Raw genomic sequence first — 70,704 nt, forward strand, 5'->3', positions numbered from 1 at the left:
AAGACCCACCCCACCATAGAAGAGGGGGGTCTAATTGCACCTACAACAAGCCCACTTATGGTTGCAAACAAACAACACACAGGCTCCTGCTAGGACAGGATCTCCTGCTCCCACCTGTTTCCTTATCACCATGAGCTGTTCCCCGCCAGGCACCACACCCCATTCACACGCCTTTGGTCAATACATAGCTCAGTGGCAATCACTGCCCCGAAGTGACTCCAGCGTAGGCACCCACAGCACGAACTCCCCACACCGGATTCTGTCCACACGCAGAGAATTCTCTCCACCGGGCTCCTTCGGTTCATCTCGCTGCTCTCCGTCCTGCCGCCAGACACTGCTCATCTGCATAACCCCGCCCATAGACACGTGACACCTTCTGTCGTTTTGGTCTCGAGTGAAGGAGTTGCCTGCGGGGAGTGAGCACGTCACCGCACGTCACAGCCCCAGCGCACGTCACAGCCGCCGGGCGGGGATTGTCTGTGAGCCCCGTGCTGGGGGCGGGGCTTCAGGGAGATACCCAGCCCCATAGACAGACTGGGGTAGGGAGATATTGGGGGAAGGGATGAGGGGAGAAGGGGGAGGGAGAGACCCAGCCCCATAGATCCGTAGGGGCAGGGAGATATTGGTGTCAGAAGGAGAGGTGAGGGGGTTGGCAGAGACCCAGCCTGGGGTGCAGGGGAAATGGAGTGCGGTGGAGGGAGCTGGGGGAGAGAAGAGACATGTGGGGTGGGGGTGGGGTGTGAAACGTTGGTCCAGGGAATCTGAGTCACTCCCAGGACATGCTGTGCAGGGGGGAGCACAGGGGCAGGGAGAGAGCCCCAGCTCCACAGAGCCCCAGAGGGATATTGGGGGCAGGGGAGGGGATGGAGGGAGGACAGACCCAGCCCCATAGACCCCTAGAGGCAGCAGAATATGGGGGGGCAGGCGAGGGGATGGCAGAGGAGACACCCATCTCCATAGACCCCCCCAGAGGCAGGAAATGAGGTGGGAGGAAGGGAGGGATCCAGTCCTATAGACCTGTAGGGGCAGGGAGATATTGGGGGCAGGAGGGGAGAAGGGGGGTTGGCAGAGACCCAGTGGAAATGGGCTGGTTTGGAGGGAACTGGGGAAGAGAAGAGACACATGGCAGGACACATGTTGGGACAGGGAAACTGACTCACTCCGAATACATGCGGAGCAGGGCAGGGCAGGGCGGAGGCAGATCATGCTGGTCCCAGGGTAATTTCGAGGGGTTCTGATTCCCCACTCAGCCGGGGGGGCTCCCCTCTGGGCTGAGGAGCCCTGGGGTGGGGCGGGTGCGGGGGCTGTGTGTGTGTGTGTGTGTCAGGCTGGGGGAGCTGCATGGGCAGAGGGGCTGGAACCAGGGGCGGCTCCAGGCACCAGCACACCCAGTGCGTGGTTGGGGGGCAAGCTGCAGGGGGCGCTCTGCTGGTCACCGCAAGGGCAGCAGGCACCCCCAGCCCCTCCCCCACTCTACCCCCCTCGCCCCACTCCCCTCCCAGAGCTGGGGGAGAACCCAGGAGTCCTGGCTCCCAGCCCTGCCCCTCCCCCGTATTTCCATATGGCTCCATCCAACAGCCCCGCCCCCGAGTGGGGAGCGACGAGGACAAGGGAGAAGCAGGCGGGGGGGGGACCCCGGGACTCGCGAGTTCGCCTCAGGAGCCGGAGGGGGCGGAGCCTGGGCTCTCTGGGGGGCGGGGCAGGGATGAGGAGTTGCGTTGGGGGAGGAGGTGTCAGGTTGACCAGGGACCCGCCCTTACCTGGGCTGGAGAGGACGGAGGCGCCCCGGGGCAGGCTGGGAGTTGTAGTTCCTGGCTCGTCTCAGAGCGGAAGTGACGGGCCGGTTGCTCAGGCAACGCCCCCCCCTCCCGGTGCACTCTGGGAAGCGTAGTTCTCTCTCTCACACACACACGGCCTCTATTGAAGGAGGGGCCGTAACTCGTCACTTCGCCGCGCCCCTCCCCGCTCCCTGATTGGCGGAGAGAGCGCGGGACAGAGACTCGGTGCGTGGGGGGAGGCCCCGGTTCCCTCGCCCCGAGGCTTCGCTGCCCCCCCCCCCGGCGCGCGCTGCGGCCGTTGGGATTCGAATCCCGCGTGGGAGCCGGGCTGGGGGGGGGGCACAGGGCAGCGGCAGCGGGGGGCTGAGCTGCCTTCAACCCCCCCAACCTGCCCCGCAGTGTCCCCCGCTGTGACCCTCCCGCCAGCCCCGCCCCTGGCATCCCCTCCCCCACCCTGTCCACTCTGCCCGGCCTTTCCCTTTGCCCCCACCCCATCCTCAGTGTCCCGACCCCGCCCTGCTCCTCCTCCCATCCCTGTCCTCAGTGCCCCCCCCTTCCTCCTCCCCTCAGTGCCCTGTCCCTAATTGCCTCCAGCCCATTTCTCCATGGCTGGGCCCCACTTTCCCATCCCCCCACTGCCCCAGTCCATCCCCAGGGTGTGAGGTTCCTCATCGCCAATCTCTGCTACCCCCCAACCTGCCGGGTTCCCCTTTTCAGCCACTGTGGGGTCCTCCAACCCACCCCCACCCATCCACTCTGGGCTCTCTAAATCCCACATTCCCACAATGCACCTTGGTAACCCCACCCTCCTCTATCCCTAATCCCCCTAGTCCCTTCCCTTGGGTCCTCCTGGACACCCCAACCCACAGTCCGGCCCCGACGTACATCCCAGTCACTCATTCACACGCTGAGCTAGTCCTTCAGGGGCCCCCACAGCCCCCCAAACTCCTCCATCCATGAGCCCCGTGGGCCTGTGGCCGGGAAGGTGGGGAAGCTCCCACTTTGATGCCCAGAACCCCCCTTATCACCCACTAGCTCCTGGTATTCTGGCCGGTGTCCAACTTCCCCTTGGCTGTTGGTCTTCAAACCTCCTCCAAGCAACCCCCCGCCCCCCCAGTCCCTTAAGCTGCCAAACCTCCCCTGGAGCCCAACCCTGGCGGGGGGGCACTCCACCTGAAAACCCTACGGCACCATGGGAGTGGTAGTGTCCACTGCCTCCATCTCCCACCAGCCAGGGCAGGGCCCCCTGCTCCATGGGATTGGTAGTGTCAGGAGAAAGCAGGAGGAGCAGGTGGGGTCTGTGCTACTGCGGGGAGGTGCTGCCCTTGCTGTGAAAAGGCCCCGCCATTAGGGGAGATGTCATCTCCCTGCCCTGCCACGCTCTGCACCAGCCCCTGCTTGTCACGGGAGCAGGGCTGGCTCCAGGCACCAGTGTAGCAAGCAGATGCTTGGAGCGGCCAATTCAAAGGGGCGGCCCGTCCAGTATCGGGGCAGCACGTCTGGGTCTTTGGCGGAAATTCGGCAGCGGGTCCCTCATTCCCTGCCTTAGTCTTTGAGCTGCCGCCGAATTGCTGCCAAAGAGGAAGGGGGGAGGACTCGCCGCCGAACTGCCGCAGAAGCAGCAGTGTGGTTGAGCTGCCACCAAAGAGCCACAGCTTGTCCTTTTCCCCCCTCCTGCTTGGGGCGGCAGAAAAGCTGGAGCTGGCCCTACACAGGAGGAGCAGGCTCCAGTCTGCGGAGCTGCAGCAGGGAACCCCGCAGCAGGGAACCCCACAGCCCAACGCCTGTCAGGCACCCCCGTTCTCCATGCCCCTAATCCCTGCTGCCCCCCCACCCATCAGTTATAGAACAGGAGGCAACTTAACTTCTGCTCACTGGTCCCGGTGGGACTCTAACAGAGCGCGGACCGGAGCCACTTAACTTCCATTCGCTGTTCCCTTTATAGACGCACAGTCAGAGCTCTCACAGGCTGGGCAGCAAGGAGCTGATGCAGTTTGTCTCACCCCAGTGGATATTGCAGCCCTTAGTATAGAGGTTTGTTCTTTAAACATGGGGTCAGTCTCCTGTGAGGTTGGGCCACAGGAGAGCCCCTGTGCTTCTAACCCTGCACTGTTCACCCTGCGTCCTCCCCCACGCCCCTAACCCTGTGCCCCCCTCTGCGCCCCTAACCTCTGCACCCCTAACCCTGTGCCCCCCTCTGGCAACCCTAACCTCTGCACCCTTACGTCCCTTGCCCCTAACCCTATGCCCCCTACACCCCTAACCCTGTGCTCCCCCCGAACCCTAAACCTGTGAGCTCTGGCACCCCTGCACCCCTCACCCTGCCCCCTAACCCCTGTGCCCCCTCCTGTCCCCCTAATCCCTGCACCCCCCCTCTGGCACCCAACCCCTGAACCCCCTCGGGTGCCCCCAAACTCTGCACCCCAAGCTCTGCACCCCTAACCCTGTGCCCCCTCTGGTTCCCCTAACCCCTGCACCTCTAACCTCTGCACCCCTAAACCCTGCCTCCTCCCGCACCCATAATCCCTGCACTGTGCCCCCTTTTCCCCTAACCCCTGCACCCCCTCCTGTGCCCACTTGGGGAAACTGACCTGGATGCACGGAGTAGCTGGCATTGCTGCTCGCTCCCCCCGCCGCCCCTGAACACTGCTCCTCCACACATCGCTTGGGGGCTGTGAGAGGGGGAGCAAGGAGCAACATCGGGGCTCCCTGCATCCAGGTCACCTTCCCCATCTGAGCTGCTGCTCTCTGTCCTCCCCTTATGCAGCCCAGGTGGGGAAGGTGACCTGGATGCAGGGAGCCCCGATGTTGCTCCTTGCTCCCCCCTCACAGCCCCCTAGGGGGGCACAGAGGAACATTGGGGGGAGCAGTATCTGCTCATCACCGCTCTCTCCCCCTTCTCTTCCCCTCCCTCCCCCAAATGTTCCTATGCCGGGACGGAGCAGGGAGAAATCTGGGCACCACCCCAAGCAGCACTCCCCTGCCAGCAGGGAGCAGTTTCTGACTTTACACCTGCAGCACACACCTCTCTGCTACTGTACAGCACCGCCCTTAACCACGGTGCCCCTGGGCAATTCCCTTGTGGCACCCACCCCTATGGCTGGCCTTGGCTATGGGCTTCAGAGGGAGTGACCAGACCAGGCGGCCATGGAGAGCTCCAGCCCCTGTTCTCCCCTCCCAGCTTCTAGCAATCAGAGGCCAGGGACATGCTTCCATGCTGATGACAGGTACTGCTCGATAACGATCCGAAGTACCTTCATATGCCTCATCTGAGTCAGATGCCACCTACCGAAGATTGATTTTCCTGTCTAGTGGTTCAGGTTCTGTAGTGTTTGCATCAGAGTGTTGCTCTTTGAGGACTTGTGCAACATGTTTCACACCTCATCCCTCTTGGATTTTGGAAGGCTCTTCAGATTCTTAAACCTTGGGTCGAGCGCTGTAGCTATCTCTAGAAATCTCACATTATACCTTCTTTGCATTTTGTCAAATTTGCAGTGAAAGTGTTCTTAAAGTGAACAACATGTGCTGGGTCATCACCCAAGACTGCCATAAAACGAAATATATGGCAGAATGTGGTTAAAACCATGGAGCAGGAGACATACAGTTCTTCATCAAGGTCTTCAGTCACAAATTAATGCATTATTTTTTTAACAAGTGTTTTCAGCATGGAAGCATGTCCTCTGGAATGGTGGATGAAGTATGAAGGCATATGGATGTTAGCATATCTGGCACGTTAATACCTTGCAACGCTGGCTGCAAAAGTGCCATGAGAGAGCCTGTTCTCACTTTTAGGTGACGTATATAAGACACGGGCAGCATTATCTCCAGTAAATGTAAACAAACTTGTTTGTCTTAGCGATTGGCTGAACAAGAAATAGGACTGACTGGACTTGAAGTTTTACATTGTTTTCTTTCTGAGTGCACTTATGCAACAACAACAAAAATCTACATATGCAAGTTGCACTTTAATGATAAAGAGATTGCACTACAGTACTTTATATTTTACAGTGTCAATATTTAATAAAACTATATATAGTGAGCACTGTACACTTCGTATTCTGTGTTGTAATTGCTGGTTTCCCTGTACACGCCTAATTTGCATAAACCCACCCACTGGCCTGTGACTAACAATCTCTCACAGGCCACAGAAAGCCTATGCAAGCGCTATACCGCAGCCCCAATGCTCTTTTCTGCTCCTTCTCAAACGTACAGTCATCAGGCACACACAAGAGTTTTGCTCCATACCAGTCCAGTTCCTTGTCTAACCACTGCACACACATGGTATAACCCTACCCTGAGCTGATTCCCGACTTTTGCGCTCAGTACAGGAAAACAAGAAGTGAGAGAGAAGCTGTGCAGGGAAGTCTTCCTCAACTTGCACTCCACTCCCCAAGTGCCTTTCCGGATCTTCTGTGGACTTCAGGTTCCATTTGATTTCCAAGGTTTATGGTGTTATTAATTAGTCATCTCCTAATGCAAGGATGCTGTATGTCAGACTAAAGATCAATTTTCCAAAAGAGCTGAGAAACAGAACTAAAGCTGAGCACGAGGTGTTACATTTCCATGAGCATCCAGAATTTGACTGTGCCCTGGCAAGTTCAATGCCTCCGAAAGAAATCAGAAAATAAAGAGCCCGTCAGGTTCCCCTGCTAGCACCCAAATCTGGTGTCTAGTCAATCTGCTGGGAAATAAGGAAAAGGTGATGAATAAAGAAGTCAGGAAATAACAAGGAAATGAAGAGGTTTCTGTCCAATTTACCATCTTCTCAGCTACCAATCAAAGTTAAAGACATAAGTATAGGTGGTTGGATGGAAATTAAAAGGAGCTGCTGTGGCAAGTGTTAGGAGCCTGCAAGCAGCATGCAGATCCTTTAAAAACGCAGCAATTAGAGGCTGCGACAAAGTTCCTCCTCTACCTTGGTGGGTCCTGCGCTTATTGGCAGATTTGCTCATCTCAGTGATCTTCCCCTCTGGTGGAACCCACAGTCTGGGTCAACTCCTCCTGTGTCTGATCAGGAGTTGGGAGGTTTGGGGGGAACCCAGGCCTGCCCTCTACTCCGGGGTTCCAGCCAAGGGCCCTGTAGATTGCAGCTGTCTATGGTGCCTCCTGTAACAGCTGCATGACAGCTACAACTCCCTGGGCTACTTCCCCCCTGGCCTCCTCCAAACACCTTCTTTATCCTCACCACAGGACCTTCCTCCTGGTGTCTGATATATGCTTGTACTCCTTAGTCCTCCAGCAGCACACCCTCTCAGGGTACGTCTACACTACGGGACTATTCCGAATTTGCATAAACCGGTTTTGTAAAACAGATTTTATAAAATCGAGTGCGCGCGGCCACACTAAACACATTAAATCGGTGTTGTGCGTCCATGGTCCGAGGCTAGCGTCGATTTCTGGAGCGTTGCACTGTGGGTAGCTATCCCGTAGCTATCCCATAGTTCCCACAGCCTCCCCCGCCCCTTGGCATTTCTGGGTTGAGATCCCAGTGCCTGATGAGGCAAAAAACATTTTCGCGGGTGGTTCTGGGTACAGCCTCACCCCTCCCTCCCTCCCTCCCTGAAAGCGGCAGACAACCGTTTCGCGCCTTTTTTGCTTGGTGAACCGTGCAGACGCCATAGCACAGCAAGCATGGACCCTGCTCAGCTCCATACCGCAATTGTGGATGTTTTAAACACCTCGTGCACTCTCGTGCAGTATATGCTGAACCAGGACCTTCGAACCGAGGCGAGTAAGAGGCGGATACGGCAGCGCGGCGATGACAGTGATGAGGACGTAGACACAGAATTCTCTCAAACCGCGGGCCCCGGCGCTTTGGAAATCCTGATGGTAATGGGGCAGATTCTATCCATTGAACGCCGATTTTGGGCCCGGGACACAAGCACTGACTGGTGGGACCGCATTGTGTTGCAGGTGTGGGACGATTCCCAGTGGCTGCGAAACTTTCGCATGCGTAAGGGCACTTTCATGGAACTTTGTGACTTGCTTACCCCTGCCCTGAAATGCCATAATACCAAGATGAGAGCAGCCCTCACAGTAGAGAAGCGAGTGGCGATAGCCCTGTGGAAGCTTGCAACGCCAGACAGCTACCGGTCAGTCGGGAATCAATTTGGAGTTGGAAAATCTACTGTGGGGGCTGCTGTGATGCAAGTAGCCATAGCAATCATTAAGCTGCTGCTACGAAAGGTTGTGACTCTGGGAAACGTGCAGGCCATAGTGGATGGCTTTGCTGCAATGGGATTCCCTAACTGTGGGGGGGTGATAGATGGAACCCATATCCCTATCTTGGCACCGCAGCACCAGGGCACCCAGTACGTAAACCGGAAGGGGTACTTTTCAATGGTGCTGCAAGCACTGGTGGATCACAAGGGACGTTTCACAAACATCCACGTGGGATGGCCAGGGAGGGTTCATGACGCTCGCGTATTCAGAAGCACTACTCTGTTTAAACGGCTGCAGCAAGGGAATTACTTCCCAGACCAGAAAATAACAGTTGGGGATGTTGAAATGCCTGTCGTTATCCTGGGGGACCCAGCCTACCCCTTGATGCCATGGCTCATGAAGCCATACACAGGCAGCCTGGAAAGTGGTCAGGATCCATTCAATTACAGGCTGAGCAAGTGCAGAATGGTGGTGGAATGTGCATTTGGCCGCTTAAAGGCGCGCTGACGCACATTACTGACTCGCTCAGACCTCAGCCAAACCAATGTCCCCTATGTTATTGCTGCTTGCTGTATTCTCCACAATCTCTGTGAGAGTAAGGGGGAGACCTTTATGGCGGGGTGGGAGGCTGAGGCAAATCACCTGGCCGCTGATTACGCGCAGCCAGACACCAGGGAGATTAGAAGAGCACACCAGGAAGCGGTGCGCATCAGAGAAGCTTTGAAAACGAGCTTCATCAATGGCCAGGGTACAGTGTGACTGCTGTGTTTGTTGATGAACACCCAACCCCCTTGATTGACTCAGTCCCTGTAAGCAACTCCCCCTCCCCCTTCAAGTACAGCTTACTTATGCAAATAAAGTCACTCTCATTTAAAAAGCATGAATTCTTTATTGATTCATTATAAAAAGAGGGAGAGAAGTAAGGGTGTGCTTTGGGAGGAGGAAAGGAGGGATGGAGAAGGCCATTAAAAAAAAATTCAGAGTAACGACATCCTTCTGGTTGGGCTGTCCACGGGGGTGGAGTGGGCGGGTGCACGGAGCCTCCCCCCACGCGTTCTTACACGTCTGGGTGAGGAGGCTAAGGAACATGGTGAGGGGGGAGGGTGGTTATACAGGGGCTGCAGCGGCACTCTGTGATCCTGCTGCCGTTCCTGAAGCTCCACAAGACGCCGGAGCATGTCAGTTTGATCACACAGCAGCCCCAGAGTTGCATCCCGCCACCGCTGATCTTCCTGCCGGTCTTCCTGCCGCCACCTCTCATCTCGGTTGTCCCTCCTGTCCTCACGTTCACTGGCCTCTTTCCTGTAATTTGAAACCACGTCCTTCCACTCATTCAGATGAGCTCTTTCATTGCGTGTAACTTCCATAATATCCGAGAACATCTCATCTCGCGTCTTCTTTTTCCTCCGCCTTATCTGTGCTAGCCTTTGGGATGGAGGAGGGATGGTTGAAAAATTTGCAGCTGCATGAGGGAGATAAATATTTAGAAAGATACATTTTACAGAACAATGGTTATACTGTTTCACAGTGAACATCACTATTCACCTAGCACATGTGATTTCCCTACAAGGTCTCATTTTTCATCTTAATAGTGACTGCTTGCAGCTCTGGGGTTACAGATCTCACAGACATCAGGTCCAGGCATCAGAATTCAGCTTGCATGCGGCCATGGTAAGCCACTGTCTCAGTGATTTACCCCTCCCCCCCCAACGCATGGCTAATACCACGCTAGCTCCCTGCTAATCAACAACCTTCCCCCTCCCCCCCCCCCACTGCTTGTCCGGTAGCTTGGGGAAGATCGCCTCGCCGGTGACCAAACAGAAAAGATCATCGGCATGTCACTCCTCCCCTCCCCCTGCTTCGCTACGTGGAGGAAAGTGGTTTTTTTAAGCTGCTGCATTCCACGAACCCAGTAGAAAAATGGCCACCCCCCTTACTTAAATTCCTGATTTTTAACCAGGTTATCCTGAACGATATCACTTTGCTGAGGATAACAGAACAAGATAAAGAGCGGATGCTTCTTGAATGCCAGCAGTCACCGGGACCATACGCTGCTATGCTTTGCCACGCAATGATCCCTGATTACTTGCTACATGCATGGCATGGTAAAGTGTCCTACCATGGTGGGCGGAACAAGGATGCCTTGCCCAGAAACCTTCTGCAAAGGCTTGTGGAGTACCTACAGGAGCGCTTCATCGAGATGTCCCTGGAGGATTTCCTCTCAATCCCCGGACATGTTAACAAACTTTTCTAAGTAACTATACTGTCTGCGAATGCATCCCAAGTCCTCAGGGCAAATCAATCATTAAAAACGGCTTGCTTAAAAAACACTGTTTGCTATTTGCAAGGGTACACTCACCAGAGCTCCCTTCCATGGCGTCATTCTCTGGAATAGTTGCTTGTGAGGGCTGGGAGCAGGGTAATTCCGTCAGGGTGATAAAAAGCTCCTGGCTGCTGGGGGTCACGGAGTGCTGTGTGCTCTCTGCTAGGTCTTCCTCTTCATCTTCCCCGTCTGCATAATCCTCAGACATGGCAGAGATTACAACCCCCACCTCGGAATCCACGGTCAGGGGTGGGGTCAGGGGTGGCGCAGCCCCCTAAAATTGCATGCAGCTCAGCATAGAAGCAGCATGTTTTTCGACCTGCCCCGGACCTTCCGTTTGCTTCTTTGGTTTTCTAGTAGGCTTGTCTGAGCTCCTTAACTTTCACTCTGCACTGCACGGAGTCCCTACTGTGGCCTTTATCCGTCATAGCCTTAGAAATTCTTTCAAATACTTTTTCATTTCGTCTTTTGGAACGCAGTTCTGTTAGCACTGAATCCTCTCCCCATATAGCGATCAGATCCAGTACCTCCCGAGCAGTCCATGCTGGGGCTCTTTTTCGATTCTCAGGAGATTGCATTGTTAACTGTGCTGATGAGCTGTGCGTGGTCACCTGTGATGATGAGCTCTCCACGCTAGGGAAGCAGGAAATGAATTTCAAAAGTTCGCGGGGCTTTTCCTGTCTACCTGGCCAGTGCATCCGAGTTTGAGAATGCTGTCCAGAGCGGTCAGTGGTGCACTGTGGGATACCGCCCGGAGGCCAATACCGTCGATTGCGGCCACACTAACCCGATATGTTAATACCGATATTAGCGCTACTCCTCTCGTCGGGCAGGAGTACAGAAACCGATTTAAAGAGCCATTAAAATCGATATAAGGTGCCTCCTAGTGTGGACGGTTGTGGCGTTAAATCGGTTTTACGCTCCTAAAACCGATTTAAACGCCTAGTGTAGACCAGGCTTCACTCTCAGTATCCTGCACCTCTTGCTCCCAGCTCCTCACATGCACACCACAAACTGAAGTGTGCTCCTTTTTAAACCCAGGTGCCCTAAGTAGCCTGCCTTGATTGGCTGCAGATGTTCTAATCAGCCTGTCAGGGGTGCTGAAAGCCTGTGAACTGTACCCAGGTGTGTTCACAAGCAATGTGAAAACGTGCAATTCCTGCTCACACTCCACAGGGGCAGCACAGCTTCGGGGTTCTCTGGAATCGCACAATAATGCTGGCTTTGCTCCCACAGCAGCTGGAGCTTTTCACAGTGAGACATGGGGGTGCTGCAGCACCCGCCGCAGCCCTCGGTCCCGCACCTCTGAGTCTCTGCAGGGAACTTGTTATGCCATGAGGGGGTGCAGGGAGACTGTGCAGGAGACCCAGGCCCACGCGCTGAGCACTGCAGCTCCAGTGCTGTGTTCGGGATTCATTTCTGCTCTCTGATAAAACTGCCCCAGGCTCCTCTGGCCAACTAATATTCGTCCAGGCTCCCCGGTGCTGTTAGTATCTGTCCAGAGCTTTTGCCAGCCCTGCCCCAGGAGAGCTGGGTGCTCGCCCTGCTCTAGGAGAGCCAGGCAGGCCCTGAGCGGGGCGGCAAAGGGCACTAGATGGTGACCCTAGGCCAGTGGTGCCAGAACAATCTGTATAGTGGGGGGTGCTGAGCCACTGAACCAACTGTAACCCCTGGATGTGATGGAAACCACGTCAAGCCAGGGGCTGCTGCAGCCCCCCCCAGTTCCAGCCCCTCTGCCCAGGCAGCTCCCCCAGCCTGACACACACACACAGCCCCTGCACCTGCCCCACCCCAGGTCTCCTCAGCCCAGAGGTGAGCCCCCCGGCTGAGTGGGGCATCAGAACCCCCCAAAATTACCCTGGGACCAGCATGATCTGCCTCCGCCCTGCCCTGCTCCGCATGTATTCGGAGCGAGTCAGTTTCCCTGTCCCAATGTGTGTCCCCCAATGTGTCTCTTCTCTTCCCCAGTTCCTTCCAAACCACCCCATTTCCCCTGCACCCCGGGCTGGGTCTCTGCCAACCCCCTTTCTCCCCTCCTGCCCCCAATATCTCCCTGCCCCTACAGGTCTATAGGTCTGGATCCCTCCCTCCCCCCTTCTCCCCGCATTTCCTGCCTCTGGGGGTCTATGGAGATGGGTCTCTCCTCTGCTATCCCCTCTCCTATGCCCCCCCCATATCCCGCTGCCTCTGGGGCTCTGTGGGGCTGGGGCTCTCTCCCTGACCCTGTGCTCTCCCCTGCACACGATGTCCTGGGAGTGACTCAGATTCCCTGGACCAACATTTCACACACCCCACCCCCACCCGACATGTCTCCCGCCACCCCACCCCCATTCCTCTGCACCCCAGGCTGGGTCTCTGCCAATCCCCCTTCTCCCCTCCTGACCCCAAGATCTCCTGCCCCTGCAGGTCTATGGGGCTGGGTCTCTCCATCCCCCCTTCTCCCCCCATCCCCTCATCCTTTCGCCCAATGTCTCCCTACCCCAGTCTGTCTATGGGGCTGGGTCTCTCCCTGAAGCCCCGCCCCCAGCGCGGGGCTCACAGACAATCCCCGCCCGGCTGCTGTGACGTGTGCTGGGGCTGTGACGTGCGGTGACGTGCTCACTCCCCACAGGCAACTCCTTCACTTGAGACCAAAACGACAGAAGGTGTCACGTGTCCATGGGCGGGGTTATGCAGATGAGCAGTGTCTGGCGGCAGACGGAGAGCAGCGAGATGAACCGAAGGAGCCCGACGGAGAGAATTCTCTGCTTGTGGACAGAATCCGGTGTGGGGAGTTCATGCTGTGGGTGCCTGCACCGGAGTCGCTTCGGGGCAGTGATTGCCACTGAGCTGCATATTGACTAAAGGCGTGTGAATGGGGTGTGGTGCCTGGCGGGGAACAGCTCATGGTGACAAGGAAACAGGTGGGAGCAGCAGATCCTGTCCTAGCAGGGTCTGTGTGGGTGTGGGGTTTCTGTGCAACCCTGAATGGGTGTTTTGTGGGTGCAACTAGACCCCCCTTCTCTGGTGAGCGGGGCTTCTACTATCTGCGGTGTTCCATGATGTCACAGCCCATGGGGGAGGGTTTTGAATCATGTTTCTGAACTGGGAGAGCAACTTCTCCCGCTCCCACTCACTCTCCACTAGGGGGCTGGGCTGGGCTGGGATCTCTAGGGAGGGGAGCCCAGGACACAAACACAGTCTCCCCTATGGAACCCAGGAGTCCTGGCTCCCAGTCCCCCTGCTCTAGACCCCCTCCACTCCCAGGGCCAGGGATAGAACCCAGGGGTCCTGGTGCCCAGCCCCCCCCTGCTCTGATCACTCGACCCCACTCCCCTCCCAGGGTGGTGCAGGGGATCACTGGGTCTGTGTCTCAGCTCTGCTAAGGGCCTTGACTAATTTTCCCAAAGTGCTTCCTTCTGAATCCAGCACATCTGCCCCCCCTGCCCGGTCACTGCCCACCCCCGTGTGGGGGCACCAGCACTGTGCCAGGTCGTGATGGGAAATTGTCCAAGCTGGCCCAGGAGAGACGTGTGTGTCCCTGCTGCCCCCTGCTGGTGGGGCTAAGCCCCACTCTGTGTGTGTGTGTGTGTGTGTGTGTGTGTGTGTGTGTGTGTGTGTGTGTGTGGTGGCGGCTTTGCAGAATTTTGTATCCTGCAGCAAGTGACACACACACATATTGACGCACAAAGACACTCACACAATCCCAAGAACACTCACACACAACACACCCAGAGGGACATGCTAGCCCAACCCCCAAAGAGAGAAACAATCACACCTCCAGCCACACACACCAGAATATTCACAATCATGCTCAGAGACACAACTGCCCACAGTTCACTCTCACTGCTCCCAACACAAGGACCTCCTGCCCCACACAGCGTGTGCCGAGGCCTGTGGAACTCACTGCCACTGGACAGCTACCAATGAGAATGGACCTTTCCAGGAGACCAATAGACATAGCCGTGGCGACAGAGGGGGCTGGGCTCCCAGGGTCTGACCCGGGCTGAGACTGGTTCTGACCTAGAGGGGTCTATCCAGCAGGGGGCAGCGTGACCCACACACAAACCCACCAGAAGTGCCTTTCTTAGCGGGTCTCCCAGGCCATCCCCCACCCTGGGTAACAAAGGGGCAGCACAGGACTCTAGGCTGTGTCACCCCAGCCCCTCGCTCCCACATGCTGGTGAGTTGGGTAACTGCCAAGGGATTGCACAAGAGAGAGTCAGAGCCAGGGAGAGAACCCAGGAGTCCTGGCTCCCCACCCCCAACACACACTCTAACCTCTGGACCCCACTCCCCTCCCAGGGCTGGAGATAGAACACAGGAATTCTGACCAGCAACCCCCCCGCTCTGACCACTAGACCCCACACTCTCCTCTTAGATTTTAGTCCTGCTGCCTCTTCTATCCACCCACCCCACCTCTCCATCCCTTTGCTGCAGGTTTTTGGGGTGTCACCCCTGCTCTGCACTCCCCCAGTGCAGCCCAAGGCTTTTCCTTCCCCCAACCACACATCCTCACCCCACTCGTGCTGGATCATCTGCTTGGCCCCCTGCGCCCTCTCGGGGTGCACTGTGCGGCGTGGCTGGGGATTGTGCAACAGCCCAGCACCAGGCAACGCAGAACGGACACCACAGGCCCTGCCCCACCTCATCGGAGCTGCTCTCCAGGTGCATCGGAGCCCAGTGCCCCGCACCTTGGCACTCCTGCCCCACAGGAGGTGAGCTGCAGCCCCCGCCACACTCCGCAGAGGGGAGAAGGGTCAGGCCAGCCAGCCCTTGTAACATGTAGAAATCACCACCGGGGTCGATGGTATGGGGGCTGTGACATACAGAGAAATGGTTGTGGTGCCGAAAGAGGGCAGCAGAGCGCACACACACACACACACACACACACACTTGCAAACATATGCATGAATCCAGCCACACACACTTGCTAATATACACAAACACCCGCACAAATCCAGCCAACATCAACACACACACTTGCACAGCCACAAACACAACCCCCCACAGCTGTAACAACACCCCCCTACACACACACAAAACCCTTACAAAAACCACACATACACAAATACATGCAGAAATCAATCAATCCATCCATCCATACACACACACACACACACACACACACACACACCATCCCCATTCTGTGCACACACCTTGGGTCACTGCAACACTGAATACTTCAATTGGATGGGGGGCCCAGCACCATGGCTATTCCCTGCCCCCCAGGGCTCGCAGGGGGTGGATTGGGGGGCACAGGGGGCACAATCCAGTGCCAGCCGGGGGGGGGGGGGTAGAGGTGGAGATGAGGCCATGGTTTGTGCACCACTCGGTTCCTGGCACAGTCTCCTTTTAGGATTTGCATTTCTTGGTAGTTTTCACCCCATCACCACTTCCTGCCCAGCTCCCTCCTGCTGTGCAAGATGGTTGGGGGGGGGGGGAAGGGGGGATGGGAAGAACCCAGGAGTCCTGGCTCCCAGCCCCACCTGTGCTAAGCTATGAGACTCCACTCTAACCCCAGTGCTGGGACTGGAACCTAGGAGTCCTGACACCCATCTTCCTGTCCTCTAACCACTAGACCCCACTCCCGCCCTTTTGGGGAGCCAGGACTCCTGGGTTCTGTCCCCAACTCTGGGAGCAGAGTGGGGTCTAGTGGTTAGAGCAGGAGGAGCCAGGAGTCCTGGGTTTTATTCTCAGTGATGCTGTGTGACACTGGGTCTGTTTCTCCTCCCACTTTTTGGGTGTGGAGCCTGTAAACTCTCTGGGGCATGGCCTGTCTCTCAGTGTGTCTGGGCAGCGCCTGGCCCAACGGGTCCTGATCTCAGCTGGGGCAGGGACTGTCTCTGTGTCTGTGCAGCCCCTGGCACAACGGGGGCCTTGATTCTGCCTTGTCAACGGCAGCGCAGAAAGCCCTAGTGCCAAAAGAAGATGTGGGGCGGGGGGGGGGGGGGAAGCTTTGCAAAAATCGGTCACACCAATAGGAAACCAGCCCCAGCAGTTTGTGACTTCACTTCCCAAAATTAGACACAGACACACACACACACACACACACACACACACACACACACACACACACCCTGCTCAAACCACCCCCTTTGCCAATGCACCACCTCACCTCGTCCAGGCAGGTCTAGACGGGAAGCTCCATGTGGGAGCGGTGATGGACGGCACCATCAAGGTAGGTTCTGGAGATGGTCCTCCAGGTATGGGCGTCTCGGCTCCAACTGGCACTGGGCTCACGCTGGGCTGTGTTCAGTTCCTCTTTCTGGTGTGTGCCCCGGCTCCACAAACGCCCCCATCCCCTGCTCTTTCCTTCTGGTACTAAAAATATCCTCTTCCTTCGCCCCAGAGAGACACACCCACGGTGCTGCTCAGCACACGGCTTCCCCGCACCTTCCCCCATTCCCAGGAGCGTGCAGAAAGGGAGTCATGATTGGGGAGAGCCCGTGTCCCGAGGGGAGGGCATGGGGGGGGCTTGTCCCCTCCTCGGAGCATGGGGGTTCCAATAGGCACCTATGGATGGTCCCCCCAAGCAGGACCAGGACAGAAATGGGAGGCCTGTGCCCCCAACATGGAGAATCGGGTGCAACCTTACTTAACGGGTCAGTCTGTCCTTTCTCTGACTCTCCCATTTCAGCTTCAACTAGCGCTTGTGGTTCTTTCATTCCTTTCCTTCTCTACCTTTCATGCTCTTGCTTTCTTTCTTTCTTTTTCTAATTTTTTTTCCTCTCCCTTTATTTCTTTCTCTGCCTTTCACGTTCTTTTCTCTCTCTCTCTCTCTCTCTCTCTCTGGTTATTTTTTTCACTCACTCTTTTTCCTCACTCCTTCCAAGCATAGGCGGCAGGTTTGTATAATTTTTGGTGGGGCCCAAAATGGTGGTGCCCCCCCGCTCCCGCCCTGTAAGCCGATATAAAATGAAGCTACAACGTGTCAGCGCCACAAGATTACAAGGGTCAATTAAAAGTGGAAAGTCAGAAGCAGCACTTGCCTACTTCAATATACAGTATTATATTTTGTTGCACCTGTTGTGATGAAGTGGGAATGTTCTTAATATTTTCTCTGAATACTGTGTGGGTGCCTCAGTTTCCCCTGCAAGATGCCAACTGAAGGTGTTGGGGACAAAGATCAGGTGGCCTCCTTGTCCAGAAGAGACACAGAGGCCAGAGGAGGGAGTGTCAGTTTGGAGCTGGCTGGGGAAATGGGGAGAGACTCAGAACTTGGTTCTGGGCTCCCCAGCCTGCAAGATGGACCTTACAGAGGGGTTCTGTTTTCTGTACCAACAAGCTCTGTTTAAACTGTGTTCCCGTCATCTAATAAACCTTCTGTTTTACAGTCTGGCTGAGAGTCACATCTGACTGCGGAGTTGGGGTGCAGGGACCTCTGGCTTCCCCAGGACCCCGCCTGGGCGGACTCACTGCGGAAAGTGCATGGTGTGGAAGGGCATGCTGAATGCTCCGAGGTCAGACCCAGGAAGGTGTAAGCTTCTTGCCCTGGAGACAGTCTGCTCAGAGAGGAGGCTCCCCCAGAGTCCTGACTGGCTTTGAAGGAGTGGTTCCAGAGCATCCCAGCATCCCCTTCCACCCCATGCACTTCCCAGAAGTCCGCAAAGGCACTAACACTCCCTCCTCTGGCCTTTGTCAAGAAGGCTAACAGCATTTTGGGCTGTATAAGTAGGGGCATTGCCAGCAGATCGAGGGACATGATCATTCTCCTCTATTCAACATTGGTGAGGCCTCATCTAGAGTACTACGTGCAGTTTCAGGCCCCACATTGCAAGAAGGATGTGGAAAAATTGGAAAATCCAGTGGAGGGCAACAAAAATGATTAGGGGGCTGGAGCACATGACTTCTGAGGAGAGGCTGAGGGAACTGGGATGGTTTAGTCTGCAGAAGAGAAGAATGAGGGAGGATTTGATAGCTGCTTTCAACTACCTGAAAGGGGGTTCCAAAGAGGATGGATCTAGACTGTTCTCAGTGGTAGAAGATGACAGAACAAGGAGTAATGGTCTCAAGTTGCAGAGGGGGAGGTTTAGGTTGGACATTAGGAAAAACTTTTTCACTAGTAGGGTGGTGAAGAACTGGAATGGGTTACCTAGGGAGGTGGTGGAATCTCCTTCCTTAGAGGTTTTTTAAGGTCAGGCTTGACAAAGCCCTGGCTGGGATGATTTAGTTGGGTTTGGTCCTGCTTTGAACAGGGGTTTGGACTAGATACCTCCTGAGGTCCCTTCCAACCCTGAGATTCTATGATTCTATGAAATAACAAAAGCAGCAGGATGTGTTATTGTCCCTGCCCCAAAGCAGACAGACCAATGGAGAAATGCCATTGAGTCTAGGGTAATACTCCACTGCCATTTTACCTTGTTTGCTTGCTAAACTTCCTCCCAACCTTCAGGGCTCCTAGAGCCAAATATTGAGCTTGAGCTGAGATGTCTACAGTCCAAATTTACTGCCCTAGCCTGGGAGCCTGCACAGGCCAGCCATGGGTGTTTCATTGCAGTGTGGACATAGCCCCAACCCATTTGGCTTTGTCCCCTGCCTAGCAAGTGCTACTGAACTGAGGGTGAGTCCCTCAGTCGGGGTCTGCCAAGCACAGTTGTGCTGCCCTCGATTGACACAACAAGGATAACAACCCTTTATTTCTCCTGCCCCTAGAACATGGAGACTGGGAATCCAGCACCAGCCACAAGTGATCATTTTGGCAAGCAACCCAACCTATTTCCAACATACTGTAAAATCCACATGCAGACTCGTACATGAAACCTTGCAAGAAAATCTTCCTGAGGGGGTCTGAAGCACCTGCTGCTGGAGGGAAGGAGGGAGCTGGGCATTGGGATTGAGGAGCAGCGTGAGGAGAAGGGGCCTGTGGATTGGGATTGAGGGGCACTGGGAATAGGAGGGGGCTACGGATTGGGACAGAGGAGAAGGGTGAAGAGGAGCAGGCTCTGGTTGGGAGTGAGGAGCAGTGAGCATAGGAGGGACTGAGGGTTGGGATTGAGGGGCACTGGGAGTAGAGGGGACATGGGTTTAGGCTGAAGAGCATCCTCATTTGGGGATCCAGCAGGACAGGGGAAGGCAGCAGGTGATTCTAATTCCTTAGGGATATTCTGTGTGTTTGTATGTGTGTGTGTGTGTGCAGGGGAGGACCATGCTCTATGCCCAGAGGCCTTTATTCCTCCAGGCTGCAAGGACACAGCGGTTGTCAGGAAGTTGCCCCTTCAAACCCACACACAAAAAGTATCAGAGGGGTAGCCGTGTTAGTCTGGATCTGTAAAAGCAACAAAGAATCCTGTGGCACCTTATAGACTAACAGACCCACACACAAAAAGGGCCTTCTGAGGAAAGGGAAAATCCTGCAGAGAAAAAGTAACATCAAGGAGGACTCCAGCAAGATAGGGTAAGATCTTGGTGAGTAGTTTATCACCTGGCCAGGGACTTGAACCCTGGACGCTTAGAGTAAAAGTCTGACATTTTGCCAACTGAGCTAGCCAGGCTCACAAAGTACAGAAATAAGTTGGCGCAGAGGAGAAATTAGTCAAGAAAACAAGAGTGGGAAACAATAGGGGAAACCTGGTGCTCTCTCTGGCCTGGTCAACACTACGAGTTTATATCAAGTTTAGCAGCGTTAAATCACATTAACCCTGCACTCGTCCACACAATGAAGCCCTTTATATCGATATGAAGGGCTCTTAATACCGGTATCTGTACTCCACCCAGACGAGGGGAGTAGCGCTGAAATCGGTATTGCCATGTCGGATTAGGGTTAGTGTGGCTGCAATTCGACGGTATTGGCCTCCAGGCGCCATCCCTCAGTGCACCATTGTGACTGCTCTGGACAGCAATCTGAACTCAGATGCACTGGCCAGGTTGACAGGAAAAGCCCTGCGAACTTTTGAATTTCATTTCCTGTTTGCCCAGCGTGGAGCGCCGATCAGCACAGGTGACCATGCAGTCCCAGAATCAAAATAGAGCTCCAGCATGGACTGTAGGGGAGATACTGAAGCTGATCTCTGTATGGAGAGATGAATCTGTTCTATCAGAACTCCGTTCCAAAAGACAAAATGCCAAAAACATTTGAAAAAATCTCCAAGGCTATGATGGATAGAGGCCACAACAGGGACTCAACACAGTGCTGAAACTTAAGGCGCTGAGACAAGCGTACCAGAAAGCCACAGAATGAAGTGGGCGCTCACGGAGGGAGGGGCGACTGACGTCTGTAGCTATCCCACAGTTCCCACACTCTCCGAAAACCATTTGAATTCTTGGCTGAGTTCCCAAAGCCTGAAGGGTCAAAAACATTGTCGCGGGTGGTTCAGGGTATAAGTCATCGCCCCTTCCTCTGTGAAAGCAATGTCACCGTATGTCTACTGGATGCTGCTGGCAGATATGGTGCTGCAGCGCTACACAGCAGCATCTCCTTCCCTTCCCTTGCGGATGGCAGATGGTACAGTAGGACTGGTATCCGTCGTCATCGTCCCGTGAGTGGTCCTGGCTGGCCTCAGTGAGGTCAGCCAGGGGTGCCTGGGCAAAAGGCAAGGGGATGCTGCTGTGTAGCGCTGCAGTACCGCGTCTGTCAGCACCATCCAGTAGAGATACTGTGACATGAAAAAAGGCTGAATGGGCTCCATGGTTGCCGTGCTATGGTGTCTGCCCAGGCAATCCAGGGAAAAGGGCGCGAATATTATTGTCTGCTGTTGCTTTCATGGAGGGAGCATTGAGTGACGACATTTACCCAGAATCACCCACGACACTGTTTTTGCCCCATCAGGCATTGGTATCTCAACCCAGAATTCCAATGGGCGGGAGAGACTGCGGGAACTATGGGATAGCTATGGGGTAGCTACCCACAGTGCAACGCTCCAGAAATCGATGCTAGCCTCAGTACATAGACACGCACCGCCGAATTAATGTGCTTAGTGGGGCCGCGTGCACTCGACTTTATATAATCTGTTTCCAAAAACTGGTTTCTGTAAAATCGGAATAATCCCGTAGTGTAGATATACCCTGTGATTAACAGCTTTGGTGGCTAATTGAAAGGCTGATGGTTCAAACTGTGAAAGTAGAATAAATTATATTGTAAAAATAAGAATGGATTAAAGAAATGTTGTATGTACCTTTAAGCAGAAATAAGAAATGTTGAAATACAGGTGCCAGGAAAAGAAACATTAGGCATAAACAATGGTGCTAATGGCAAAACATTAACAGAAGATGGGTAGTAGTTAGTAAGGGAATAAAATATGCATGCCTAGCCCAGGTAAACTTATCTGATTCTGCTCCCTTTGTTATCTTGTTAAGTTCTCATCCTTTTATCTGTATAAATAAGATAGTTTGTGTCTTGCATGGGGGCTCACATTATCTGGGTGTTATTAGCAGAAGCGCTGTGCTAATAAAACAGAGTGGTCTGACAAACTGTGAGTCCTGAGTCTAACTTTGACAAAACCCAAGTGAAGATGGAGGTGTTTTTTTTTGTAGTGATGAGAATCCAGTACATTTTAACAGGCAGAAAAATCTCCTCAATGCTGCTCTAGCCTCATTGGGCAAGCATAAGTAGCATTTTAACCAGATGCATTGGTGGTATAGTGGTGAGCATAGCTGCCTTCCAAGCAGTTGACTTGGGTTTAATTCCCAGCCAATGCAGGGATGAGATCTTTTCTCCCCTGGTAAGTGGTTTAATTTCACTCACATTTTATCAGTGTATCAATAGAATAAGAGAATCAATGTCCTGCAGGTCATTCAACACACAATGAAGGAAGAAAGGGGCAGGACTATACAAGGAGCTATTGGAGTTATCCTGGTATTACAACGTTTGGTTTATTTTTTTTAAAAAAAAACTTCCTTTACTTCCCTCTCCCTTTTAGACTCAGAGCCTTTAAGGTCAGAAGGGACCAGTGTGATCATCTAGTCTGACCTGCTGCAACTTGCAGGCCCAAAGACCCCACCCACCCACTCCTGTAATAGACCCGGGAGGGGAGGCAGCTCTGTGCACTGCCCCTACCCCAGGCAGCACATGGATGACCTCTGCTCCCCTCCCCCCATGGGTGTGCAGAGATGTGCCAAGAGCACTAAAGTGGCTCCCTGCCCACTCTGCCTCCGTCCGTCCGTGCCGCTCCCAGAAATGGCCAGCATGTCCCAGCATCCCCTGGGGCGGGGGGAGTGTCTCCATGTGCTGCCCCTGCCCCGAGTACCAACTCCGCAGCTCCCATTGGCCAGGAACTGCAGCCACTGGGAGCTCTGGGGGCGGCACCTGCAGGCAGCGGCGCACAGAGAGCCCTTGGCACGGCCCACCTAGGAGCTGCTGATGCAGGGTTGTGTGTACCGGTCACTTTGGGAGCTGCAGTGCCTGGGGTAAGCGCCACCCCTCCTGCACCCCAACCCCCTCCCCCAGCGCAGAGCCAGCATCCTGCACCCAAATTTCCTCCCAGAGTTTGCTTGTCTTCCTTTCACCCAGAACCATCCTTCTCCTGGGCTGCAAGTAGCCATCCCTGGGAAGCCAAGAGGCAGGCACAGGATTCTACCTCCCAGCAGCCAACCGCACCTCCCCAGGCTTTGCAGAACGAATAGTGGCGCTCTACTAACCCCACTTAGCCGCACTGAGGTGCTTAGCTTCTGCCCTGCCTTCCTCAGCTCGACTTTCCTCTTTTGCCCCATTCCTGCCTCACTTCCTCCTTTGGCAAGTCACACAGAGGAGGCAGCAGGAAGAGCTGGCCACCATAGGCAAACCTCCAAGGGCAGAGGAGACCAAGCCACAAGGCTTCAAAAGGTGACTGGCCAAGATGCTCTAGGTTTCCCCTGTTGATGCCAAGGCTTTTTCCTCAGCTCATTTCACCACCCTCTGCCATGCAGGGGTTGGGGTTATTGCAGGTGTTACCCAAAATTGGGCCAGCTAATAAGCAAAGGGAGGACTAATGACCCACCAGAGTTTGGCAGAAAGCAGCACATTTATTATACTGACAGCTAAGCTCAAAATAAGTGGGGGGGGGGAGGGGAGGTGGGTGGTCACACTCGCACTCGCATACTCACGCTCCCAGGACTGGCACAGCACTGGAGATGTCAGGATTCAGCAAGGTAAGTGTCCCACAGTGCAGCTATGGACGGTGCGATGAAGATAAGTCTTCCTGAGGCACAATGAAATGCAACGCTGTGAACCACTGGCCAGGCGGTCCGGGCAAAGGGCATTCACTGGAGGTACAAGCTTGTGAGTGCTCTCCTGAGCACAGGGCCCCTTCCCCTTTTAAGGGCCTGCACCTCATGGCCTGCGACTAGAGATGACTTGGCTGCATCTGATTGGTCACACTCCACCTTGGGCAGTGTCCATGCTCTGGGTGTGTGAGTGCTGCCTAATTAGCGTCCCAGACACCTTGTCTACCTGGGAGCTCTTCTGCTCTTCAACCAGCCCATTCATCCCACCAGCATTCCAGGAGGGAGAAAGCCACTTCACAGGCATTCAGAGAGGGAGAGGAGAGAAAAGTGGGAGCAGGGGAAGTATAACAGACCATCTGAGCATAGAAATCACTGCTGCTCCTACAACAGCAGGGACAGGCCAGGAGGAGCTGGGAAAACTAAGCCATGGTGTTTCTGCCTGGTTTTGAACCAGGGACCTTTTGCGTGTTAAGCAAACGTGATAACCATTACACTACAGAAACTCTGTCATAGGGTTCTGCCCCTCCCACATAAGAAGGTGTGAGTAACAGCAGGGGAACAAATAAACATGGGGAAATAGCTTTACTTTGTGTAATGACCCATCCACTCCCAGTCTTTATTCAAGCCTAATTTAATGGTGTCCACTTTGCAAATTAATTCCAATTCAGCAGTCTCTCCTGGGAGTCTGGTTTTTTGTTGTAATATTGCGACTTTTAGGTTATCATCGAGTGACCAGGGAGATTGAAGTGTTCTCCGACTGGTTTTTGAATGTTATAATTCTTGACATGTGATTTGTGTCCATTTATTATTTTACGTAGAGACTGTCTGGTTTGGCCAATGTGCATGGCAGAGGGGCATTGCTGGCACATAATAGCATATATCACATTGGTAGATGTGCAGGTGAACGAGCCTCTGATAGTGTGGCTGATGTGATTAGGTATTATGATGGTGTCCCCTGAATAGATATGTGGACAGAGTTGGCAATGGGCTTTGTTGCAAGGATAGGTTCCTGGGTTAGTGTTTTTGTTGTGTGGTTGCTGGTAAGTATTTGCTTCAGGTTGGGGGGCTGTCTGTAAGCAAGGACTGGCCTGTCTCCCAAGATCTGTGAGAGTGAGGGATAGGTTGTAGATCCTTGATGATGCACTGGAGAGGTTTCAGTTGGGGGCTGAAGGTGATGGCTAGTGGTGTTCTGTTACTTTCTTTGTTGGGCCTGTCCTGTAGTAGGTGACTTCTGGGTACTCTTCTGGCTCTGTCAATCTGTTTTTTCACTTCAGCAGGTGGGTATTGTAGTTGTAAGAATAGCTGATAGAGATCTTGTAGGTGTTTGTCTCTGTCTGAGGGGTTGGAGCAAATGCGGTTGTATCTTAGAGCTTGGCTGTAGACAATGGATTGTGTGGTGTGCTCTGGTGAAAGCTGGAGGCATGTAGGTAAGTATAACGGTCAGTAGGTTTATGGTATAGGGTGCTGTTTATGTGACGATCGCTTATTAGCACTGTAGTGTCCAGGAAGTGGATTTCTTGTGTGGACTGGTCCAGGCTGAGGTTGATGGTGGGATGGAAATTGTTGAAATCATGGTGGAATTCCTCAAGGGCTTCTTTTCCACGGGTTCAGACGATGAAGATGTCATCAGTGTAGCGCAAGTAGAGTAGGGGCATTCAGGGCCGCCCAGAGGGGGGGGCAAGAGGGGCAATTTGCCCCAGGCCCCGAGCTCCACAGGGGCCCCCACCAGAGTTTTTCGGGGCCCCCGGAGCGGGGTCCCTCACTCGCTCCGGGGGGCCCGGCAAACTCTTGCGCAGCTGGGCGCAGGAGCTGCTTCTGCTCCCGGTCTTCGCCGGCGGGGGGTCCTTCCGCTCCTGGGCGGAAGGACCCCGCCGCTGGCGAATTACCGCCGAGCGGAGGCGGGACCGGCGCGGCGCAGCCCGGTCTTCGGCGGTAATTGGCGGCGGGGCCCTTCCGTTCGGGACCCGCCACGAAGTGCCCGAAGACCCGCGGCGGGGGCCCCCCGCCGCCGAATTCCCGCCGAATCCCAGGCTGCGCCGGCGCCAGGTCCCTCTCCGGCGGTAATTCGGCGGCGGGGGGGGGGTCCCCGCGGGTCTTCGGGGCACTTCGGCGGCGGGTCCAGGAACGGAAGGGCTCCTCACCGCCGAAGACCCCGGGCCCCCGGAATCCTCTGGGCGGCCCTGGGGGCATTAGTGGATGAGAGCTGAGGAAACATTGTTCTAAGTCAGCCATAAAAATGTTGGCATACTGGGGGGGCCATGCGAGTACCCATAGCACTGCCACTGACTTGAAGGTATACATTGTCCCCAAATCTGAAATAGTTATGGGTGAGGACAAAGTCACAAAGTTCAGCCACCAGGTTTGCCGTGACATTATCTTTCCTGATGGCTTGTAGTCCATCTTTGTGTGGAATGTTGGTGTAGAGGGCTTTTTGGCCTGCTGCTTCTCTGTCTTGGAGGTTTTTGTCAGCCCTGGCACACAAAAAGGGTATCATTGCAAGCGCCCACGAAGGTGAGAAGAATTTTTGCCTGCCTTGCTCAGCTTGACTTGCTTCCTCACCCCATTCCTGCCTTAGATCCTGGGTCGCCTGGTGGCTGAAGATGGTCCATTGTCTCAAGCGGTGCCAGAGCCTGACACAGTGCCCCTGGGCAGCCTTTGCTCTGCACATGCCGGCCGTGCACATTTGCAAATACTTTAAAGCTCCTGCCAGAAAGTTCTGGGGACAGTTGCTCACCTTCAGAGGAAGCTCCCTAAAATTGACCTGTCTCACCTAGTGGTACATTGACCTCTGTTCAGACTGAGCCGAAGGCGGGGGGAGGGGCTCGCTGCTGCTGCTGTGGCCGCCGCTGCTGTGAGGGTGTCCACTGTTGTGGATGAAGCCATCCTGCAAGCACCTTCAGCCTTCCACCTAGCCACCCACTGAAAATCGTGTAGGGTGTAAGGTGGGGGTAGAAGAACACTGCGGGGGAGCTCCTCCTTCTCCCACCTTGGAAGACCCAGCAGGGTTTGTGGCACAGGAATTGTCCTCAGATCCCACCGAGACTTGAGCTCAGATTGCAGAGTTCAAAGTCCTAAGTGCAGGCCCTTACACCATGGGACCAATAGGGAACCCCCAGACCTCTGCTGAGGATGACCCTGTGCAGGGAGCCCTGCATTTGCTCATCAAGTTGGCATGCAGCAGTTTGCTGCAGCTCCCAGAGGCCTTTCTTAATCCAGACTGAGAGGCCAGTGGGCATGTGAGGAAGTTGCCCCTTCAGTCCCAGGGAGTACATTGCCCTTCCTAGTGAAAAGCCAAGTCCTGGGGAAAAGAAGTGATGTCAAACAACACCCTGGAGAGATGCCTTTTTTCATTTTGTGGACCATATAGAACATGGGTTGCAACCAAGGTCCTGCAGTGGCACCAAATCTTAGATAAAGGGGGTCATCTAAGGTGTCTAAGACCAGATTATGGGTTGCTGGTTATAATTATGCTGTCTATATGTCTGTATCATTTGTAGTTAAAGTTATAAGTATTGGCTCTGTAATGTCTATAGTTTGTAATTCTGCTCTGCCTCTGGGAAGTGTCCCAGACAAGCTGATGTTAGCCCGGCATAGCTGGATTGATGGCCCATTAAAGGGCCATCGGCTACACAATTGACCCATGGAGAGAAGGCAGACACGCCTTGTGACTCAGCAAAGTATGCAGGGACTGGCCCATGTGACTCTAGGCTCCATTTTGCTGTAAATTTCCACAGTGAAGACAAAGGGATTCTTACACCTGGAAAAGTCTATATAAGGCCAATGCCTCATCTCCATCTTGTCTTCAATCCTGCTTCTGACCTCTGGAGGGACTTTGCTACAAACTGAAGCTCTACACCAGGGACTGAGGACCCATCCCAGAGGGGGATGCATTCCAGAGACTTAAATTGAACCTGCAGTTTACTCCATCACTGCTGCAAGCCTGAACTAAGAACTTTGCTATTACTGTATGTAATTGATTCCATTTAACCAATTCTACCTCTCTTCTCTACCTTTTTCCCTTTGTAAATAAACCTTTAGATTTTAGATTCTAAAGGATTGGCAACAGCGTGATTTGTGGGTAAGATCTGATGTGTATATTGACCTGGGTCTGGGGCTTGGTCCTTTGGGATTGAGAGAACCTTTTTCTTTTATTGGGGTGTTGGTTTTCATAACCATTTATCCCCAGGACGAGTGCACTGGTGGTGATACTGGGAGACTGGAGTGTCTAAGGAAATTGCTTGTGTGACTTGTGGTTAGCCAGTGGGGTGAGACCAAAGTCCTTTTGTCTGGCTGGTTTGGTTTGCCTTAGAGGTGGAAAAACCCCAGCCTAGGGCTGTAACTGCCCTGTTTGAGCAATTGGTCCTGATTTGGCACTCTCAGTTGGGTCCCGCCAGAATCGCTCCGTCACAGTGGCGTAGTCGGCAGGATCCACAGAACCAGGTCAATTAAGCTTTGGGTCAGAACCCCACGCTATCCAAAATTTAAATGTGGGATTGAGAGTTTGGTTGGTTAAAGATCAGTGACCATGAGACAGAAAGCATCAGGAAAAGCAAGGAAACTGCAAGCCTTGAGAGACAGCCTGCAGTTTGATTATGAGCAAGAACTGGCAAAAATTCGAATGGAAGAGAAGCAAGTCTTGGCCCAGCTGGAGAAAGAGGCGGCTGAGAGAAAGAGAGAGGCGGCTGAGAGAAAGAGAGAGGCGGCTGAGAGAAAGAGAGAGGCTGCTAAGAGAGAAGAAAAAGCTCGTAAGGGACGTCTGGAGGTGCTGGCTGCTGAGGAGGAGACTCACAAAATACAACAAGAAACTGCTAGACTCCAGCTCCAAGTCAAAAAAGCAAGGGAAGAACGGCAGAAACTGTATCCTCTTGGAAATCCAGTTTATAACTGTGTTGATATATGGGGTTACTCTGGGCAGTTTTCTATGTTTAACCAGTTTTGCTATGGCTGGGGAGATGGGAGTTCTAACCTGGGGAGAAATATCTGTTTGTCTGTGCAAGAAAGCAGTGTGTCTGGGAATGAAGTTTCTGAATGTCTGTCTAATGTCTCAGAAGTGAATCTGGAGTTAGATCAAGAGCAAAAAGATCTCATTGGGGAGGAAAATGTTTCTCGGGTTAAATCCCTAACTGAGGAGGGAGAGGGTAAATTTGTAATGGGTAATGGATTGTTGGCTAGTGCAGCTTGTAGAAGTAAACCTGAAATGGGTAACTGTGATTTGCTAAAAGTAGCTCAGTGTAGTGAAAAGAGCAGCAGCTTATCTGTTGGGAGAGGCAATGTGCCTGGTAGGGAAAGTTTGGGGGAGCCTAGGCAGCCTTGTGAGCTGATGGCTTTGTCTAATCAGCAGTTTGGGAAGGGAGAGATAGTGGAAGATGAGTGTCCCTGTCCCTTACCTGTTTCCTGTGTGGAGAAATGTGACAGTGAGGGGAATGTGCCTGTCTCTGTCAGGGGTATTGACTTGCCTATGAAGGGAGCTACCTCGGTCTCCAAGCAGTTGTCTGTGAACAGCCCTGTGTGCTGGGACAAGGGAAATGAGGTCCCAAGCTGTGTGTCTGGTGAAGGAGAATGTGTCTCCGGCTCTTCTGTGTCTGTGGAGCAGACAGAAGGGGCCTTTCGGCCTGTGATGGGTGAGGGTGATTCAGTTGTCTCGAAGTTGGTTGTAAATACAGCTAAAGCCCAGGAAGGGAATGGTCCTGAGTTTGGGTCTGCTGGGGAGAATGGCACTGTGACTAGGTTGCATCCAGTTAGTGTCTTAGCAAAATCCCAGAGAACAGACAATTCTGGTGCTTGTGGTTTGCCAGTTGCTAATGTGTGGTTGGAAAAGGGTGCAGCAACTCTGTCTGATCAGGGTGATACCCCAGCCAGGGCACAAGGAGAGCATAAAGGTGATTTAATTGTGTTACCGACTGACAGTTTGACAACTTGTAGCAAGAAGGAAAAGATTCCTGAACTTGTTCATGGCCAAGGGAAGGAGACTGCTTCTGACCTGTTATCTAGAAAGTCTGTAGCATCTGTGGTTGCTCAGGGAAGTGTTCCTTTAGAGCAAGCCCTAGGTGAAGAGGGGAAGGGCAGAATTTCTAAGAGGGGTGAATTGCTGCTTAGAGAAGCTCCTAGGGAAAGGAATCCTCATGGTAGCCTGTGCAAGCAGTTTACTGCAATTGAAGGGTGTAAAAGTGATTTAATCAAGGAAGTTTCAGTTCCTAACAGCCAGAAATTTTCTGTTGTGAATGGATCCACTGACTTTCCTTTTGAGAGATCCAGTGTGGGCAGCTTTGAAAAGGTCTCAGGTGGAGTAGAAGCTGTTAAGGAAGTTGAGCAGCCCTATAACCACCTGGCTGTGTGTGGCCAGCTTGTGGGGGAGACAATGGTGTTGGGACAGGAATGTCTCCATGCTGAATCTGTAAGTGAGCAGTCTGTGCTTCAAGATCTGAGGACAGATTCAGTTACTGGTGTTTCAGAGCAGAACAGTTGTATGGCTAAATGCTTGAGGAGGCAGGGGAGAGCAAGCCAGCTCTCACCCTCAGACTCTTTGGATTTGTGTGGTATCTCTGTGAGACAAAGTCCAGCCTTGGAATCCATAGCAGCTGAAGAGTTAAAAGCTAGTGTCTGTGTTGATGCGAATTACTTGGCTGGCAGGGAGAAGACAGAATTGCTAATAGCTGTTAGCACAGAGGGCCCGCCTCATCAGCCAGTGAATTCTGTTAAGCAAGAGAAATCAGGGTTTAATCCAGAAGGAAAGAGAAGACTGAATTTTGAAAAGGGAAGCCACAGGTTAACCCTAAAATGCCCAAACTCCAATGGTATTGAGCCAAGGGTGTGGCATGACAAACATCATTGTAAATGGACACTTGCAATGAATTTGTTGTTATTTCTAATGCTAATTTTTGTAACTAATGTGTTGCTATTGCCAAGAACTGTAAAAATGTACGATGTGCCTAATCTTTTGGAAAATCCCTTAAACATGTTGAAAGGAATACATGAAAACACACTTTATGTTAAAGGGCCTTGCTATACTGATGTTTCACAGTTAATGCATGCAAACAGTGTTGGAACTTTTCACAGGGGAAAATACATTCCAGACCTGATGTGCTCTATGAGAGGGGAAACTGAGGCACACTACCATATTGCTTTCATGGCTAAATGCCAAGATTCCTGTTCTATGAACAACATCAATATCTACATTGGTGTAATGTTAATTGGGTTCCAAACATTGGCCAAAGCTGGTATGGATAAAGTAGCTGTTTTCTTTAGCTCTTGGCAAGATCACATGAAACATACAGGAACCATGCTGCAAAAGCTAACCAAGTTATACCTTGAGTTTGTAAGGAGATTCATTCATGTTATTGAACATGACTTTGATAAACCATTTCGGTTATACACTGGTACGGCCTCTAGCCCAACACTAGCTGTAGTGAGACAAACCCAAGGAAAGGGGGCTCTTGGGATGCAGTCAGCGATGTTTTGTCATCCCTTCCTGCATCAATTTTGCGTTGGGGGTGTGACGTTATTGATATAAATTGGGACCATATAGAACATGGGTTGCAACCAAGGTCCTGCAGTGGCACCAAATCTTAGATAAAGGGGGTCATCTAAGGTGTCTAAGACCAGATTATGGGTTGCTGGTTATAATTATGCTGTCTATATGTCTGTATCATTTGTAGTTAAAGTTATAAGTATTGGCTCTGTAATGTCTATAGTTTGTAATTCTGCTCTGCCTCTGGGAAGTGTCCCAGACAAGCTGATGTTAGCCCGGCATAGCTGGATTGATGGCCCATTAAAGGGCCATCGGCTACACAATTGACCCATGGAGAGAAGGCAGACACGCCTTGTGACTCAGCAAAGTATGCAGGGACTGGCCCATGTGACTCTAGGCTCCATTTTGCTGTAAATTTCCACAGTGAAGACAAAGGGATTCTTACACCTGGAAAAGTCTATATAAGGCCAATGCCTCATCTCCATCTTGTCTTCAATCCTGCTTCTGACCTCTGGAGGGACTTTGCTACAAACTGAAGCTCTACACCAGGGACTGAGGACCCATCCCAGAGGGGGATGCATTCCAGAGACTTAAATTGAACCTGCAGTTTACTCCATCACTGCTGCAAGCCTGAACTAAGAACTTTGCTATTACTGTATGTAATTGATTCCATTTAACCAATTCTACCTCTCTTCTCTACCTTTTTCCCTTTGTAAATAAACCTTTAGATTTTAGATTCTAAAGGATTGGCAACAGCGTGATTTGTGGGTAAGATCTGATGTGTATATTGACCTGGGTCTGGGGCTTGGTCCTTTGGGATTGAGAGAACCTTTTTCTTTTATTGGGGTGTTGGTTTTCATAACCATTTATCCCCAGGACGAGTGCACTGGTGGTGATACTGGGAGACTGGAGTGTCTAAGGAAATTGCTTGTGTGACTTGTGGTTAGCCAGTGGGGTGAGACCAAAGTCCTTTTGTCTGGCTGGTTTGGTTTGCCTTAGAGGTGGAAAAACCCCAGCCTAGGGCTGTAACTGCCCTGTTTGAGCAATTGGTCCTGATTTGGCACTCTCAGTTGGGTCCCGCCAGAATCGCTCCGTCACACCCCTTCAGTCCCAGGGAGTACATTGCCCTTCCTAGTGAAAAGCCAAGTCCTGGGGAAAAGAAGTGATGTCAAACAACACCCTGGAGAGATGCCTTTTTTCATTTTGTGGAGAAAGGTTCTTTTTTTACCTGACCAGGGACTTGAACCCTGGACCCTCAGATTAAAAGTTTGACGTTCTATCAACTGAGCTAACCAGGCTCATCTTTAAAAAAAAAAAAGCAAATTTCACACAGAAGAGAAACTAGTCATGAAAATGAGGGCAGGAAACAATACAGAAAACCTGCTACTCTCGCTCTCTTAGCAGTCCTAGCCCCAGCCTGATCCTCCATCCACCACCCTGAGGCCTTATTCTTTTTTTAGTTAACTATCAAATCCAGGAGAAAACACAGTTATACAAAGCAAAACGAAATCACAAACAGAAATGTCATTGCAAATACAAAAATAAAAAAGGAAAATGCAATTCCCATCGCTTTATCATGTCTGGGCCATTCCTGTATCGAGAGCACCCACCAAGGTCCCTGTGTGCTTACGAGAAACCTGGAGGAACTCATACCACAGCCTGAACATGAAACTCAACTACTCCCAGGTGCTGCAGTAAAACCCTTTCCCTGCTGTGAAGTTGCACTCCATAGGATTTTATGAAAATATGCTAATGAGTGTGAATATAAAGTGACTGGACTATGCTTCATGCCAAAGGGCTCTTGTAAGGTATCATTACAAAGCTTATAATCCACTGTGTGTGTTCATCCTATTTGTATGAACTGATCATTCTTGTATCTGAAATTAGAAATATGAACTATAACTCTGAGGTCCTGTTGTAATGATGCAAATCATGGGCCATTAATAGTGGTTTGGAATCTTGATGGCTCCCATTAACCAGGACAATTGACTGGAGATGGCTCTGTCCTGCACCATCCGTGAGTCAGGCCAGGAAGAATGAAGGCTTGGGGGTCTCACAGGATGCAGCTTTTCAGCCATGAGGCTATGGCTACACTTGCACTTCAAAGCCCTGCCGCGGCAGCGCTGCCGTGGCAGCGCTTTGAAGTGCTAAGTGTAGTCAAAGCACCAGCGCTGGGAGAGAGCTCTCCCAGCGCTGTCCGTACTCCACCTCCCTGTGGGGAATAACGTACAGCGCTGGGAGCCGCACTCCCAGCGCTGGGGCTTTGACCACACTGGCGCTTTGCAGCGCCACAATTTGCAGTGCTGGAGAGGGTGTGTTTTCACACCCTGCTGCAGCGCTGCAAATTTGCAAGTGTAGCCATGCCCTGAGACTCCAGTACGTTTTAACAGGAAGAAAATCTCCTCCTTTCTGGCTTAGCCCCATTTGACTCTTCTGCCTGTCTCTCCCCCCACTCCAGTCTCTTTCCTTCCCCATTGGGGCCGTGCAGAGAGGAGCGCCAGTCAGTCTCTGTCACAGTCTGTATCCCATAAAGGGAGGGAGGGGTCGCTCTAAAACACTGATATTGGGGAGGGGAGGGGTGGGCATGGTTAGGGGGAGAAAGGATAGAGACCTAATAGTGGGGCCCAGAGAGACTGGGGAGATCCCCTGCTGCCCCCCCATCAGCCAGCTGTGGGAAGAACAACTGTGGTGGTGGGGGGTCTCCCCATGCTGCCCCCCCCCAAGTGCCATCTCTGCCAATGGTGGCAATGGGAGCTGCAAGGGTGGAGTCTGCGGGCAGCCGTGCTCAGAGACACCCCCGGCCCTCCCGCTTAGGGGCTGCTGCCAGAGGTGGGTGCAGGTTGCTTTTGCAAGATGCCCAAGGTAAATGCTGCACCCCTCACCCTCTCCTGCACCCCCAACCGCCTGCCCCAACCCAGACCCCACACCTGCACCCAAACTCCCTCCAAGAGCCTGCCTCCTGCACCCTATCCTGCACCCCAACCCCCTGAATGAGCCCAGACCTTGCACCCAAACTCCCTCCCAGAGGCTTAGGGAGGTGCATGGGGAGCCTTAGGCAGGTGTGTGTGGGGAGGGGGTGGGGCAGGACTTGGTCCCATTCTGGGAACGACCAAAAATTATACAAACCTGCCTCCCCTGTCCAGCCCAACCTTCTGCTGATGCACCTCAGCCCACACCCGTGCAAGGTTTGAAGCTTCCATTGCTTAAATTCCAGGACACTGAGGGATTTCAGCTCCCCTTTGCCCAGAGGGAACCTTCACCCCACTCCCAACCAGGTTCTTGTCCATGGGATCACTGTAGGGGGGCTGGGTCCCACTGGGTCTTTTCTCTCTCTGTGACAGGCCAGGGTGCAATAACTGGGGCATCTGAGCACCCAGGACCTTCTGTGGGGCTGCCATTCCCCTTCCCCTTCTGTGGTCTCGTCTGTCATTGACTCCAGCCTTTTTTCTATCCATCGTCAGCACCATCCCAAGCAAGCTGCACTCGCCTCAAAAAGACAAAGAGTCCTGTGGCACCTTACAGACAAACAGACGTATTGGAGCATGAGCTTTCGTGGGTGAATCCCCACTTCGTCAGATGAATGGAGTGGAAATTTGCAGGGGCAGGTATAAATATGCAGGCAAGAATCAGCCTAGAGATAAGGAGGTTAGTTCAATCAGGGAGGATGAGGCCCTCTTCTAGCAGCTGAGGTGTGAACATCAAGGGAGGAGAAACTGCTTTTGTAGTTGGCTAGCCAGGCACAGAATTCCCACTCCATTCACCCACGAAAGCTTATGCTCCTGTACGTCTGTTAGTTTGTAAGGTGCCACAGGACTCTGTCGCTTTGTACAGATCCAGACTAACACAGCTACCCCTGTGATACTCAAAAAGACAGTGTCCCCTGGTGGGTGTAAATCACTGACCTCTCTCCTCTCTGAGCACTGACTGTGTTTCCTTGCCTCTCAGTCTGAGCAGATGGGACCTTTCCCTCCAGTGCTGGAGGATTCACCCTTCTCATCTACCCTTGTCCCAAGCAGCACTGCGGGTGGGAATCTTACATGTACTGAGGTGACTTAGGAGCAGAAGCCCCCCCAGACCTTCCATGCAATTGGCACTTGCCCCTCACTGAGCAGGATTAAAACTAGGCATGAGCAAAGCAGCAGGGTGAAAAAAAAACTTTGAAATACTAGGGATTGAACCCAGGGCCTCATACATGCAAAGCATGTGCTCTACCACTGAGCTACATCCCCTAGATGGGCTGCAGGTTACACTCAGAGCTCTCCTACTCCCAGAGCATCCAGTGGCCTAAGAGCAGCATGGGGGACACATTCCCTGCTCTGAGGGCCAAACCTGCGGTCCTGGAGGTTGCTGGTTCTTAGGGGTCACTTTGCAGCAGGGCCAGATTCGATGTGTGGGGCAGAGAGAGTGGGTGCCCTGGGCTCAGGGTGCAGAGATACACTCAGCCCTCTCCCCTGCATTGGGTGGGGGGTGCTGCCACCTCCTGCTGGAAGGTAATGGGAGGGGAGGGGCGCTGTGAGTCACTCAGCACCTGACTCTGGTGGCGGAAGTGGTGTGGGAAGCTCCAGGTATTTCTAGGATCTGCTATTGCCACCTGCCTGTGAAGTCCAGCTTTCCCCAGCACATTCACTGCGGTGCAATTGGGTCACTGTTTCCATGGCTGAACAGCAAAGAGTCACTCCCAGTTTCCCTTCTATCTGCAGCAGGATTAGCCTGTGTCAGTGGTTAATGAGGTGGCTCTAGTTGTAGATTGTTATTCATTCCCCACCTTGACAATTCACACAGTCCCTTTCCTGCTCAAATTCCGAGCACCTCAGTGATCCTGGTAGCAGGGGTTGGGTCCTGAGATTTTCAGGGTCCTTTTTCCCCTCCACCTGGAGTGAACTCAGCTTTTCCCCCATCCCAGACAATCCATGAAATAACAACAGGGGCATAAAGAAAGAGGGGAGGGAACATCTCACAGCCAGGGCTGGATGTGCCCAGGGCCCCCTGCTTGTCCATTGTTTCCCTGGAATTTGGCCCCCTGCTTTGCACAAGGGACAGAGAAAGATCTTGCTGTTCCTGTGTCTGTGCAAGGAAAATTGTGCTTCCCTAGGAAAGAGAGGCGGGAAATGGCCCCATGGTGGGACAATATCCTCAGGATTAAGACCTAAGGACTCAGGCTGAGAACTGATAGAACTCCACTCATCTGGGATTTAACAAATTGTCTTCCCTGGAGCAGGGCCAGATCCAGCGTTTTTGCCACCCCAAGTGGAAAAAAAAAAGCTGCAATCAATGGCAGCTCTACCTCTGCTGCTTTTGGCCTCCAGTCCGTCCCTCTGAGAGGGATGAATTGCTGCTGAAGCCTCCCCTTTCCATTGACCACCCCAGGGACCTGCTTGCTGTGCTGGTGCCTGGAACCAGCCCTGCCATAGAGACACTGGGAAGATGGGGGGAATCAGGAAAATACCATGGATTTGTTTATGTTGTAAGTGAAGAAAAACTAAAGCAGTTTTGGTTTAAAGTCATTTTTTCCTGACTGGGAATTGAACCCAGGCCATGGCAGTAAAAGTGCCAAATCCTAACCACTAGACCACCAGGGAGGTGATGATGCTGTTTTTCCTCTCACTTATGCTACACTTTCTTAGGCTACTTTCAATCCAATTTCTGAAGCTGCTCCATTGTCCATTCCCTGAGGAGCTACTATCAGAAAGTGCAGGAATCCCTGTACTCAGGGTCACAACCTCAGCCCAACCCAAGCCACTGAAACAAACTCAAATGATGCTTCCTCCAGCAGGATCACAGAGCAACACAATGGAAAACCCATCAGGAACAATCCTCCTCCGCCTTCATTTACCCCATTGCAACCTCTCAGCAGCCGACTCTTGTGGGAAGGACACTGAGCTGATAGCAGCTCAGGCATAGAGACCAAGGGAGGGGTGTTGCACCCCCTCAGTGGGAGCTGATCACATTCTGACTCTGGAGGAGGAGGGAAAGGCCATGGCTACATGATGGGGCCACTATGTACCACAACATGGTTGTTTTATGTGGGATGACTCTGAACATTGACTGATCTCCACTCCCTTGGATTTGAAGAGATGTTTAGTTGTGCACTTAGGAGGCTGAAGCAATTTTATGGATGGTGACACTACGATTAAAGGGTTATTTAATGTTGTAGAAATAGTTAAAAACACTTAGCTTAAAATGGAACTGCCTGTTATTAAAGGCTGGTTTTACCACGTCAGTTCCATAAGCTCTGCTAGAAACACCCTGGTTCTCTTCTGCCTTGGTGGGAACTGGAGGGAATCGTCCCCTGCTGCCCTTGGCTCCAGGCTGGTTTTTCTGGGGAGGGGATGTGGAATTGATTTGTTTGCCGTTGAGAAGGGAGCCAGGCCAGTTCTCAGGGAACGAGAACTCCCAGCATCTTCCCAGCCCAACCCAGGCTGCTGCCCTGTCCCAGCCTCTGTTCCCCTGGGGGCCCTGCGTGTTTGGCTCTAGAGCAGGCCGGGAGCAGCAGCTGAGGCAGAGGACAGCCTGGGCCGGGCAGATAAGAAGGAGTTTAGCAAGCAAAAAAGGTAAAATGGCAGTGGAGTATTACCTTGGACTTGACGGCATTTCTCCATTGGTCTGTCTGCTTTGGGGCAGGGACAATAACACGTCCTGCTGCATAGGCGGCAGGTTCGTATAATTTTTGGTGGGGCCCAAAATGGTGGTGTCCCCCCCCCCGCTCTCACCCTGTAAGCTGATATAAAATGAAGCTACAATGCGTCAGCACTACAAGATTACAAGGGTCAATTAAAAGTGGAAAGTCAGAAGCAGCACTTGCCTGCTTTAATATACAGTATTAAATTTTGTTGCACCTGTTGTGACAAAGTGGGAATGTTCTTAATGTTTTCTCTGAATACTGTGTGGGTGCCTCAGTTTCCCCTGCAAAGTGCCAACTGACGGTGTTGGGGACAAAGAGATCAGGTGGCCTCCTTGTCCGGAATAGACACAAAGGCCAGAGGAGGGAGTGTCAGTTTGGAGCTGGCTGGGGAAATCGGGAGAGGCCCAGAACTTGGGTCTGGGCTCCCCACCCCCCAAGATGGACCTGACTGAGGGGTCCTGTTTTCTGTACCTACAAGCATGGGCGGCAGGTTATATATTTGTGTGGGGCTCGGGCCCCACCAATATTCAGGGCTGGGCGCCCTGCTCCAGCAATAGTTGGAGCTGGGTCTCTTCCCGCCCCCCGGTCCTGCCTGGATCGGCCCCAGCCACCGCAGGTCTCCCCCCGCCGCCCCGACCCTGCCTGGAGCAGGTCCCAGCCCCCGCCTGCCACCCCCCCTCCGCGTGTTCCCCCCCCCCCGCCGCGTTGTGTTGCGTCCCTGCCTGAGAGAACGAAGCGCGCTGCTGCCCGGAGGGCTCCCAGCAGATTTGCTGTCTGCTGCCGCAGGGTCCTAGTGCCTGCCCTCCGCCAGTACTGGCAAGGCAGGCTGCCCTTACCCTGAGCCTCTCCAACCCCAAACCCTCAGCCCCAGCCAGAGCCCTCATTCCCCCCGCACCCTAATCCTCAGCCCCAGCCCTGAGCACCCCCACATCATGAACCCCTCATCCCCCTCAGGGGCGGCTCTAGGCACCAGCAAACCAAGCTGGTGCCTAGGGCGGCCAAATCTAGGGGGCGGCAGGCTGGGCCGGTGGACCTGCCGCAGTCATGCCTGCGGGAGGTCCACCGGAGCCGCGGACGACCGGACCTGCCGCAGGCAAGACTGCGGAGGGGGCGCTCGTCCCGCGGCTCGGCTGGACCTCCCGCAGGCATGACTGCAGCAGCTCAAGCGGAGCCGCCGGACCCGCGAACCGTCCGCAGCCGTGCCCGCGGGAGGTCCGCTGTTCCCGCGGCTCCGGTGGAGCTCCCGCAGTCATGCCTGCGGCAGGTCCGCTCGTCCCGGGGCTCCGGTGGACCTGCCGCGGGAGCTCAACCGGAGCCGCGGGAAGAGGGAACCTGCCGCGGGACCGAGGAAGGGCGGCGCAGCACACCGCGCTGCCTGGGGCAGCCTAATTTCTAGAGCCACCCCTGATCCCCCTGCACCCTAATCCTCAGCCCCAGCCAGAGCCCTCATCCCCCTGCACCCTAATCCTCAGCCCCAGCCAGAGCCCTTATCCCCCCACACCCTAATCCTCTGCCCCAGCCCTGAGCGCCCCTACATCATGAACCCCTCATCCACAGCCCTCACCCACAGCCCAACCCTCTTCCCTAGCCCTGAGCCCCCTTCTGCATCATGGACCCCTCATCCTCAGCCCCACAGTCCTCACCCTGCACTCCCTCCTATCCCCAAACTCCCTCCCCCTTCCCACACACCCCTTCCCAACCCCAAACTCCATCCCAAAGCCTGCACCCTTCACCTCCTCCTGCACACCCACCCCCTGCCCCAGACCAGAGCCTGCACCCAGCCCCCTTCCTGCACCCTAATCCCCAGCCCAGGATCTGCACCCCAGACCTCCCCCTCCGAGCCCCCTCCCAGAGCCTTAGGCAGGTGGGGGCGGAGTTGGGGGCGGGTTCTGGGCCCCACCAAAATTTTTACAAACTTGCCACCCATGCCTACAAGCTCTGTTTTAGACTGTGTTCCTGTCATCTAATAAACCTTCTGTTTTACTGTCTGGCTGCTGGCAGCCGAGGACCTGGAGAGCCCCCTGGACCTGCTGCTCTTCAGCCTCACGGTGCCCTGGCCCAGCCCCGGCAGGAGGGAAGGCGAGGATCTCCGGCTGCAGGGCTACCTGCTCAGCACCGACGAACCCAGCCGGCCGCTCACCTCCTCACACACTCCAGGAGCCCCTCGCCGCCATCGCAGCCCAGGCTCGGCTCCAGGGAACCCCGTTTCCGTCCCTCCCCAGCTCCTCACACACACTGGGTAGGGCCGCCCAGAGGATTCAGGGGGCCTGGGGCAAAGCAATTTTGGGGGCCCCTTCCATAAAAAAAGTTGCAATACTATAGTAACATGTATTTGGAAATGTAAAAAATAACTAGTGAAAATTAATTTGTAATAATTTGAAAATACACCAAATACATTATTTAAAAACATTAAATGCTTTACTGGTCTGTCTACATTTGCAATTACATAATGGGCTGTTGCTGGGTGATGGTTGGTGCCAATGGGCTGTCACTGCCTGGAGGTGGTGCTGCTGTTGCCCAGGGCTGGGTGGGGAGCTGGGCTCTGGGGGGTGCCTGGCTCACAGGGGCTGGGCTCAGGACTGTGGGGAGATGGGGTTGGAGGTTGTCTGGCTCAGAGGGGCTCACCTCGGAGCTGGGGTCAGGGCTGTGGGGGGAATGGGTACAGGGGGGTGTCCGGATCAGAGGGGCTGGGCTCGGAGCTGGGGTCAGGGCTGTGGGGGAATGGGGTCAGGAGGTGTCTGGATCAGAGGGGCTGGGCTCGGAGCTGGGGTCAGGGCTGTGGGAGGAATGGGTACAGGGGATGTCCGGATCAGCGGGGCTGGGCTCGGCGCGGGGGGTCAGGGCTGTGGGGGGAATGGGTACAGGGGGATGTCCGGATCAGAGGGGCTGGGCTCGGAGCTGGGGTCAGGGCTGTGAGGGGAATGGGTACAGGGGGATGTCCGGATCAGATGGGCTGGGCTCAGAGCTGGGGTCAGGGCTGTGAGGGGATGGGGCCGGGGTGTGCCCAGGTCCGAGGGGCTGGGCTTGGAGCTGGGGGTCAGGGCTGGGTGGGGAGGATGGGTTTGGGGGGGTGCCCACCTCAGTGGGGCTGGGCTTGGAGCTGGGGGTCCGGGCTGGGCCTGGGGGGTAATGGGGTCGGGGGGTGCCTGACAACCACCTCCCTGAGACCCCCAGTCCAACCCCCCGTCCCTGGCCCCTGACCGCCCCGCCCCCCACAGAACCTGTGCCCCCTCCCTGCCCCCTGAGTGTCCCCGGGACTCCCTGCTCCTTAGCCAACCCCCCGGCCCCGGCTGCTTACCCCCCGCTCACTGCGCGCCTCGAGAAGCGGCCCTGCACAGCGCTGCAGCCGCATGGCTCCCGGAGGGGGCTGAGCGCTTCCCCGCTCAGAGCCGCATGGTCAGGGGAGGAGCCGCTCGGCCCGGAGCTCCCAGCCCCGCCCCCTGACCACGCGGCTCTGAGCGGGGCGGAGCTTAGCCCCGCCCCCCCCAGCCAAGCTGCTGCTGCTGCGCTGTGTAGGACCCGGGCGCGAACAAGCGGAGGAGGAGCGGCCCGTCCTCTGCAGCCAGGCGGGGCCGCACTACCGGTAAGGGGCCATCCCTCTCCCCCAAGCGGAGCCGGTAGCGCGGCCCTGCCCCGGCTGCAGGGGACGGGCCGCTCCTCGGCTCGCAGCGGCAGGATGAGCTGGGGCCCCAGCTCTAGGCACCAGCTTGTTTTGCTGGTGCCTAGAGCCGCCCCTGCCGGGCGGGGAGGGGGGAAGCTCCAGCCGTGGCGACGGTGGCGGCGGCGGCGGGGGGTGCGCTCCAAGCAGGGGAGAAAACATTGGTGGGGCAGAGCCCCTGCTTGGGAATATTCCTGGGGCTAAAGCCCCAGAGCCCCATATAAGTCGGCGCCTATGTGACCTGCTGCATTTGTTATTTCAAAGGGAGGTTTAGGATTTTCATTCTCACACACGGTGCACGAAGCAGGACTCAACCTTTGGCGTCAACTAAACAAGCTGCCTACAGATTCTGGCAGCCACAATGAGCATTTAGGTGAGAGCTCAAACCTGCCCCTGTCCCAGAGGGAGGGTGTCATCTGTGTGGGGACTTGACCACTGACCTACCTGCTCCTAATTCCCAAACGTTCAGTAACTATTATCAGTGCCTGTGAGTGTTATTTAAACCATAAGAAAAAACACACTGGGCTAGATCAAAGGTCCATCTAGCTCTGAATCTTGTCTTCTAACAGTAGCTAATAGCAGGTGCCCCAACAACCAGTCAACAAGGCACCACTGGGAGTTGAACCCAGCATCTCCTGTTTACAAAACAGAGGCTTTAGCCAGCTAAGCCATGTTGCCTGCGGGTGACTAAAAGACAGTGTCTGTCCACACCTGACTCCCTGCCTTCAGGGCCTGACAAGCTTTGCTTGTGTTTGGATTCTGCAAAGCAGAGGAGCAGGTGATGTTTCCCTTACAAGTTGTGTGTGAGTGAATCTTTGGCCAGGTCTGCACTGCAAAGTTGTTTCAGCAGAATTATATTGCTCAGGTGTGTGAAAAACACACAATGCTACCTCGGTCGGCAGCTTGTGGCTGGTGCACACACTGCAATGCCACGTCTGGCGACAAAACTGCCCTGTTTTACTAACAAAATAAAACGACTTCGATGAGAGGTCTAGAGCTTTTTGCAGCAAACTTAAAGTGACAGAGTAGACGCTGCTGTTCATTATATCACCATAACTGGCCTCCTCCAGTATCCCACAATGCCCGCCGTGAACTCGCCTGCCCTGCATTCCTGCTACAGAGCCATGGGCCCCTCCCCCTTCATCGCTCTGGGAAGTTCTGACAGCTGAGCCTGCTGCTCTGCTCCGGCAGCCATGAGCAAATCACTGCCATGGATGCTGCTCTCTCCCGCACTGCGAACAGAGAGCAGGCAGCGGGAGCTTCCTTACAGTGTAGGGGGCCACTGGCATCCGAACTGTGACATGCCCAGGACATCCCTTCCCTCAAGGAGGCTCTTACCTTCTAAACAGGGACATCTGTTTTCTAGTAAAATCAGGAAAAGGGAAGGAGAAAACTCAAAAGAGGTTCCTCCTGGTGCTCACGTACCTGAACCCAAATACTCTCTCAGTCCTCAAAGAGAGACCTGGAGAAGGAGACTTGCTGAAGCAAAGCCACAGGGGTCTCTGAGGTTTCCCTGGCCCCTTGCCCCTGTCCTGCCTGGCTGATGTCAGCATCTCTCTGTGAGGTCACCACCTCCCCACTACCTTTGACCAACAGTCTGAGGTCCTGCAAAAGGCCTTTGTGATGTCACTGCCACACCCCTCCCTTGCTGTGCCAATGTCCTGCCCCTGGCCAGGCACTTTGGAGGTTTGAGCTACTCCCTGTGGATCACCCCACTCAAGGAGCGTTCGTTCTAGGCAGCAAATCGGCTAGACAGTAAAACATGAGATGCTGCTCCCAATGCTACACTCAGTTTTTCAGAAATTAGTCGACTTTATGGCCAGAAGAGACCATTAGAGCATCTAATCTGACCCCCTGCATATCACAGGCCACCTGTATGACACAAGTGCTGTCGTGAAAGGGGTCTATGGAGAGGTTATGATTGGCTGATTAGAATTAGGGTATCTCTAGATGTGCATCATTTTTTGTAGTTGATGTTATAAATATTGGCTCAATGCTGCCCATATTTCAAACTTGTGCTATGCTTCCGGGGAACACCCCAGCCAGACAAGTTGGTGTCAGTTCTGCCTAGCCTGCTTGATGGCCCATTAAGGACCATCAGCTATACAATCGACCCATTGAGAGAAGGCAGATATGCCTTGTGCCTCAGCAAGGTATGCAGGGACCTGCCTATGGACAAAACTCTAAGGTTTTTCTATGTCACATGCTGGATAAAGTGTCCTTGGGACAAAGAAAGCGAAGACCGCATGGCAAGAGACTATAAAATGCTCATGCCTCGTCTCCATCTTGTCTTCAATCCTGCTTCATACCTCTGGAGGGACTTTGCTACAAACTGAAGCTCTCTAAAAAGGACTGATGACCCATCCCAGCTGTGGATGGACTCCAGAGTCTTGATTTAAACCTGCAGTTTATTCCATCACTGCTACAAGCCTGAACCAAGAACTTTGCCATTACTATATGTGAAGGGTTCAAATCCTTGTGCAGTTTATATAACAACCTGGTCTATGGATTGTGCCAGCTCTTTTCCAGACCCAAAGTCCAGAGTATGGTCAAGGGACCAGAGGCCTAGCAAATCGTGATCAGTTAAAAGAAAGCTGGGATAAACAGAAAGCCTTGCTTGCTAAGATAGGCCTGGTCAGCAAATTGCCAGGTGTTGGAGCTAAGAACTAAAGAATTGTGTCTTATTCAGAGTTGCAGATTGAGCAAAGAATCCCTTTTCCTATTGTGTTAGTCTCCTCTGTAGGGAGACGTTCTTCCCACAGATCCAACCTTGAGTTTATGAGAAGTTGGCACATGTCAGTATAAGATATGGCATCCTTTCACCTCCCTTCCCAGGAACCAATGCTTGCCTTAAGACACACAAAAACAATCTTTATTGCCATATACTTTCACTGGTTCTTTGCTTTAACCCCTAGGAATGTACCTGTTGGACAATCAAAGGAGTTGCTCCATTCCTATGGACCCCAAATCAGAATTCAACATAGATATTTTATACTACTAACATTTTATCAAAGTATTCATTAAATGTTAACCTGCTAACTTGAGACCATGCGTGGAGACATTATGTAACCTGTTAACCATTGGCTAATGTGCTATCTTGTCTTGCTGCAAAACCTATCCTGGGGTGTGGAACTGCCTACCCTGTCACTTTCCCCCACCCATGGAAAACCTACATATTCTATTGTAATCAATTGATTGACAGTGCCTCTGAGCCTAATAAGCCAGGTGACACTCCGCCAGCGCTGTGTGTAATAAACTCCTCTGCTTGACCTCTCCACGGTGTGACTTACATCCTTCAGAGAACAAAGAAAGAGCTGGAGGCCAGGTGAGCAGGTTGCCAGGGAAAGAGAACAAAGGACAGAAGAGGGACAAAAGGACCTGGCTGAGTTGGGCTGTTGGAAGCCAGGAGTCTGCTGGTTTGGGGACTCAAGGGGAGAGCCCAGGCTCTGAGGTTTGGGTCTCATGAAGATGGACTTTGCTGAATCTTCCTGCTTCCTGTGCTAACACAGAACTTTCCCAGGCTGGATTCCAGACCACTAATAAACCTTCTGTTTTACAATGCTGGCTGAGAGTCACTGGTGATTGTGGAAGTTGGGGGTGCAGGACTCCTTTGCGGGGTGGGGGGGTGAAGTGTGGAAGGGGGAGGGTGGCAAGAGGAGGTTTTGAAAGGAAAAAAGGTGCTGCTGAGCTGGTAGGTGAGGGCAAGGTCCCAGGTGGGTGTTGTGTGAGGAGCTGTGTAGGCCCGAAAAGACGTCGTGCTGGGCAAGGGCAGGTGAGGAGGGCCATAACTTTTCCCAGGGCTGTTGCTGTGGCCAAAGCCTTTGGGAAGCAGAAGAGGGGCGGGGTGTTGTTGCCTGCTGGGGCCCATGCGACCGTGTAGGTGTATACTGACCATAGCTGGTCTGTGGGAGCTGGGGCCACTTACTCTGCCCCTTTCCTCATTAGTATAGTGGTGAATATCCCCACCTGTCACACAGGAGACTGGGGTTCAATTCCCCGACGGGGAGGATGACCCCTTTTCAAGGGGGGACAAAGAAATCCCTGGCCTGCCCACCACATGCCTTGCATTCTCCTTTGACGGTGTGAAAGTAGAATTAATTATATTGTAAAAATAAGAATGGATTAAAGAAATGTTGTATGTACCTTTAAGCAGAAATAAGAAATGTTGAAATACAGGTGCCAGGAAAAGAAACATTAGGCATAAACAAGGGTGCTAATGGCGAAACGTTAAGAAGATTGGTAATAGTTAGTAAGGAAATAAGATATGCATGCCTAGCCCAGGTAAACTTATCTGATTCTGCTTCCTTTGTTATCTTGTTAATTTCTCACTCTTTTATCTGTATAAATAAGATAGTTTGTGTCTTGCATGGTGCTCACATTATCTGGGTGTTATTAGCAGAGCGCTGTGCTAATAAAACAGAGTGGTCTGACAAACTGTGAGTCCTGAGTCTAACTTTGACAACGGCCACTTCCCTTAGCACCCAGCACTGATGACTTTCACCTCCAGAGAGACAATTACCTCGCAAGGACATGCTCACCCTAGCCAAAGCCTCTCCCTGGCCTTCCGCCCCCAGGCCCAGCTTCGGGGCCTGCACGTGGGGGCACATTTCAGAGCGGCAAAGGGAAATAGGCTGGCCAGGGTCATGAGCAGTGATTTCCCAACACCCCCCTAGTTTTGTGAACTAGTTACATGCCAAACCTGGTGGCTGAACTTCGCGACTTTGTCCTCACCCACAACTATTTCACATTTGAGGACAATATATATTTTCAAGTCAGCGGCACTGCTATGGGTACCCACATGGCCCCACAGTATGCCAACATTTTTATGGCTGACTTAAAATAACTCTTCCTTAGCTCTCGTCTCCTAATGCCCCTACTGTACTTGCGCTACACTGAAGACATCTTCATCATCTGGACTCATGGAAAAGAAGCCCTTGAGGAATTCCACCATGATTTTAACGATTTCCATCCCACCATCAACTTCAGCCTAGATCAATTCACTCAAATGGTCCATTTCCTTGACAGTACTGTGCTGATAAGCGATGGTCACATAAACACAACCCTATACCGGAAACCCACTGACCGCTATACTTACCTACATGCCTCCAGCTTCCATCCAGGACACACCACATGATCCATTGTCTATAGCCAAGCTCTAAGATACAACCGTATTTGCTCCAATCCCTCAGACAGAGATAAACACCTACAAGATCTCTATCAAGCATTCTTAAAACTACAATACCCACCTGCTGAAGTGAAAAAACAGGTTGATAGAGCCAGAAGAGTACCCAGAAGTCACCTACTACAAGACAGGCCCAACATAGAAAATAACAGAACACCACTGGCCTTTACGTTCATCCCCCAATTAAAACCTCTCTAGCGAATCATCAAAGATCTACAACCTATCCTGAAAGATGATCCCTCACTCTACCAGATCTTGGGAGACAGGCCAGTCCTTGCTTACAGACAACCCCCAAACCTGAAGCAAATCCTCACCAGCAACCACAGAACAACAACACTAACCCAGCAATCTATCCTTGCAACAAAGCCCGATGCCAACTCTGTCCACATATCTATTCAAGTGACACCATAATATGACCTAATCACATCAGCCATGCCATCAGGGGCTCGTTCACCTCCACATCTACCAATGTGATATATGCCATTATGTGCCAGCAATGCCCCTCTTCCATGTACATTGGCCAAACCAGACAGTCTCTGTGCAAAAGAATAAATGGGATGCAAATCAGACGTCAAGAATTATAACATTCAAACACCAGTAGGAGAACACTTCAACCTCTGGCCGTTCAGTAACAGATTTAAAGGTGGCAATTTTGCAACAGAAAGCTTCGAAAACAGACTCCAACGAGAAACTGCTGAACTTGAATTAATATGCAAACTAGATACAATCAATTTAGGCTTAAATAGAGACTGGAAATGGCTGAGCCATTACACACATTGAATCTATTTCCCCATGTTAAGTATCCTCACACCTTCTTGTCAAACTATCTTAAATGGGTCATCTTGATTATCACTACAAAAGGTTTTTTTCTCCTGCTGAGAATAGCTCATCTTAATTAATTAGCCTCTTAGAGTTGGTTGGGCAACTCCCACCTTTTCATGTTCTCTGTGTGTATGTGTGTGTGCATATACATATATCCTCACTATATGTTCCATTCTATGCATCCGATGAAGCCATTTATCAACATTGAATTTCAGCTGCCATTTTGTTGCCCAATCACCCAGTTTCGTGAGATCCCTTTGTAACTCTTCGCAGTCTGCCTGGGACTTAACTATCTTGAACAGTTTTGTATCATCTGCAAATTTTGTCACCTCACTGTTTACCCATTTTTCCAGATCATTTATGAGTATGTTGAACAGTAATGGTCCCAGTACTGACCCCTCTGGGATACCACTATTTATCTCTCTCCATTCTGAAAACTGATAATTTATTCCTACCCTTTGTTTCCAAGATTTTAACCAGTTACTGATCCATGAGAGGACTTCCCTCTTATCCCATGATGGCTTACTTTTCAAAAGTCAATTTAAATTAAATACATTTTTTTTAAATTATATATATTTTTAGAAATCTAGACCTGTTATGTGTAACTTGCATTATCCTTATGTTAAGTTTGTATTATCCTAACAAAACATTTACTTTATTCACATCTCTTTTATATATCTCATTGGCCCTGACACCCACCCCTGTAAATTCAAACACCCCCCCTAATTTCAATTCCTGGGGAAACTACTGGCGTGCCGCCTCCTGCCTGGCGAGAAGCCACAGCACCGGGGGGGGGGGTCACAGGGCGCGATGGGCTTCCGCACACGGCTGTTTTCTGCCGGTCGCGGGGTGATGGGTCCTGCCCGTGGCGGCCGGGGGCCGCGGGGTCCCGATGGCAGCTGGGGGCTCTGGCATCCACCTGTGGCGGCTGGGAGCTACAGGGCCATCTGCAATGGCCGGGGGCTGCGGCTTCTCCTCACCCCCCCCCCCCGGTGACTGGGAACGCCGGGCTCTGCCTGCAGTGTCTGAGCGCTGGGGGCTCCCTCTCTTGCCTGTGGCACCTGGGAGCTCCAGGGGCTTCGGAGCTGCAGGGTCTATTAGCAATGACATGGGGCTGCAGGGTCCTCACGCCATCAATGCCTGTTGGGAAATCCTGGGTCCATCCGCAGCAGCTGGGAGCTCTGGGGTCCACTCGTAGGAGCTGCAGGGTCCATACGCAGTGGTGTGGGGCTGTGGGGGCTCCCCCGCCACCCATGGGTGCTGGGAGCTCCAGGGTCTGCCTGTGGGAGCTGTGGGGAGATGAGGGGTTTGGGGTGGAGGAGGGGGCTGCAGGCTGCAGGGTGGGGCCGAGGGATTCAGAGTGCAGGAGTGGGCTGTGGGTTGAGGCAGGGGGTTGGGGTCCAGGACGGGGTGATGGCTCTGGGGTGGGGGCAGGGATGATGGGTTCCAGGTGTGGGAGGAAGCTCTCGGCTGGGGCAGGAGGTTGAAGTGCAGAGGGGTGAGGGCTCTGGGGTGCAAGAGGGGGCTATGGGTTTGGGGGTGTTCAGGGCTGGGGCAGGGGGTTGGGGTGCAGACTTACCTCGGGCGGCTCCTGGTCAGCGGTGCAGCAGGGGGGACCTACTGGCCACTTCCAGGGCACAGTGCGGTGCCCTAGGACACGTAGGGACCAGCCTGCCTGAGCCCCGCAGCACCGCTGACCGGACTTTATAACCTGGTCATCCCACTGGGAGCTCCAGTGTCCCCCTGTCACATGTGGTACCTGGGAGCTCTGGGATCCACCCACAACAGCTGGGAGCTCTGGGGGCATCCCACTGCTCACAGTAGCTGGGAGCTGTGGGGTCCATCCGTGGTGGCATGGGCCTGTGGGAGCCCCTTCCGACACTGGTGGCTGATAGCTGTGAGACCCCCAACAGCTCCAGTCTTGCTGCCCCAGGGCTGAGGCAGAAAATGTCACTGAGATCTCTGAAAGTCACAGATTCTGTGACCCCTTTTATATAATCTTAGCCTTAATCGTTGTTAACTGTCTCTCTCAATCTAGTGGTCTGCTCTAGCGCGGATGGGACAGGGAAGACAGAAGCTCACCCCCCAGCACAGGTTTGGGCAGCAATGGCTCTTGGGCTATTTGCTGAGCATGCAGAGGACTTGTCCAGGCTGGTGGGGCAGCTCAGCCAGAGGAGGAGCTGGAAGAAGGAGACCTGAGCAGCCTGGAGATCAGCAGGATTCCTCCTCCTTCTCCTCAGTGAGACTAAATCTCCCAACCTAGACAGCTGGCCTGTCCGCTGCACCCCAATTCCCCATGCCTGAGCCTCCCTGCCAATGTCCTGCACCTGGCCCCATAGAATGAAGTCTCACGTGTCGCTGGGAACTCGACTTCTTGTGCCCAGAGAGTCTCAGCCCCCCTCAGTAGATGACCCAAGAAACACAGTGTCTGCCTTTTCCAAAGAAGGGCTTGGAGAGGCTTTTCCATTATAACTGTGTGGCCTAACGGAGAAGGCGTCTGACCTCGGCTCAGGCAAGTGAGGGCTTGAGTCCCTTTGCGGTTGTGTTTGTCCAGTTTTATCTTTGTGCTGAAAGTCCTGCTCCCTTCAGGGCTGGAACCTCTTCTTGGCAGCTCAGGCCAATGTTCTGCCTTCAGCTAGAGCCCCGGGAAGGAGTGGGGGGTCGGGTGTCACAAATGCTGGGGCATGAGCCCCAGGTGCTTCCAGTCTCGCCTTTGCTCTTCCTGACTTGCCAAAGAAACTGGGCGGCTGCCCGGGCTAGCGTGTGGAGCAGTTTCCCTCTTCCAAGTGTGCGCCTGTCCCTGTGCTTGAGGGGGTTTGGTAAATAGCACCTTGGGAGCCTGGGTGTTTCTCTGCTTCTCGCCAGCTGGGGAAAAGCCTCTTGGGGAAAAAATCTCCTGCCCCACTGCCAAAGTGAGCACCTGGAGTGGGAACGGTAAGAGGCCCCACCAGGGGGGCTGGCCCTGCTTTCCTATCATCTTCGGATGTTGGCCACAGAGTGTCAGCAGCTGGCCTGTGGGTGGCTTTCAGTGGGGGTTTGGCATGGCAGGGAGCAGGCTGTCCGGTGTCTTTGTGGCTGTCTGAAGGCCACGCATAGGCATAGGCCGAGGTCAGACGCCTTCTCCGTTAGGCCTCCTCTTGCCCTGCCCTCAATTGCTCTGTGGCTTTTAAACCTTCCCTTGGAGCTGTCAGCACCAGCTGCCTCTGCTCTAGGTGCCCAGAGGAGGAGAGGTGTGTGGGGCTCCACCCTGGGACTCTGCCTCCCTCCTGCCTAGCCCTGACTATGAAGCCTGGCCCTGGCCCTCCTTCCTTTAAATGCCATGTGGGCAAGAGGAAGAGTGTGGCAGCTGCAGGTACAGGGACCAAAGTTGTGGACATCAGGTGAAGCAGCGAGAAACAACCATCCGGTCAACCCACAGGAATCTCTAGCCAGACTGTTAAGTTCTGGGACCCCCAACCTACAGTGGCCAGTCCACTGAACAAGCTGGACCAAAGACCTATCTCCAGTGGGCATCAGTCAGGGCCGGCTTTTTTGCTGCCCCAAGTGGAGGGAAAAAAAAAAGCTGCTGTCAGCGGCACTTTGGCGGCAGATCTACCACCGCCGCTTCATTCTTCAATGGTGATTCAGCAGCAGGTCCTTCCCTCCGAGAGGGACTGAGGGACCTGCCGCCGAATTGCTGCTGAAGAACCAGACGTGCCGCCCCAAGCACCTGTTTGCTGTGCTGGTGCCTGGAGCTGGCCCCAGCCTCAGTCACCCAGCAGGAGGGGAAGAAAAACCTCACTCTAGTTCACCCAGACAAAGGGTAGTCAAGCACATTGAGCTCCAAGGCTTTGCAGCAAACCAACATATTTCCAGGAGGTCACACTGAGATTTCAACTCAAATTACAGAATTCAGAGTCCTGAGGGTGGCCCATTACACCATGGGACCTGCTGCTAGTTATTTTTCTGGACCCCTGTGACTCTCACCTGGCTGGTTTGCACTCTGCACTTATTGCTTCCCACCTGCGGTTTCCTCTCGCAGGACTCTCTTTCCTCCTCCATCGACCGTGGTCCTGCACTATCAGATCCATGGGTCCTGCCCTGAGTCCCCGCATCCCCCTGCTTTGTCTCCATTCCCTGCAGGCTGCAAAAATGTCAGGGGAGGCCGCCCCTCCCTTCACTCGGTGCTCCTGCTCAAATCAGCCAACTGCAGCGTCATCACCTGAAACTCCGGCAGCTGTCGCTTGATCCAGTCATACAATCACAGGCTGACTAGCTCCCCAGCCTGGATGCTCTTGTGGAAATCCCACAGGTGACATTGCAGGACGTGGCACCGTTGGTTTCTTTAATGTTGCGGTGTTTGCCCAGCTGCTGGTACAAAGCCGCCAATTCCTCCCTCACCGACTCCCACCAATCCCCCTGGTTGCCATAGGACCCTCTGATGCTTTCCTGTTCTGCCAACACTGACAGGCTTTGCCTCCCTGCTCCTTTATCTTGCAAGCTCTGGATGTTCAGCTTCCAAAATCCTCTGCCATGGGTCAGGGAATTGCCCACATTGAGCACACGGTGAGAGCTGCGTGATCCGAACAGTCCATTGGCACCACCCTGCACTGGGCTGTCGACGTGCTCTCCTTCATGGAAATCCGGTCAGTGCGACTCCTGGCCTGTCCCCACAGAAAGGTGTATCCCCTCTGCGGCTGGTGTGAGCTCGGGTCAGAGGAATAGGAGGCTATCGCCCACCCTCCACAGGTTCAACTACGGAGAAACAAGTCCTCTAAGCCGACCTTGCTACAGACCTACGCCAGCTAGTGCTCATCATAAAAAAGTTTCCTCTGATGGCTGGGAAAACAGGACCAGCGGTCCTCAGGCCAGCTGGAACAATTGAAATCCCCCCAACACCAAACACCATGCAGTCCAGAGGAAAGGAGCCACTTCCTTCCATTGATCTTTTCTTTCACACCTTAACTGGGGACGATAAACACTAATATAGAGTAACCAGTGCCACGGAGCACAAAGTCCACCAGTAATTAGGTACCTAGTCAGAGCTCCACCACCTTCTGTACTCGCACCACGGATGTGAAGAACAAGACTCCAACCCCATCATTCTTCCCTGTCCTGGAGGACCAGAAAGACAGGCCCTTTCTCCAATGACCGTCTGCCCATCAATGTACCCTGAAGTCATTAATGTGCATTTCTTGAATGCCCACCATGTCTATGTCCAGCTGCTCCAAGGAATTGAACATCAAGTGCCTCCTCCTGGGCCCCCAGATCCCTTCCGCCTTCCACATGGCCACTTTAACAGATGTCCCTTCCCTGGTACTGCCCTCACTCAGCTGCACAGAGGAGCTTTCATCCCCAGTCCCTGCCCAGCACCCCCTCTGGCACTATTCCCACTGCCTCACTTTACTCCTGCCATATTTGGTCAACCAATAAGTCATATGGGAAAGACAGATCCCATCCCTCATTGTTAAAGGTCAGGTGGGCCAACTAGGGGCAGAAGCCCACAGTCTGTTGTCTGGCTTGGGAGCAGGGGCTCATGTCAGCTAAAGGCTCTGCTACTGCTCCCAGGAAAGAAGCCAGCCCGGCACAAAGAGGGAGGAAAGGGCCTGCCAAAGCCCAGGTTTGAACTCGCTTTGGCCTGCCTTGCTCAGCTTGACTTGCTTTCTCACCCTGTTCCTGCCCTAGTGCCTGGGTCAACCTGGTGGTGGAAGGGGAGGGGAGGGCCAGTGGTGCAGGGAGGAGGTTGAGCTGGACCCTGAGCTAGACGAGACCCTGGTGGTTGGATTTTTTTTCTTGAACTTCTTTAGATGGCTGAAGCTTAAATTGCTTAGAAAACAAAAAAAGCCCCATAGGCCAACAGAGCTTTGAGAGAAATAGCATTTATATTATCTTTAGAGCTTGATGTGTTAGCATGAGGTTTTTCCAGGAGGGGGCTATTTTGTGATCTATATTCACCTAGCTGTTTGGTGTCATGTGTTGTCGGTATGAGTGAGTTGCTGAGGCAAGGCTTGCATAATGTATAAAATAACTTACCGATATCATTTTGAGTTTCATTTTTTTTCTTCATGCATCATTTCATTTCCAAAGGAAGGAATTAGAATAACTAGTCCCCATATTTTCTGTGTTACTATTGAATGGTACAAAAAGGTTATTCATACTGGCCTGTCCGGTTATTCTAGATGACCTTACGCAGCAGAGCTCATTAGCCATTAATTCTTTCACCCCCATGATTTCCTGTAAGAAGGCCAGAGTGGGTCAGACCAATGGTCCATCTAGCCCAGTGTCCCATCTCTGACATTGGGCACTACAAGAGCTTCTGGTGGAGTGCACAGAACAGGACAAGCTGGAGTGATCCACCCTCATCTTCCACTCCTGGTCTCTGTGTAGTCAGAGATTTAGGGCTTGCCTCAAGCATGGGATTGCATCACTGACTAACTTCACTAATAACTCTCGAGGACCTAGTCTCTATTAACGTCTCTCATTTTCGGTGGAAGCCAGTTCTACCTTTTGCCCTCACAACGTACCACGGCAAGGAGTTCCGCACGTGAATTTCATCAGGCGGCTCGCCCTCCCCCAACCTTTACGGCATGGTGGGAAAGGGTAAATAACACTTCATGCTTCACTTTAGCCCATTCATTCCTGGCTTCATAGATCTCTCGCATAGTGGTTCTCAGCATCTTTTTACCAGGGTCCCCTAAAATTAAACACAAAGCCCTGTGGATCCCCAACAATTGGTGAAGCGGGGGGGCACATGGGGTCACCTGCCTCCCCCCCACCCATGTTCTGCCTTCCATTGTGCCATGCTCACTAAATGTTAATGTAACAGGGCAGAGCAGTGGCATGTTTCCTTGGCTAGGTCCTGCCTGCTCATGGAGTCAGCGGTTGTGAGGCAACCCTTACCGATGGCAGGGGGAGATCTCTCTTCTGCAGTGATACTGCAATTTTTTGTTGTGCCCCCTCTCCCCCACAAACAAGGCAGGCAGGCTTGGTGGCCTACTGAGCAGCCACTGAATTTGGGGTTGTGCAGACACAGCATTGTGCAATTCGATGGTATTGGCCTCCGGGAGTTATCTGAGAGTGCTTCAATGTGACCACTCTGGACAGCACTTTCAACTGCAATGCACTAGCCAGGTGCACAGGAAGAGCCCTGGGAATGTTTTCATTTCATTCCCTGTTTTTCGGAATACGGAGGCCTAGAGATATTCAGGCTGCCTGCAAAGGCCTAGACTTTAAGAACTTAGGTGTATTTTATCACTAAGCTAGTGACAGAGGTATAAAACAAAGAACCAAAATCCCAGTCTGCCTGTGTCTGGGCCTTCTCTCTCTCGGAGAGTCTGAGCCCTTGTTCGTAGGCTAAGGTCTTTGGCTAAACAGCAGGGGGCAGCCATAAGCTGGGAAGCAAACGGTCCCATCCTCACCTCCCAATCCCGTCACACTGAAATAAGGTGGGGTTGGGTTGTTGGGAAGACAATCCTGACCCATCGCCACCAGATAAAGAAACAGATCTTAAGAGAGCATCCAGTCTGGCAAGAAATCCCTTCTCAATGGTTGTGGTTGGGAAACCCTCATTTCTGTAGAGTTTATCTTTCTGGCCCCCACTTTTCTATTGTCAATCTGTCTGGTCCTCTAATTGTTTCTGTCTGCTGGGGAATTAATTTTGCTGGGTGTAAGTTAATTAGGGGAGTGGGATATAATTGATTAGAGAATTCTGTTACGATTGGTTAGTCACATTTCGGTAAAATGATTGGTTAATATATACAATAATATTTTCTAGGTGAGAATATTACTGTATAAACGGGGGTCAAACAGGAAGTGGAAGGAGAAATTGGAATCTTGCTAACAGGGGCGGGGAACAGGAATAGGGAACCAGGAACAGGGATGGCTCTGCGGTGTCAGAGCTGGGAAGGGAACAATGTGGAACAGACTCTGTTGGTCTATAGAGATAAGCCCGACTGGTGTGAAGGGCTTCAGAATCTGCTTGCTTTGAAACTAACCCCAGTAAACATCACTTTGTCTGCGCTTCTGACATCTGGTCTTTTGCTGCTTATTGATTGTGTGACAAGAACCAGGGAAGTGGGCGGGGGAAGGGAAAGCCCTCTAACAATGGCTCCTTGCTCCTCTCCCTCCCCAGGCTCAGGGGTCAAGGATGGGCAGGACTCCAGGCTCTGCTTGAGGGATCCTGGCACAGGGGCTGGTGGGGGAGAAAGGATTGTAGATTCTCACCTGCACTCTGGAGAGGAGGTAATAAGTGAAGGGGGCATTTTTGACTCCTCCCCTCCCTCAGTGTCCCAGGGCTGGCATTCTACCTTCCACAGGGCCAAATAAGGGGGTGATGCCACTTGGTTAATGAAAACCAGTGCTCCAGGTGAGGCTTGAACTCACAACCTCAGCATAGGTCCTCTCAGCGCTGCTCTATAAGTACTGTGTACTAACCAATTGTGCTACTGGAGCACCTGTTGTTAAAGGTGCCTAGATTGATAAAGGCAAGGAGCGACCTCAAAGAATTTTCAGTGGCGTTGAGAGCAGGTAGCGACAAGTGTTGTACTTGGTGGGGTGGATTCTTCTTAAGGCTTCCAGGCACCATTTGACCCTTTTGTTCTTCCCTGTGTAATAACAAAGCTGATTACGACTGCCTGCTTCTCCTGGCACTTTTTTTCCATCTGAGGACATATGTTAGAAAGACTTAACCTGATCTCATCTCATTTTCAGCCTTTCAGCCAGCTCAGGGTGCAGGGAGGGGATAGCTAGGGGCTGGGTGCAAGCAGGGTGGAGCTCAGAGTGAAGGCAGGGGGTAGCTAGGGCCTGTGTGCGAGCAGGATGGAGCTCAGGGTGAAGGGAGGGGGTAGCTGGGGCTGTGTGCAAATGGGGGTAGTGCAGGGTGCAGGCAGGGGGTAGCTAGGGGCTGTGTGCAGGCAGGGGTACCTCAGGGTGCAGGGAAGGGGTAGCTATGGGCTGTGTGTGAGCAGGGGGGTAGCTCAGAATGCAGGGAGGGGTAGCTAGGGGCTGTGTGCAGGCAGGGGGGAGCTCAGGGTGCCGGGAGGAGGGTATCTAGGGGCTGTGTGCAGGCAGGGGGGAGAGTGGCTAGCAGGGGCGGCTCTAGGCACCAGCGGGCCAAGCGCCCGCTTGGGGCGGCATCCTGGGGAGGGCGTCATTTGGCTCCGGTGGAGCTCCCGCCGGCATGCCTGCGGCAGGTCCACCGGAGCCCGGGCCGAGCGGACCTGCCGCAGTCATGCCTGCGGCGGGTCCCGTCTTCCCGCGGCTCCGGTTGAGCTCCCGCAGGCATGACTGCGGCAGGTCCGCTCGTCCCGGGCTCCGGTGGACCTGCCGCAGGCATGCCGGCGGGAGCTCAACCGGAGCCAAATGCCGCCCTCCCCAGGAAGCCGGAGCCGCGGGAAGAGGGGACCCGCCGCGGGACTGGGGAAGGGCGGCGCAGCGCTCCGCGCTGCTTGGGGCAGCCTACTTTGTAGAGCCGCCCCTGGTGGCTAGGGGCTACTCCAGAGATATACAGAAGAAGCCTCGTGCTGCCCACAGTCCTTGCACCCAGGGCGCCCCGTGGGATGATGAGCTGCCGGGACACCGAACGGATCCATGTCCAGGGATGTGACAGGCTCCTTCCATGAGCACAAAGCAGCAAACCCAGCAATGGCCCCAGCTCCCCATGGCGCGGAGGGCGAGCGCTGGCAGGGGAAGGCAGGGCACACACGGCTGGCTCGGGGCTTTGCCAGCGTGAACAGTGGGGAGATGGCAGGCAGCTGGCAAAGGGGAGCCCAGGGGCAGCTGTTAGGATGTGGATTTTCATGCCTGTCTGGAAAGGCCTAGATGTTAACAATGCAGGTAGATGATTGTCATGTAGCTAGTCACAGAGGTAGGGAAAACAGAATCACAATCACTGTTTGCCAGTGTAAGGGCTTCTCTTACTGGGACAGTCTGAGGCCCTGCTCTTTGGCTACGCCGCAGGGGCAGCCATAGGCTGGGAAGCGAACGGTCACGTCCTCACCAGTCACACTGAAATAAGGTGCTACTGGGCTGTTGGGAATACAGTCCTGTCCTGACAATGCCCAGCACCACCAGGTAAAGATGGTTAAAGAAAACTGAATTTGGTAGCGTCCTGTCTGGGAATAACTCACCTATCAATAGCAGGGGTGTGACACCCTCATTTCTGTGTTGTTCTAGCACTGTAGTCCCCTAGTGTTTGTCTGTATAATCGCTGTCTGGGTCTGTGCTTGTTTCTGTCGGCTGTAGAATTAATTTTGTTGGGTGTAAACCAATTAAGGTGGTGGGACATAACTGGTTAGATAATTGTGTTAGGATTGGTTAGTTACATTTCAGTAAAATGATTGGCTAAGGTATAGCTAAGCAGAACTCAAGTCTGCAGTCAGTCAGGAAGTAAGGGGGGAATTGGCATCATGTTTTGCTAAGGGGGGGAAATGGGAACAGGGACACAGACAAGGCTCTGTGTTGTCAGAGCTGGGACGGGGACACTGAGGAAGGAAACTGGAATCATTGCTTGCTGGAAGTTCAACCCAATAAACATTTAATTGTTTGCACCTTCGGACTTTGGGTATTGTCGCTCTCTGTTCATGCGAGAAGGACCAGGGAATGGGAGGGTGAAGGGATAAGCCACCTAACACTAGCTAACATCTAACACATTTGAATCTCTTCTTTTCACACCGTTGCTCATTCTCAGGTTCTGCTTTGTCTCCAGACAGATCCATTCTCTTCCAGGACAGTCTTGCTCTTTCTGTTTGTTTTGCTCATTGAGGTGTTGGAGTAAACACTCCCCTTCCCTCTATTCTCAGACAAACACTAGTATTAACTGTTTGCTACTGATGGGTTTAGAAAGCATTTGTGGAGTGGAAGATGCCATTTCTGGGGGATTGTTTCCAAGATCCAGGACTTTGTGTTCAAATGTCTCCCAGCTTCCTCTGTGAAAATAACACCAAGGTTTCCTTGCAATATACAGGAAGAAGATAGTTTTTCACCTGAATTGGGACTTGAACCCACAATCTCTGACTAAGAATGACATTAACCTTATCTATTAGGCCACTGGGGCCCTAAAGGGAAACTGATGAAGGATGGAAATTCCCTCTCATAAGTGCACATTCGTCACATTCACTCAGAAGCCAAATACCCCATTTAATCACCTTACAGAAACGTCTGCATCCCCTGGCAGCGAGGCAACTAGGCAGGTCCTTGACAGAGCTGAGCACCACCTTTCTGCCAGCCATCTTTAGAGAAGAACCCCACCCTAGAGTCACCCCTCCCTCCTTCAGCACCTCCACATCTGTGGCTCTGAGCGGCAGAAGGCTGATTAGGGGGCGAATCCGGGGCTGGAAGAGGGGTAAGGTCAGCCTGTAAGGAGTAACCAGGTGAGGCAGACCCATGGGGAGGCTGTGGGCTGCTGGTCAGTTGTTGGGATCCGAGCTCTAGATCAAAGCTGCACAGCAACCTGACACCCAGGGTTATAAGACTGACATAGTGACCCCCTTACCGGCCTCGGTGAACCCCAAACCCTTGTTACTAAGGGCATTGAGGAGTCTCTGTCCATTAATAACTTCTGGGAGCTCCCCAGCAGGCTGCGGGCATCAGCCACCTCCTGCCACACAGGTTAGACTCTTGGTGCTGTGCCAGCCGCCCCCTCGCTTGAAGGCCCAGTGGAAGAAGAAGGAGGCCCAGTGCTGGCAGAAGAGGGTTTTGATTAATCAACCTCTGTGTTATGGGAACAACACGCTTCCACTGTGTCACTCTGCTGGCTTTTCTTCAGCACCATCTAGCGGCCCTGGCTCCAGGCTAGTGCATTGCGAGCTCTGGCACTGGCAGGAAGCGCTGCAGGGTGCTTGGCAGTGGCACTGGCAAACCAGCTGCTGGTAGGTGTCTCTGTGGTATCATGGGTCAGTGAGTTCAGCTGTTAATGGAAAGGAGCGGGGTTTATGCATCCCCAGAGATGCCAAAGAAGGTTCCTCGTGGGTTCCTCAAGGTCTGCTGGGAGCTGGGAAGTCCACCTTTTGCCAAGTTGATGGCTCCCTCTTGGACACCGTGGGTTCACCTGCTGCCTACAAGAGTGTGAGGGCTGTGCTGCAAAAGCCCATCCACCAGCAGCCATGCTGGAGGCTTGGGCTTAATCCTCAAGGCCAAGCGCAAAACCTTCAGCCGGGAACATTGCGCTCCCTTCCCGCCTCCACCCAAGCAGCAAGGGAGAAGCGGACAAGACAGGCCGACTCAAAGACGCTTCCCTCCCACTTCCCTGTACTCTGTGCAAAGCTCTTGTTGTCCATATGAGGGCTACGTTCAGGTGTGGAGTATAACGAGCGGATTTGACGATGAGGATGGATTGACCCGCGTTTGGTGAGTTTTAACGTTCGGTGTTTTGGAATCTTTGCCACAATCTAGTTGAAGCAGGGTCAGTATGAAGTCCACCCTGCCATCTGTTGGTGATGTGTTGTCAAGGCCTTTGGGGGATGGTTTGCATGGTTACACCCACCTCAGATTGCATGATGGGAGTGCTTGTCCAAACGGTCATTTCAGGTGCTGTGGCATCCCCAGTCTCTTTGTTATTGGGGCAGGAGTACTCCAGTGTATTTTCCTGTTGATTTTGGATCAAGGACAGAGTAACTGTACCTGGCATTTGAGGCCTGAGAGCGTCACCCTGTCCTGGAAAGTCCTCACCATTAAGGGGCATGGGTTCCAAAGGACAAAAGCGGGTGAGAGGTAGGAATGGATGTTTGTTGGTCTCTTGCAGGTGTTGGTTCTTTCTGCTGTCCCTGGTGTGGAAAGACAGAGATGGTTTTGAATTTCTTAAAATTATTGTTAGTGCTCCAGTTGCTCATCCTAAGCTTGTGCCGTTAGATCTCTTTCACGGTGCGATTTGGTCCTGAGAGGTAAATGGCTGCTCTGTGTGTGGTGTTATGGAGTGAGGTAGCAAGCGTTAGTTGCAGAGATGGTGCATGTGCCGCAGAAGTCGTACGCCCCGCCCTGCCCCGCCTCTGGTCCACAAGTCCAGTATTTGCATAAACCCACCCACTGACCTGTGACTAACAATCTTGCTTTACTAACTCTTCCAGCTAAACTATTCTGCCAGGTTCAGCTTTTATGTGAGATAAGAAACAACCCACTAAATAATATCTAAAATTTATATCTAAACATCAAAGATTTTAGTTACGTGATAGAAAACATTGTTTGTAATGGTACCATAAATAATTCTATTTTTAAACTAAAAAGAGAAAAAGATAATAAAACCTGCATTTAGAAATTTCAAAAGAATCCCATAGTACTAAGAACAAACATTGATTTTCCATTTCTTTTAATTCACTCTGCTTTGGAACCCATGTCCCTTGTATAACGAGTTTTATGTGGGTTCTGGTGAGTCCTGAAATCAAGAACTGCTAAGTACCGTTCTACTGTCCTTGATTCATATCACCAGGTTTACTACACTTTATTACTCTTGCCCTAATAAGAAAGAGATTGGGGATCCCACAGCAGCCAAAATCACCACTTGGACAAGCACCCCCATCATGCAATGTGGGGTGGGTGTGACCATGCACATCAGGAACAAAAGGCCTTTACAACACATCACCAGCAGATGGCAAGATAGAGTTCATTCTGACCCTGCTTACATCCTCCCCCCAGCCAAGAGTTGGTGGTCCTGATAAATCACACTCCCTATTATACCAACTCATTGGTATTGAATGCTGAAGCTATGGCTAGCAAAAGTAGCCACCCATCTCTGCCCTGTAGCATCCAGCTTAGCCCTTGTTAACACATAAGTCATTGGATTGTTCTCTGTCCATATCTGAAACTGAGCACCAGACAAGTAGTCTCGAAATTTCTCAGTGATGGCCCATTTCAAGGCCAAGAACTGCAGCTGGTGGATGGGATAGCGAGTTTCACTGTCTGACAGTCCTCAGCTGGCAAAGGCTACTGATTTACATTTATCTTCCACTTCCTGGTATGAGAGTGCTCATAGACCCTCCAAACTGGCATCAGCATGCAGGATAAATGGTTTGTTTGGGTCAGCAAGGACTAGGACTGGCACATGAATCAGGGAAATAATGATTTCCCGTAAAGCCCTGTCACATCTCTCATTCCGCCATGTCTCCAATGGAGCGGAGAGGAGCCCCTCCCCTGTCCCAGGCCAGGCACACCAGATTTGTGGGAATGAGGTGTTCATGGTCCATTCCAGACCAAACCAAACTGCTGGCAAGTGGTGATTCTTCTTCGGTCAGCTCCTGTTAGAGTTGTTGGTGCAGTGGGGGAGAGGTATTTCTTGTTTAGTTCTTAAATGCTCTGGGGTAGGGGGGTGTTTTTTTTCTCACTTGTATTTCAAACTTTTCACCCCCCACCATTTTTTGTTCTAGCCTGATCTTTTTATTTCTCATGTTTAAATTCTCATTTTACTGGCTTTGTTCCAGAGCTTTCACAGCCCAATTCTCTGCCCTAAGCTTGAGCTCTCTACTGCCCTCTGAACCTTTTATTCCAACCTCACCCTAGAGCCTGCACCCCCAGAGCCAGTGCCCTCATCCCCCTGCACTCCAACTCTCTGTCCCATGTAGCCTGATTTAGGGTGTACTAATATTATTTTGGAAAATATGATGAACATTTAATTTATTAACTTACATTTTATTTAATATAATTGAGTTACAAAGTTACAGTTGCATTACTGCTATTCAAAAGATACATATGGCATTATATGCAACAAAGTTTTGGTTAATATACTCACACCTTTCCTTGATAACCTGGTGGTAAGAGACACAGAACCAGCCTTGCAGTTTAGGTTTTTCAATTCTTGAGTGAAAGATGCAGTGCTTAGGAAAAGCTAATGTTACTTAGGGTTTACTTGACTATGTTAAACTTAAAATCAAAACCTAATAAACAAAGACTAAAAACTTAGGGAAACCAAGCTTAGCCTAGTTCCCTTGAAACTTAAAGTTTAAGAACAAATACAGCCTACTGATAGTAGATAGAGAGAGAGTGGAGGAAGTAAGTAGATAGAGCGACGTGCTCTAGCGAGGTGGGTTACCTCTTTTATAGGGCACAAGCGCCGGAAATCCTTCCTCCTATGCCCAAATTTCATGCCTTACCCACAAAACATTAGGGTACGCTTACTTCATAGGCTAGTATGTTTGTGCTTGTTGATGACATGTACATATGCACATAAATTCCCCTGTGGTGTACCTGTTAAGTCTGTGGGTACATCACTGAAAAAAACCTCTATGCCATTCTCCATTGTCGATGGTCTAGGTCTTAGACAGGCGTGGGTACTTCTCTATTTAAGTAACAAGATAAAGGTCAAGTTTCCTTTCTGAGTAAAAGGTCACAATATAGATATGCTCACTTTGCCTTAGCTTAACATACAGAATATGGCCTGTAGGTCCTCGTAAGTCATGTGCCCCAGCCCCCTAATCATTTTAATTGCCCTCTGCTGGACTCTCTCCAGTTTGTCCACATTCCTTCTCATGTGGGTCTCAACCCCAAAAGTACTCACATTTCACCCCAATGGCCCCAAAATGCCGGCTTTTAATATGTAAATAGGGTGCTGCCATGGTCAAGTCACTCCCGAGCTCTCCAGTGGAGCCTGCTGGTGGAGAACAAGGTGAAACTTAGCCAGGACGTCGCTCAGTCAATTCCCTGTGCTCCCAGCAGGTGGTATCGGAAAGCTCCAAGATCGCTCACTTCCCTTTCTCTCATCAGCTTCAGGCCCCAGGGTTGCAAATGCACAAACCAGTTGGGAGTCTCCCCTGGGCTCAGGGTGTGGGGCTGCTCTGAGGGGATGGACTTGCACACTTGTGATATTAGTGCAAAGATACAATTTCAATTTCTCTCAGAGAAATTTGAGGGCAATTTATATTTATTAAAAAGCTTATTTAGTGAAAGGAAAGCTGCAGTGACAGCCTGGTTACTGGGGTGCAAAACACTTTCCTCCTGGTAGAAACAAGAAGTTAGAATTAGAAATTTACATTGTTTGTTCCAGTGTTGGCACAGGTTTAATTTTGCTTCTGTGTAGGTTTGTTTCAGGCTGTGGCCGTTTTGGTTTATTGGGTTGTTTTGTCTTTTTTAGTTGGAATGGAGCTTTTAATTGACATTTGCTGGATTCGAATGGCTGACCTGCAACACCAGTTTTGACATAATTCTACATATTTTATACAGATTTGGCCAGTATTCAAGGATTCAATTCCTTTATAGGAGGTTTTAGTGGTCAGGCTTATTTATTTTATGTTATTTTCTCATCCTGCTGTAGCACACCTTTTTGATAAAATGTTGAAATTATTAATTTATGGCATTTGTTAGTTTTTGTTTTTAAAAACAACGTTTTTCTTAATGTTTGGGTTTTAAATTAAACATTGTTTTTGGTTTCAATTTTTCATTTAGGTTTTGGTTATTGATGGGATCTTTAAGAACTTTGGATTTAATACTAAAATTTGGACAGATTTAGATTATTTAAAGTAAACCCTGTTTATTGTTTTATTTTAATAAAGGTTGTATTGCTCTAAACCCTGGCCGGGGGGAGAGGCGATGAGCCTGGCCTTTAAGTGGGAAGGAGCAGAGACATGGGAGGCATGGCCCCCGCGAAGGGTGGGGCCAAGTGATGGGGGGCACAGCCCACCAATTTTTTTTTGTCTATCCCACCTCAGTCCCCCACCAAACGAGAAGAGTCTGATGCTACCCCTGCTGGTCACTGGGTGTCACTGCTGCTCCATGGGAAACATGAGTTTGGTGGGAAACACACTCTGTGCATTACCGTGACTGGTCCGTGGGTGTCACTGCTCCCAGAAGGCAGACACACGCTGTGCATTATGCCACCTGGCCACTGGGTGTCACTGCTGAATCAAGGGAAACACCTTCTGTGCATTACTCTGACTGCCCACTGGGTGTCACTGCTGCGCCAAGGGAGACATAAGAACGGCCAGACTGGTTCAGATGCAAAGTCCATCTAGCCCAGTATCCTCCTGTCTTCTGACAGCGGCCAGTGCCAGGTGTCCCAGAGGGAATGAACAGAGCAGGGAATCATCAAGTGATCCATCCCCTGCCACCCATTCTCAGCTTCTGGCAAACAGAGGCTACAGGCACCATCCCTGCCCACCCTGGCTAATAGCCACTGATGGACCTGTCCTCTGTTCATTTATCTAGTTCTTTTTTTTTGAACCCTGTTATACTCTTGGCCTTCACAACATCCTCTGGCAAGGAGTTCCACAGGTTAACTATGCAACTGCCCTGAGTTCCCTCACACCCACCCCAGGTTGTATATGGAAAAGAGGATGAGGATGAGGAGAGCCATGATGTGTCTGTCACTGGCTGGTGCCTCAGTTTCCTCTAGGCAGCAGTGCTGCAGGCTCCTTTGGTCAATTCCCATGCAACTGTGTTGGGGGAAGGGGGAGTAGAGGCTCATGGTCCCCAGCCCCATGCCCCTCCAGCAGCAGCTGTGGAATCCAGGCCAAATTTAACCCTGGTAGCTGGGCCAGGATTAGCCTGGGCTGGGGTAGGGCTGGGGAGGAATTGCGGGGGGGACAGATGCACCCACTGTGAGGGGAGAGCCTCCCATTCCCTGCCAACCCCCCTCACTCCTTGCAGCACTGCACCCCCTAGCACTTCTTCCTCTGTTTTGGGGGTGTCTGCTGCCTGCTTCTCCTTTAGCATCATCTCTCCCCTGGGGCACTGGTGTTTCCCGTCCTGTGCAAACAGGCAGGCCCTGGTGTGCCCCATGGCACTGCCCTGCAATTGGGGGGGGGCAGCTGTTGGATGGAATATGGGGGTGGGCAAGGCTGGGGACCAGGACTCCTGGGTTCTCCCCCCAACTCTGGGAGGAGAGGGGAGGGGGGTTAGTGGGTAGAGTGAGGGAGGGTAGTAGGTAATAATTGGAGATATACCAATCTCCTAGAACTAGAAGGGACCTTGAAAGGTCATTGAGTCCAACCCCTGCCTTCACTAGCAGAACCAGTTTTTGCCCCAGATCCCTAAGTGGCCTCCTCAAGGATTGAACTCACAACCCTGGGTGAGGGGCAGGGCTGGGATCCAGGGCTCCTGCTTTTTCTGGTTTTCTCCACCTTCTGCAGCTGCCTTGGTCCTTTCAGTGCATTTCCTGTTCCAAATTCATTTGCTGACTTGTGCAACCCACCCCAGAGGTGGCTGCATCTCAGTGTTGGGTGAGGCACCCTTGGCTGTATCACCTCCTAACCGCGTCTCTCTCTCCCTGCAGGTGACCCTGCAGCACTCGGCAAACATCCGCAAGATCATGGGGCACTTTGAGCATTGGGCAGGCAGGGGCCAGGCGCCCAGCCCTACCCCAGAGAATGGGACCCAGCCCCCCCTACTTTTTAGAGGGATTAAAGAGGGGCAAAGGGCGGCAAATCAGAGGAGGGGTGTGGCCAGGGTCTGAGCAGGGGGTTGAAATTGACTGGTCGGGGGGTCAAGCAGCTGGAAGCAGAGTTAGGAGAGGGGCTGAAGGGCAAAGTCAGGGAGGGGGGAAGGAGCGGGAGTTAAGCCCAGGGGGAGGTGCTGCCAGAGGGTTAAACCCCAGCACAGGCAGGGACAGAGGGGTAGCAGTTACCCTAGCGGGCTGAGACTCCCGTGTTTGCAAAGATGCAGGGGGGAGCAGAGGGGCTTTTCTATTTCCCCTCCCAAAGGCAGCACCTCTCAGCATGGGCTTCCCAGGGCTGGGCTCTTAAAGGCACAGGCATCCCACTGCATAGACACTGCAGCTCCTCTCTGATGTAACCTACTGAGGTGCTGCAGTAGGAGACTCAATTCAGTGAAACCAGGCATTCCCTATACGCCCCCCAGCCAGGGGGCTGTGCACCCCTTCCCCGAATTTCCCCAACACCCCCCCCCCAAGGTCAACTAGTTACATGCAGCGCTGCCAGTGTTGTCACTGGTTGCAAATCTGAATGGAAATTGAAACGTTAAGACACACTTCAAAAGCAGGTCCAACGTATGAAAAATACTTGTACCTGAGAAAGTAAAATAGGTTTGAAAAGTCTGGACAAAGCCTGGTTTCCTCACCCAGCTGTTGTGTTTGCTGACAATGTTGGTGCATTGGCTTCGGCAATGTTGGCCAACCTTAGAATTTCAAATGATGATTTGGAAGCAAGGTGTGAATGAGCTCTCCCCTGACAGCTAGTGCTGAGCCAGGGTTGGGGGAGGCTTTGAGACCAGACTGTATTTACATGAACTCACCTACTCTGCCGAGGTGTCCAACGGACAGAGCTGTGCTGCCTGTGCTCTAGGTGCCCCGAGGAGGAGGGAAGGTGTGTGGGGCTCCAGCCTGGGAATCTTCTTCCCTCCTGCCAAGCCCTGACTATCAATCCCAGCCCTGAGCCTCCTTTCTTCAAGCACCATGTGGGCCAGAGGAAAAGTGTGGCAGGAAGCACCAGGGCCAAACTTGTGGGCATCAGGTGAAGCAGCAAGAATCCCAACCACCAGGGTAGCAAGTTCCAGAGCCCCAACCCATTGTAGCCACCGCAGCCAGAGACCTGGCTCTAGGAGGTGTGAGTCACCCAGCGGGGGGGGGGGGGGGGAGACTGGCTCTTGCACAGCTGGAGACAGGGAAGGGGAGGCCTGTGAGCTCCCAGGCTTCACCACAAGCCAACACGAGGTCCCACTGAGATTTGAACTCAGATTGCAGAATTCAGAGTCCTGAGTGTGCCCGTTACCAGCGCATGTTGCCATCTCTGCACATCGGTGACCCTCATGGGGCTGGCTTGTGTAAGGGGGCTCTTGGCCCTTTACTAAAACTTAGTGTGGGGGGGGGGCGGGGGTTGGTTGCCTAGTTCCCAGCACCAAAAAGAGGGGGAAGGGCCAATGGGAAATCAGGCCCCTGAGACTGACAGTCCCCTGGGCAATGGGGAGAGGCCAAAGCTCCAAGTTAGCCGCACTGACAGGCCAGGCAGTGTAATGAGGGAGTCAGCAGGCCAGGGGGTCCCATCCTCCGTGGGAGCTGGAACTGCCTGGGCCAGAGTGGGGTGGAGCTAAGGAGAGAGCAGGAGCCCAAGAAGAGCCGGGGAGCAGAGCTGTGCAGGTGTAGTGCCAGAAACTGCTCCGTGTAGGACTTTGCTACCTATAGCAGTTACTGATACCTGAGGTTGTTCTTATTTGCTGATTTGTCCTAATTGGCTAAAACTTGACAGTGGTTTCTCTAGCAAAGGCCAGTCCCTGCCCCCTTGGTCCAGACATCCTCATTCACATCAGGCTGGGGTGACCAGATGTCAAAGATTAAATATCGGGATGCGGGGGGTGGAGCAAAAAAAATAAAAGCTCCCCCCCACCGCCAGGCGGCAGTGGCACAGCCCCATCTCCACTCAAGTCTCGGCTCTGACCCCCGATACACCCCAAGCTCCCCCATCCCCTCGCTCCTGGGCCCAGCCTGGGCTCCGAGCTCTGCAGCTGAGCCGCTCTCCAGGTCCCTCCTCCAGCTCCTGGGCAAGGGGCAAACCAGGCAACCGGGCCCGGGCCCTCCTGGCAGGAGCGTGTCTGCCCCACATGCATCTCCGCCCCCCGTCCACATGGGTCCTGCCTGCTCTGCACTGCCCCCAGCCCCACTGCACTGCCCCACAGGCTCCAGGGCTGGAGCAGCCTCCATGCTGCGCTCCCGGCCATGGCCATAGCCCGTGTGCAGACCTGGGAGGGAGGAGGATGCCACCTGCTTGGGGAAGAGGCAGGGCCAGGGCGAGGATTTGGGGAGGGATCCAATGGGGCAGTGGGGGGGTGGGGCTGGGGGCAGGGCCAGGGTGAGGATTTGGGGAAGGATCCAATGGGGGAAGAAGGGGGCGGAGTCATGGGGGTGAGTGTCCCTCCGGGCTCTGCCTGTGCGCCGGAGCAGAGGGCAAAATTCTTTGTTTGTCCAGTGTCCCGACCAAACATCAGTCGGGATGTGGGACAAACAAGTAAATATCGGGACAGTCCCAATAAAATCGGGACGTCTGGTCACCCTAAATCAGGCTTCAAGTTGAGAATCATTTCCCCTTCCCGCTCTGTGGAAGGGGAGACTTTTAAACACACTCTCTGTGCGACTGCACATGGCTAAGCAAAGAGAACAAACCCCCAATCCCCCCTGTGCTTTGGGGGCCAGGTTTGCAGTGGGAATTCTGTAGTTAGATGATTTCATGCCTGGGCATTGTGATTCTTTACCAGTTTCTCTGGCATTGGGGCAGTTTTGTGCTCACAGCTGTGATGGCCGAGTGGTTAAGGCGTTGGGGTTGAAATCCAATAGGGTTCCCCTATGCAGGTTCAAATCCTGCTCACAGCGAGGCCTGTGTTTTAGCCAGTCCCTCACCCGGGCAATACCTCTGTACAACTCCCTGAGGCACTCTCAATTCTCTCCCTACCCCAAGTAAATCCTGTTCTGCTCCTTTCATAGAGATCCCTGGGACACCACCTCACACTTTGTCAGGCAACCTCTCAGCGCCTGAAGCCTCTGCCACTCACCTGGTGCCCCATAGATCAGCCATAGCCCTGGTTCTGCTCCTCTCTTTAGAGTGTGAAAGGAGCTGAGTCAGCGACTCCATGGGAGCTACGGGGCTGCAGAACCAACAATGAAAAAATAGGTGCTCAGCACCCACTGGCAGCCAGCTCCCCCCCCCCCCCGGCACTACAGGCCTTGCTGACAAGCTCCTCCTCTTCCCCTTCAGCACCTCCCACCTGTCAGTGATCAGCTGTTCAGTGGGGTGCAGGAGGCGCTGGGCAGGGAGGGGGAGGAGCAGAGATGGGAAGAGGTGGGAGACGGAGAGGAATGGGGCGAGATGGGACAGGGGTGGGGGCTTGGGGGAAGGGGTGGAGTGGGGACAGGGCCTGGGGAGGAAAGGGGGGATTCGTCCCAGACCCCGGATCCCTCTAGGGCCGGCCCTGAAGGGAAGCACTGATTATCACAGTGACAATACAACTGACAGCATTGCGGGGGAGACTGAGGGAGATCCGCACTCACCAGGTCTCTTCTCTCCCCCAAGCTGAGCCAGACACTGCTCTCTCCTGGCTCTCACTCTAGCAGTTGGATGCCAAGGAGTCATTTCCCCACAGGAAGTTCATTGAGTGGCCCTGTGGTGCTGCGGGGGCTGGCGCTGCTGCTGCCTGTGGGGCTGGCAGGGGGTCTGATGTCTGCACAGACTCTCAGCTGCCAGGTTGGAGGGGGCACTTGGGACCTTACCAGACTGGCTCAGTGAAGACGGGGGGTTGACAGAGCAATACAGACGCTCTCCAGAGCACGGAGCAGCATCCGCCCATGCAGCCAGGCAATGAGCATTTCCCATAGCCTGGAGCCGAGGGGGAGGCGGCAGCTGCTGTTCTAGCTCCTTGGGGACAGGCCCTGTCAGCCAACAGCCACTCTTACTCACCACAGCTAAGGGCGCCGGTATCCTCCGGTGGGGGTGTGGAGCAGCCGTTCGTTTTCCTGTCCTTTTTGAGTGCAACTTCTGACAAAAACATCCCAGACAGAGAAGCAACAGGCCAAAACTCTGCTGTGTATCTGCCAAAGAGCTCAGCTGGGAGAGCGTTAGACTGAAGATCTAAAGGTCCTTAGTTCAATCCTGGGCATTGGCAGGCCCTGTCATTGGTCTTTGTGCAGTGGTGCCTTGTTTTCTGGGAGCGCAGCAGTGCCTGCACCCAAGGTGAGTCTCTGAGCTTGGGCTCTGCAGTTGGAAAACATACTGTGGGCTTCTGCCCCTAGTTGGCCCACCTGATCTTTAACAAGGAGAGATGGGAGCTGTCTTTCCCAACAAGGCGGGAAGAGAGTGAGGCAGGGCAGCCCTCAGGAATGGTGCCAGAGGGCTGCTGGGCAGTGACAGGCAGGAATTGGGGATGGAAGCTCCTCTGTGCAGCTGATCAAGGGCAGTGCCAGGGAAGGGGCATCTGTAAAAGTGACCCAACAACACCTCTCCTCCTCTGGGCATCTAGAGCAGAGGCAGCTGGTGCTGACAGCTCCAAGGGAAGGCTTAAAAGCCACAGAGCAACTGAGGTCAGGGCTAGAGGAGGGCAGGACCATGCCTATGTGTGGCCTTCAGACAGGCACAAAAACACCCAGCCAGGCTGCTCCCTGCCATGCCAAACACCCACTGAAGGTCACCAGCATGCGGGGCGGCTGCTGATGCTCTGTGGCCAATGTCCCAAGATGGTAGGAAAGCAGGGCCAGCCCCATGGTGGGGCCTCTGACTGGTCCCTCTCAAGGTGCTCACTTTTGCAGTGGGGCAGGAGATTTTACCCCAAGAGGCTTTTCCCGAGCTGGCGAGAAGCAGAGAAACACCCAGACTCTGAAGACGATATGTAGCAAGTACCCTCCAGCACAGGGACAGGCGCACACGCTAGCCTGGGTAGCTGCCCACTTTCTTTGGCAAGTCAGGAAGGGCAAAGGCGAGACTGGAAGCACCTGGGGCTCATGCTCCAGCCTTTGTGACGCCCGACCCCCAACTCCTTCCCGGGGCTCTAGCTGAAGCCAGAGCATTGGCCTGAGCAGCCAAGAAGAGGTTCCAGCCCTGAAGGGAGCAGGACTTTCAGCACAACAGTAAAACTGCAGAAACACAACCACCAAGAGATTCAAACCGTCAATCTTCTAATCCACTCTCAGATGCCTTATCCATTAGGTCACATGAGAAAAAGCTACTCCTAGCACTTCT

The 70,704-nt window shown here is 53.0% G+C and overlaps 5 non-coding genes across 5 annotated transcripts; 2 read left to right on the forward strand and 3 right to left on the reverse strand.

Moving 5' to 3' along the window:
* Positions 1-21,807: 21,807 nt before the first annotated feature.
* Positions 21,808-21,879, forward strand: TRNAG-UCC. The gene has a single exon. It is a non-coding gene; the product is annotated as a tRNA-Gly (tRNA).
* A 1,933-nt stretch (positions 21,880-23,812) lies between these two features.
* Positions 23,813-23,885, reverse strand: TRNAV-AAC. The gene has a single exon. It is a non-coding gene; the product is annotated as a tRNA-Val (tRNA).
* An 11,122-nt stretch (positions 23,886-35,007) lies between these two features.
* Positions 35,008-35,079, reverse strand: TRNAA-UGC. The gene has a single exon. It is a non-coding gene; the product is annotated as a tRNA-Ala (tRNA).
* A 20,391-nt stretch (positions 35,080-55,470) lies between these two features.
* Positions 55,471-55,564, reverse strand: TRNAI-UAU. Its single transcript has 2 exons — positions 55,527-55,564; positions 55,471-55,506 (listed from the first exon to the last, which is right to left on the reverse strand). It is a non-coding gene; the product is annotated as a tRNA-Ile (tRNA).
* A 12,702-nt stretch (positions 55,565-68,266) lies between these two features.
* TRNAS-UGA lies at positions 68,267-68,348 on the forward strand. The gene has a single exon. It is a non-coding gene; the product is annotated as a tRNA-Ser (tRNA).
* The last annotated feature ends 2,356 nt before the right edge of the window (positions 68,349-70,704 follow it).

Source organism: Mauremys reevesii, linkage group 12 (assembly GCF_016161935.1).
Source record: "Mauremys reevesii isolate NIE-2019 linkage group 12, ASM1616193v1, whole genome shotgun sequence".
Lineage (NCBI taxonomy): Eukaryota > Metazoa > Chordata > Testudines > Geoemydidae > Mauremys > Mauremys reevesii.